General features: G+C 41.6%; 1 protein-coding gene and 1 non-coding gene across 2 annotated transcripts; one reads left to right on the top strand and one right to left on the bottom strand.

Annotated features, from left to right (window-relative positions):
• Positions 1-662: 662 nt before the first annotated feature.
• Positions 663-826, top strand: LOC136401712 (U1 spliceosomal RNA). Its single transcript, XR_010750718.1, has one exon. It is a non-coding gene; the product is annotated as a U1 spliceosomal RNA (small nuclear RNA).
• A 17,222-nt stretch (positions 827-18,048) lies between these two features.
• COLEC10 (collectin subfamily member 10) lies at positions 18,049-61,934 on the bottom strand. Its single transcript, XM_066379396.1, has 6 exons — positions 61,644-61,934; positions 37,757-37,828; positions 36,316-36,387; positions 26,733-26,786; positions 25,253-25,348; positions 18,049-22,594 (listed from the first exon to the last, which is right to left on the bottom strand). Exons 1-6 carry the CDS (start codon positions 61,789-61,791, stop codon positions 22,206-22,208), a joined length of 831 nt encoding a protein of 276 aa, XP_066235493.1. The 5' UTR covers positions 61,792-61,934; the 3' UTR covers positions 18,049-22,205.
• Between the last annotated feature and the right edge of the window lie 10,155 nt (positions 61,935-72,089).

The following is a 72,089-nucleotide window of genomic DNA, read 5'->3' as shown; positions in this document are numbered from 1 at the left end:
CATATACATTAGTATATTTTTCAATCTTTTTTTTAGATTTTATTTATTGATTTTTGTAGAAAGCAGGAGAGAGAGAGAGAGAGAGAGAGAGAAAGGGAGCAGAATCAAAAGCATCTACTTGTAGTAGTTGCTTCCTGTATGTGCCTTGACCAGGCAACCATAGCATTCTTGGTTGATGCTTTATGCACTGCACCACCACAGGTCATGCGGTTAGTGTTTATTTCAATATCAAACCTAAGGCTGCCTTTGTATGTTGGGCACAAAATTAGAGTCAACACACGTGTGCAGGGGAGAGGGACGTGGTGGGGGAGAGAGCGAGAAAGAGAGAGAATGGATTAGATTTGCTGAGAATCCAAAGTACCTGGCAAATATCACACCTTAGATAGCCAATGAACTTTACTCATTGGCTTTAGGTTTTCACTCATTAACTCCAGCTTACAGACAATTCCTCTTTCCCTAGCAAATAAGGACACCAAAATGTAGTGACTCACCATTGAGACACTAAAGGCAGTCAAACAATGATAGGAACAGGTAAGTGGCAACTCAACAGGAAGAAAGTTAAACAAACAAACAAACAAACAAATAAATAGTAATAATAAAATTCAGACATTAAAATTCTGGAAGCATAGACATGTAGATCAGTAAAAATTTCTAAACACCTTATACTTACCTGGCAGGGGAGATAACATGATCACGGAGGTGGTTTTCCCAGGGCGAGGCTTATCCATTGCACTCCGGAAGTGCTGACCCCTGCGATTTCCCCAAATGTGGGAAACTTGACTGCATAATTTGTGGTAGTGGGGGACTGCGTCTGCGCTCTCCCCTAAAAAAAAAATCTCTAAACACCTTAAAAGAAGACCTCAATGCATACATTTCTAATACAAGACCATAATTCATATTCATAATAACTACTTCAACTATCAAAAATGTTTTACATGTTATATATATATGTTCTTTTGAAGAAGGAATGCCAGTATAATAATTCAATGTATTTATATTTCCTCCAAAATAGTTAACAGTGTTTAAGAATTTAATTACTGAATAGGAAAAACTTCAGTCAATCTAGACAAACTTCAGTGAAATACTTTATTGCCTAATAACGGCAAATAAGACAGCCACTCACTTTTTCTGGAGTCTATCTAATCTTATGTATTTCTTTCTTCTTGGATCTTGTCCATTTAATTGCTTCTTTTCATCAGTGAGATTTCTTTAAATAAAGGTACTATTCTAAGTGTCAGTAATCAGAAATATTTGCCTTTCCTGTGTATTGGAAAATCACTTTAAGTTTATCAGACTTTGTCAATCCTTAGAAGTTCTTATCATACAGTGTATGTTCAAAGTTACTTCACAGTCAAGAATATGAGTAGGTCATATGATCTTCTATATGCAATGTGCAATTTCAATTACTCACTTGAGCCTTTTTGGTTAATTTATCCAATTTGTCTGAATTACTATAACATTTCTTGGTTCTTGATACCATCAGTCCTTCTAGAATCCTGAAATTTGAAAGCGCAAGACTTAAAAGTCTTTGAATATATTTTCTACTGTCTTTCCTTATTATAATTCTTTAAGAAACCACCAAACTTGATTACAACTTACCTTGCAATCCATATTTGGTGGCTTACTGTTTATGGCTTTTCTTATTTTTCTTTCTTTTGTGTTTTCTTCTAGGTTGTTTTAGTTCATTCCTCTTTCTTCTGTTAACCGCAATTTTCCTTCCCTGTGAATACAGTTTTGGTGGGATGCCCATCGGAATTCCCTGGCTTTCTTAAGCTAAGAGGGGCCTAAAGCCTCAAAGACTGAAGTCTATATTAGCATCAACAAGTCATACAGAAATGTGGGGAGATTCTAGATTGTATACTATCCACCAGAGAAAGGATTGGTAATAAACTATTTTTTCTTCAGATGATTAACTTTGAGTTACTCCCATTCTTTTCTGGTGCAAATGGCTTCCTCTGTCTATGACAGTCCTAGTTCCTATCATCTTTATTGTTTATAATCTCAGATTGATACAAATCTCTTCATTATGCATATATTAAGTGATTATGCAAATATATTAAACCTTAAAAAAAGTGGCCTTGTGCTCGAGGCACAAAATCATTCTTGAACTAATCACAGCATTTGGGGAGAAAGAAGTTTACCTGATTGGCCAGCCTAGAGGACGCCCCACCCATGGAAGGAAGGAGGCAGAGTAACATGTTTGCCAGCCCCTTCACAGCTACAGGGAAGAAGAAATTGTTGAGCAGATAGCCAATGTCTATTATAGGGAGTATGTCAGGGCACTATACTACAAACCTGGCTTTATTTATAGTATTAAACACATAGATTCTACACTTTAAAATGCTGTATTGTGTCAAATACCCACCACTTAGATCTGTCACTTTGTAATAAATGTCTTTCTTTTCTAAATGGAACATGGTAAATTGTCACTCTACCTCTAAATTGACTTTTTAAAAATGGAAGTCTGTTCCTAGTGCCTACCAATTACAAGTAACAACACATAAACAAGGAACATGAAAAATCAAGATCACATAAGAGCAGAATCATTTTAACAGTAGTGAAATCTATTTCAAATCCATCAGCAAAGCTTCAATAGGTACCAGTAATGAGTTTTAAAGCTCCCAGGTCAGAAACCAAACAGGCGGCTGCTCACCACACAGGATTCATTAATCATTTATGCTGCCTGCAAAACCGGTCTGCTAAAATGGACCGAGCGCGCAGCGGCTGAGGGGCTGACCCGTGAAATTATCAGACGCGAAGACCGCACAGTTGTTAACCGCCAATGACAGCTTCGATAAGAAACTGAAGAATGTTGATACTATAAAGAAGAAAAGATTAGGAAAAGTGGCTTTGAATAAGTCTAGTTGAACAAATGTTTCTCCACTTAAGGTACCAAGCAAGATGGCCAGAAGCTCTTTGTTCTGCCCTTTAAATCTGTTTTGCTGGTCTCACTGATGTACCTCATCACTTGGTAAATCTCACCGGCCCTTTCCACTGGCCACTGAATTCTTCAGAGACTGGACATCTAAATGAGACCTACACGCTTCACCGGTCACCTATTGCTCTAAGTACTTACAGAGAGTCAAATATGGTCACCCCCAAACCTGTTTTTGCCAGTTCATTTATTACTGTCATAAAACAACGAAATATTAATGAACTGAGGTACTGCAGTAAAAGAGAGTTTACTGTGAAAATGAAGTTGAATCCACAATAGAATCTTGACTAGTACAATTTTTTTTAAATGCTATATAATTAGGGAAGTGCGCCATTTTAAAAGGGGTTGTGATGGCGAAATTGCCACCTCGGACACATTCTCCTCCATGATCTACCTGGGATGTCTTCCATTTCCTGCCTCAAATTTACTCTTTTGTCTCCTTTCTCATCTTTTGTTCTTCAGGAGGCTGGACTATAAGAACAGATTCATCAGTGGGGCCCCCTTCTCTCTGGCTTCTACCGGTTTCAGCCAGTGAGCATCAAAGGAGAGAGGTATTGAATGTTAACTGTCTCGTTTCCTTCCCTGTGGGATCACACTGGACAGGCTACATCCCTTGAGGAAAGTCCTTTCTGTGACAGATGGCCTTCTGGTAACCACTCCCTGCCTTTCCCTTTCAGGCTACCGGTATCGACGGAGCTCACTCCTGTCAGCCACAGTGTAATACATTCTCTTGTATTCCCCCTACTTGGCCCACACTTCTGTTCAGAGCCCCTTTGTAGAACCTGTCTTATCCATTTTCTGGGTACCAGCTGTTTCCTGCCAGAACCCTAAGCTGCTGGAGAAACAAAAAGGGTGTGGGTGCTGGCATGGGACATTCCCGGATGCAAACCTTAACTCGATCATTTTCTATGCTAAGTGGAGGAAGTCGAGCATGTGTGATGCTACTTTCTCAATTCCCAATTTCTTCTTTATAAACATGTGGGTAATAAAAAATTCTGCTTGAAAAGTACACAATCTGTTTCTATCACCACAGGGAGAATCAATTATTTACAGCTTTTTTGTTTAATGCAGTGCCTGAAACATACTTAATGCTTATTATGTTCTGGTAAATGAATAAATTGTTTTATGAATGAAAAAGCACATTTGCTCATACAGACTCACTTCCTGGTAAGTTTGGCTGCCATTGATCAGGTAAATGCTTTACTGCCTTCAGAAAGAATGTTTCTTGAATGAGAACCAGATGAGCCCCATCTGAAGAACTTTCACTAGTGTCTCATCCCGTTGGCTTAGCACACATCTAAAAACCAATCGTGCAAAATTGAAGTGAGCTAAAATGAAATATCAAGGTATGCATTACTTCGGCACATTTGCTAATTATCCTGGTATGCCCCATCCTGACAATTTGCTAGTAACACTTATGTAACCTTATATCACACTTACCATACACCAAGCTCGTTCAAATTATATATATGCTCGTTCAAATTACACACACACACACACACAGACACACACACACACCTATTACCTTCTGGTGTAGTTACTCTTTTGTTATGCTCATTTTACAGAGAAGAAAAGTGAAGCACCCAGAGTTTAAGTAACTCACTTAATGCCCCATGGTGAAATCAGAACCTGTCCACTTAACTACTAGCTTGTAGTGCCTGTAGCAGAAACAATGTTATGTATTCACTACAACTTTTCCTTTTCCAGATCACAGAAAGAGGCTACATTTCCCAGCTTGCTCTGCAACTAGATAGGGCCCAGTGACGGGGTTCTGCCAGAGTAACATAGGCGACAATGAACTAACACTCCCTCCAGTCTTGGCCTTTAAAGTCATCCTGTGCAGCCCTCCAGCTCTCTCTTTGTCTTCTGTGGCAATCTAGAAAGCTAGCGGTTCCACCTGGCACGACTCTGAGATGGAGAGGCCGTCCAAACCATTTTCAACCATTATGGAAATGAGAAATAAACTTGTATTGTATGAAACCACTAGGATGTGAGACTACATTTATTTATATGTACCTTGGTCTATCCTAATAAAGATGTTGGTATTTTCCATCCAATGACTTTAAAATAAAGCTATACTAAATGGCACTGGCTTTGTTGTTAGGCAATAAGATAGCCAATATTGGAGGCTGGGATATATGAGAAACTAGTTAGCTGTTTTATACTTTGGAAGAGCAGCTGGAAAACTATTGCCTATTGTAACTTGGGAGACAGAGTAAGTGCCTTCAGCCAGCAGTTTTAGGGGGAATGCATGAAAAGGATAAAAGCACTAGTGTCTATTGGTTATTGTTGGCTGCCTTTAGCACGGTTATTACAAAAATAACATCGGGAAAGAACTAGCCAGTATATAAGCAGAATGGAAAGAAAGTAGACAGAGTCCAGAAAGAGAGATCTTGCTAGGTTCAAGATGTGAAACAAAGATGAGCTGTTAGAAGTCACTTTTTAAAAGGTCTAAGAAAAATTTCTCATTTGAATGAAGTGATCTGTTATGAAGATCAATGAATTTCAGCTTCCCACCTATAGTCCAGGTGCGATGCATCAATTTAACAGCAGTATGTTATGCATTTTAAATGATAAAAAAAAAAGCCCTTTTCACTTCAAAAACATCAATGTGATTTAAAAAAAAAAAGACAATAAGATCACCATGGCTATTACAACAATTTAAAACACCACGTAGTAGTTACTTCTTGGAAAACTGTGATTGCTAATTCCTTTTTCGGAAAGCATCTAGAAATTATTCAAACACTCGGGGAAACTGAAGTTTCTGTAAATACGCAAGTAATACTGGCACAATAGGATTGACTGCTAGCCAGCAGTTCCATCCCCATGTCTTACCCATGTTTGGTTTCAGGAAGCACAGCTTTGCTTATTGGATTGAGATGTTCAGAACAGTGTGCCCTGGAGGTCCAGGGCACAGGAGAAATATCACCCGCATTTCTCTACTCCCAGTCTTGTTTAAATGCCTGATGGGCACATTGTTTTATACTAAAATAAACACATTATACTGTGGATTAGATGATGACATTTAGATGAATTTTTGAGATAAGATATGGAACTGCCAATGTGTTTATTTTTGTCGCATTGATGTACTTCAGCTGCCCTGGGCTGAATCACTTGGCAGGAACCAGTTTGTGAGTGTAAGTGAACTGAGAAACCGGGAGATGAGAGGGAACAGAAGGAAAGAGAAGGTGTGGGAGGCATCTCACAATTTAAGAAGACGGGCATTGCCATCTCCTGATACTGATATCTAAAACCCCACTAGTCTTCAGCCACTGGATGGAAGAACAGAATTCACACCTGGGATAAGGAGGAATGTTCCAAGTAGTTGTGATGTGTGACGTCTTCTGGACAGAATGAAGGGGAGTGATGGCTCACTATACCCTTTACGCCTTTGTATCTCCTTCCCTTCCTCCCACTCAACTCTTCTGTTCAATTAAAATTAACAATTCAAAGCACTATAATTGCATACAAAGTTGTGTCTATTTCTAGATGGGTGGATGGAAGGAAGGAAGGAAGGGAGGGAGGGAGGGAGGGAGGGAGGGAGGAAGGAAGGAAAAGAATGCACAAGACCAAGACCAAGCTACGTGGGGATGACAAAAGGTCATTGTGCAGGCAACAAAATGACCTGTGTGTTTTCCCTGGGGTAAGCAAAGTGGGAGAATGAGATCTGGGCTTGCAGGTGATGATGTCTCCTATCACGGGATGAGAGTCTATAGGAAGTCACCAAACAGAGACAAAGAGAAGGCACAGCCCTTTCAGGCCCAGCTGCAGCCCCGTGAGTCCCAGTGTCCTTAACTGCCTCAGTCAGGCTGAGTTGAGTGTCTGCTTCTTGCCATTCAACGGCTCTGGGCTGAAGTAGTGCAGTAGGAGAGCTACAGGCCCGGCACAGGTGGTGCAGGGGAACAGGGAGGCACATTTCTAACAGTACCCATTATTTGTGCAAGTGACCTATTTCTCGATTGAGCTGATGGTGATTGAGACTAAAATTCTGAGTCATGCCCTATGCATTGAGGTTTGATTAGAATTTTAGTAGACTTACAAAAACCAATTTATTGGTGATTTTTTTTTGAAAAACATAAAAATGTAATGAATGTCATCATAATTATCATATATAATGGTGTGGTATATTTAATATAGAATTATATAATTATCAGGAATGTATTATTAACACATGACATTAATAATTGTATTAATATAAAATTTTATTTTATGTATGTCACAGGAGAGTCCTCGAAGATCTGAGACGCCAGGATATGCCGAGGGGTGGACTGCACTCTTGAATTCCCTTCTGCTTTAGCAATACAGAAAGCTCCTAATGTGAGGAATCACATCTTAATCCTCTTGGTATCTGCTAGAACCATCTCGGAAGACTTGGCAGCTCCTTCTTCACTTAGGAATAAATTAGTAGGTATTGTATAAAATGTCCTTACAACCAACTCCATTGTCAGAATTTCTCCTGACCCCACCTTGTAATTTTTTATTTTATTTTATTTTTTTTCTGAAGCTGGAAACTGGGAGAGACAGTCAGACAGACTCCTGCATGCACCCGACTGGGATCCACCCGGCACGCCCACCAGGGGTGATGCTCTGCCCACCAGGGGGCAATGCTCTGCCCCTCTGGGGTGTCGCTCTGTTGCGACCAGAGCCACTCTAGCGCCTGAGGCAGAGGCCAAGGAGCCATCCCCAGCGCCCGGGCCATCTTTGCTCCAATGGAGCCTCGGCTGCGGGAGGGGAAGAGAGAGACAGAGAGGAAGGAGAGGGGGAGGGGTGGAGAAGCAGATGGGGCCTCTCCTGTGTGCCCTGGCCGGAAATCGAACCCGGGACTTCTGCACGCCAGGCCGACCAGCCAGGGCCTTTTTTTTTTATTTTTATTTTTTTATTAAAGCTCTCCTGTCCAATCCTGGGCTCATATTTCATCGCCTCAATTTGGTTTCCATCATTCTGCCCGGCTTTTCACTCTGTTGCTTTAATAGGACTTCTAATATCAATCTTGGGTGTCCAAAGCCTACTGCCTTTCTAATTTCAAAGTTCTTTCAACTTCCTTATTTATCCTGGTTGCCCCAAGCCCTGATAGGGCAGCAGCAGCCCCATTGCTGAAAAAGGGTGTTGACCATTGGTCTCTGTGCTGCCTGCCGTGGTTTGCACTTCGGTTCCATCTCTATCTGGCTCCACCACGTTCAGGGACTCCGGAGGCAGGATTTTGTTGCCTGTAGCAAGTGGATGCTCTGCCCTGTGGTTTCCAGATCGGACTGGCCGATGGGAAGCGCCTGTGGGAGAGCAGAGGGCAGTGGGAGACACGCGTCAGCTCCTGATCCCTTGGCTTCCATCCCTGCCTGGCAGCAGGCTGCTTCTTTGCTCCTAAGGCCACAGCTCCTGCCAAGGAGCTCTTGCTGGTAGCTCTCTACCTGGACATCATCATCCCTGGACAGTTTCTCTTAACTCTGCTTACACCTTCGTTAAAAGTTTCCCTTTTTGGGCCCTGGCCGGTTGGCTCAGCGGTAGAGCGGCGGCCTGGCGTGCGGGGGACCCGGGTTCGATTCCGGGCCAGGGGACATAGGAGAGGCGCCCATTTGCTTCTCCACCCCTCCCCCTCTCCCTCCCCTCTGTCTCTCTCTTCCCCTCCCGCAGCCGAGGCTCCATTGGAGCAGGGATGGCCCGAGTGCTGGGGATGGCTCCTTGGCCTCTGCCCCAGGCGCTAGAGTGGCTCTGGTCACGGCAGAGCGACACCCCGGAGGGGCAGAGCATCGCCCCCTGGTGGGCAGAGCGTCGCCCCCTGGTGGGCGTGCCGGGTGGATCCCGGTCGGGCGCATGCGGGAGTCTGTCTGACTGTCTCTCCCAGTTTCCAGCTTCAGAAAAATACAAAAAAAAAAAAAAAAAGTTTCCTTTTTGACTTTACTCGATTACCTCCCTGCCATAGGCCAGCTCTTTCCTGTAAGGGCCCTGAATGCTTCTCTAGTTCCTAGAATGCTGCCCTGCACACAGTAGGACTGGGGAACACCAGGTGACCTTGAATTCTATTGCTGAATTCACTGTTTATAAGGTAGTTAATGAGCAAACACACACTGGTTGCTTACTCTATCCTGGACATTTGGCCTTCGCCTTTGTGTTACAAAGATAAATATGGTATAATCCCCATTCTCAACAGAAAATGCCAGGACAGGAACCTTAGTTAGAGCTGTGCTGAGAGCAGGGGAAGAAACTGCTGACGAACTCTGGGGAGGCTGAGACGGAGGAGCTGTGTCTCATCGGATAACAGAAAGGTTGGCTAAGCAGACAATGGGGAACAATGCACAAAGGCAACATACACAAATCAGAAAGATGAGCCCGTTTGGAAACTTCTAGTACATGCGCAGATGAGGAGGTGTGTACCTGGAAGAGGGCAGCAAAAGGAGGGGCTGAACATGCAGGCAGAAGCCACTGTACAAAGGATGTATATTCACTCACCAAATATCTGGGATTCCCAGTATATTATATTCTGAATGTGTGGCTTTATTGATTAGGACTATAAGAGAAAGAAATAGGAGGCAAGAGTTCTGTAACTGCATACCTGCAAAAGTTAGAAAATGATTGTCATCATGAAACAAGTGATATTTTATTACTGAATTAAATAAAGGCTCTGGCCAGTGGCTCAGTGGATTGAGCGTCATCAGCCTGGCATGCAGATGTCCAGGGTTTGATTCCCGGTCACAGCACACAAGAGAAGTGACCATCTGCTTCACTCCCCTCCCTCTCCTCCTTCTCTCCCTCTTCCCCTCCCACAGCCAATAGCTTGATTGGTTCGAGTGGAAGCCCTGGGGCTGAGGATAGCTCAGTTGGTCGTACCTAGCGCATCAGCCTCAAGTACTAAAAATAGCTCAGTCAGTACAACCATTATGGAAAAAAGTATGGTGGTTCCTCAAAAAACTGAAAATAGAACTACCTTATGACCCAGCAATCCCTCTACTGGGTATATACCCCCAAAACTCAGAAACATTGATACGTAAAGACACATGCAGCCCCATGTTCATTGCAGCATTGTTCACAGTGGCCAGGACATGGAAACAACCAAAAAGCCCATCAATAGATGACTGGATAAAGAAGATGTGGCACATATACATTATGGAATACTACTCAGCCATAAGAAATGATGACATCGGATCATTTACAGCAAAATGGTGAGATCTTGATAACATTATACAAAGTGAAATAAGTAAATCAGAAAAAACCAGGAACTGCATTATTCCATACATAGGTGGGACATAAAAGTGAGACTAAGAGACATTGATAAGAGTGTGGTGGTTACGGGAGGAGGGAGGAGGGGGGAGGGGGGAGAGGGAAAGGAGGAGGGGGAGGGGCACAAAGAAAACTAGATAGAAGGTGACAGAGAACAATCTGACTTTGAGTGATGGGTATGCAACATAATTGAACGACAAGATAACCTGGACATGTTATCTTTGAATATATGTATTCTGATTTAGTGATGTCACCCCATTAAAAAAATAAAATTATAATAAAAAAAAAATAGCTCAGTTGATTCGAGCACCGGCTCCAGATGGGGTTGTTGGGTAGATCTGGGTAGGGAGTACCTGAGAGTCTGTTTGATTAACTCCCCTCTTCTCAATTGGAAAAGAAAAAAAATTAAAATTAAAATTAAATAAAGACAGAAATAAGAGAAGATAAGAGCCATCATAAAATTGCTGAAGGAGTAGTTGTTCCAGCCTAGAGAACTATCTTGACAGCTCTGAGAGGGACCCGAACGCTTTCTGAACCCCAAACCAAGGACTCGACATGCTCACCCACGGGGCCTGCCCGCCGCACTTCTCTCCAGTACTCACAATCTCCTTTCAGAGGAGGACACTGTGCTCTCCATCTTCCCATCACGTTCCATACCAGGGTCACATCCTTCCAGCCCAGGGGACCCCCATTTTCATTTTCCTTCTGTCGGTCAGAGCAGTTGCATCACAAGGTACTTTTCAAAAACTTCATCATGTCGACTTTAAGTGTTTTCAAACAGAGCCCCCTGAACACTCTATCTCTACTAGAATCATCTCCTTCATGTGAAGCTTTATTTTTCCCTGACTTCTGAAGAACAGAGAAAAAAAAGGGGGAGGGGTAGTCTTCAGAATTCTTAAAATATCTATTTGTTCCTTTTGAGGAAATGTATGAAATGTTCCTAAATGTCAAATATATTCATGACCGCCCTGGCCGGTTGGCTCAGCGGTAGAGCGTCGGCCTAGCGTGCGGAGGACCCGGGTTCGATTCCCGGCCAGGGCACACAGGAGAAGCGCCCATTTGCTTCTCCACCCCTCCGCCGCGCCTTCCTCTCTGTCTCTCTCTTCCCCTCCCGCAGCCAAGGCTCCATTGGAGCAAAAGATGGCCTGGGCGCTGGGGATGGCTCTGTGGCCTCTGCCTCAGGCGCTAGAGTGGCTCTGGTCGCAACATGGCGACGCCCAGGATGGGCAGAGCATCGCCCCCTGGTGGGCAGAGCTTCGCCCCTGGTGGGCGTGCGGGGTGGATCCCGGTCGGGCGCATGCAGGAGTCTGTCTGACTGTCTCTCCCTGTTTCCAGCTTCAGAAAAATGCAAAAAAAAAAAAAAAAAAAAAAAGAAAAAAAAATATATATTCATGACCGCTGGAGGTGCTGTGAAACAGTCATGGGTTTGTAGTCTCTCATCTTTTACATCCATCCATCAATATTAAAAAAAAAGATTTAGGCACCTATGTACGGCGCCTGGATGCCCCACCCGAGTTTCGCGTCTCCTAGTAACCAGCCCCTCTTCCTTGACTACATTCCTACTCTTTTGCCACCGCGGGCAACGCGTGGGTGGGACGGATATTCGCAGGCCCGTGTTCCTTTTGTCTGCTTCCCAAAGCTCTGGAATACCTGCTGCTTTGCTGTTACGGCTTTATACCACTTTCCTCAGAATCAGGCACCCTTCCGGACCCACGTTCAGTGAATTCGTTATTCCCAGAGCTGCTTTTGGGCGCCCAGAGGTTGGCGCGCTCTCCTACTGCAGCCAGTTTCGGGGAGCTTCCCAGGTCGGTTCCTGCCGCAGCACCCAGGGAGAGAGCCGGTCTGTTTGGTGAGTGCGGGTGGCCTGCAGTCTGGGGAGCTCGAGGTGCCGGGACCCCAGTCAGCCTTGTACGGCCCAGGCAGGGTTGAATCGGGAACTGGCAGAACTAGCAATGAAAGCGCAGATTCATAATTGGTATTCCTTTTCCACATGCCAGTCCGTTGTTTTTGCCTGGCCTGTGGTGGCGCAGTGGAGAGACCACCGACCGTTTTGATCGAAACAATAGGCTTGCCTGGTCAAGGCACATATGACAAGCAACCAATGAAAAGCTGGAATGAAGAAACTACTTCTTGTCTCACCTCTCACTGTAAAATCAATAAATAAAATCTTAAAGAAAGAAAAAAAAAAAAAAAAAGATTTAAAAAAATATATATGTGCTGTACATATTGATGTTATACATAATAAACTCAGGGAAGCTAAGTTGCGAGAAGTCACATAGAACACGAGTAGCAAAGCCATAGCAGGGACTCTGGAACTTCCAAACACGCCCATTATCGTTGATGTGACTGAACAGTGCAGCGCTCCACACACAGGGGCTGGACTGGGCCACCCGTGGCGAAACCCCAGCGGGCTGACTTTAGGGACGTTACTTAATCCCTGGGCCTCAGTGTACTCATAGGAGAAATGGAAATAATAATAATAGTAGGTGCCACACTGGGTTGGTTTGTGGATTAAATCAAAACCACATATAAATGCTTGCTTAGCATAACAATCAAAGTCTATCAGCATTATTTTGAATGACAATACGCAACACCCATTCTTGATCTTATTATTTTAACTCCCCTTTATGGGCAAGCTTCTTGAAAATATTATCTTTTTTTGAGAGAGAAACAGAATATCCAGCTGTCCTGACCAGGGAATCGGGAATCGAACTGTGAACCTTCAGAACAATGCTCCAACCAACCGAGCTATCCAGCAGGGCTTGATGATTTTTTTCTTTTCTTTCTTTCTTTTTTTTAGAGATAGAGAAAGAAAGGGAGAGAGAAGGGAGGGAAAGCATTCATTTATTGCTCCACTCAGTCGTGTATTCATTGGTTGCTTCCCATGTTACCCTGACCTGGAGATTGAACCGCAACCCCGTCCTTTCAGGACAATGCTCTTAGCCAACTGAGCTAACCGGCAGGGACTTAAAGTATTATCTATGGCTACCATCTCTATTTACCTAGTAGCCCATTTCCCCATCAGCACAACTCGGCTTTGCCTTCCGCCTCCCTCAATACTACTGAGACTTCTTTGGCTAAGTCCCTGTATGACTTCACATGGACAAATTCAATAGGTACTTTGTAAATTGTTTTTAATTGAACTCTCAGAGACATTCAGAGTTGACTGCTCCCTTCTTGAAGCCTTTCAGAGTCCATTACTACTTCCGCCCCCACTCTTTATCAATATGCCTTATGACACACACCTGTTTCCTTCTTCTCAACCTTTGCATTTTAGAATAACTTAACACCCTAGACCTGAGATATCTGCTCTCCTTCTCAACATTTTTACCCTGAGCAACCTCACTCCTTTGTGTACCTTCAAATCCTATCTCTATGCCTAAGACTGCTGTGGTACGTTGGAGCCAGGACCACCCTAAAAAGTCTCTGACAAACATGAGCAGGAAATATCTATGTCTTATGACACAGACTCAAGTAAAGTAAAGTTGAAACGTTGCCAGCACAGAAGAATCTCATGTCCGGGATGTGGCCGTTAGGCAGATATAACATGGCTTGCTGAGTTGCAGAATTAGTGTCCTATATCGTATACTGTAGCGTAAGTTGTTTCTGATGAGGCCTTTGGCCTAGAAGGAAATGAGACCGCTAAGGACGTCTTAGGCATCATGTATTACTTAACTCACGTGGGGTCCTGAGCACTCGCACTACTTGGAGTGAATCCTGGTGACAAATGGAGAGGGGACTTGCTCAGACGTATCATTTGATAAACATCACTCTTGATTATTATTAAAGTATCATTGAGTTTTATTTCTTCAGTTCTTGAATTCATCTCTGATTTCTTCGATCTGCTCTAAGATGTTTAACATCATGCCCTGGATGATAAAACTGATCTAATAGTTCATGTGGGAGGAAAGGAAACCAGGACAGCACACTACTCCCCCCACATCACAGCGGGCTCACGCTAAGCCCGGGGTAGGGCAGGAAAAGGGTCAAAGACTTACTAAGCACATTCCATTAATGAAAGAAAAAGAGGAATGTATTGTGATGGATTCAAAAAGAACTAACTGCTCTTGTCCTTCAGCAGTTGGAGAGAGCAAGTTTGGCAGAGAAGAGTGTAAGGTCGGTGGATAATGGAGGATGGTCATGTGGGGAACTCAGACCCGCCCACTTTGGCTAGGACCGCCCACAATCAAGCCCACCAAAGGAAGCTTCCCAGGAACCATTTGGAAAGAAGCGATCGTCTGCCAGCCAGTGAAATTTCACCACGTCATAGTAGCTCCACTTCCCTAGAGGGACCCTTTAAATATCTCCCACGCGGTTTAATCCGTGCAACTTCCCTAGCCTCCATGTTTCTTTCCTCAGGGCCAGGGAACCTTGCCGGGCGGGGTGTGCGCTCTGTACTCAATAAAGCCGTTTACTTATTCCACACTTTGCGGCTCTGAGCCCTCTTCCTTCCTTCTAGGCGGGGAAAAATACCTTACAAAGAGGATGTGAAAATGTTTTTCCTCAAGTGCCCTGTTTTATATTATCTTATCTTTGTTCCTGCTGACCTTGATACTTTTCAGAGGCTCAACCTGAAAGTGAAAGTGCCCTCGCAGGATAGCTTGGTTGGTTAGAGCATCGTCCCGACACACAGAGGTGGCAGGTTCGATCCTGGGTCGGGGCACCTACAGGAACAGATCAATGTTTTTTTCTCTCCCTTCCTCTCTCTCTCTAAAATCAATCAATAAATTTTAAAAGAGATTTTTATAAAAGGAAAGTGAGAGCAGAAACAGAGGCAAATGTCCCTGAAGAGCATCAGTACATCAAAGGGGCAGTGCATGGAACTGCTGGTTGATTATACAGTGGTGGGGGTGGGCCACCAGGTATTTTGAAGGAAAATGTAGTTGATTAAACATGAGATTTCAGAGGTAAGTCCTGGAAGAAATAAAATATAGGAAATAATCAAATGTGACAAAGTCTCAAAGCTTTCATTCTTGGAGACTTCTAAAGTCCAGTAGGTGGCCCAGCCTCTCCTGCTGTCTGTCACCAAATGGTTTTTACATTACTTTTTACCAGAAGATGTTGTAGCCGAGGTCTAGGAGTATGATGAGAACGGTTTGAGACTGAAGCTAGACAGTATACCTGTAAACATGGCTTCGTTCCAGGACAAAACTTTCTGGGAGCTGGGATGCCAGTTAGAGCATCAGCTTTCTGGTTGAGGTGGACTTTATTAAACTGGATAGGAAGGAGATTCACTAAGGTGTAACCAAAGATTTCTTATGGGCATTGAGCACATAAACCTATATGAGGGTGGGTTTACATCCAGAACATTACACAAAATAATATGAAATTGCCTTTTACTCTTCATCATTGGGTGTCAATAAAAGAAGCCATGTTAAGCACAAAGGAACTAAGGACCTATAATCTCAATAGCTATGTGGTAATTATACTTCTGTAGAGGGTGAGAATATTGAACAACTATGGCTAAAAATATCCAGGAAATACAGGGCCATAAGGATTATGTTAAATGCAAGGGTGTTTCAGAGTCTCAGCATGTCAACTATTTGGGAGTGGTTGCTGACAATTGGACAGTCAAGATTTCCAGCGTGAGGTGTATGCACACCAGGACCCAGATATCATGTGACTCTGTCTGGATGGAACCGAGGGCTTGATTGTGGTATCAGAGGAACGCACCCTTCGCTTGTGCATAATTTCACCCTGCAAATATTATCTCATCATTTAGAGAAGCATGAACTGGGGTGGGTGGGGGGAGAACATTAGTATACAAAAAACTACTGAATTTTTATAAATGTAAGAATGAGGGAAATTTATAACACAATTTTTTGAAAGAGAAGCAGTAGTAGAATGTCCCATCATGTCCCCAATAAGATAGACCATCTGAGAAAAGAAGGGCTTAGCTAGTTTTTGTTTTCATTTTGGTTTCATTTTCAAAGGCAGGTCTCAATGGGATAGCCATGATGTCAATGAACCTGATGGGAATTCTGCCCATGAGGGTAGAAACCTGAATCTGATTGGTCCTCTTTCCGATTGCATCTCCAGCCCTTATCATGTTGGCTCTTAACACAAATTAAATACTCCATAAATATATCTGATGAATTGAAGACCTGATGAACTTTACTGTCCACCTGTGCCAGTTGTATGCATAGGCTTCCTGAGCCTGGACTCTGATTTTGACTTCATTCTCCTGCTGGCCTGGACACCTCCCTTGAACCTTTGCAACAGGGCCCCACCAAACCATCTACTTCCCCTGGGGTGGAACTCTCTCTGTCATGTACCCCTCCTAATAAATAGATTATTTATGATGGAGATGCCCCCTTAGGACTTTGAATACTATTCATACTCTATATCTGAGTCTCTCATGCCTTTATTAATTCAAATTTTGAATTTAATGGGTGTGGGTTAGCAAAATCTATAAAACTGGATACCCCCATAAGTAACAATACCTTAGGGTTAGCAAAATGTATAAAACTGGATACCCCCATAAGTAACCAGTCCCGTGGTGAGGACAGCATCCCCTAGCCCATTAGTACGTGTATTAGCAGCCTGCACCATTTATCTCAGGGCTGGACCCCTCAGAGTTATCAACAGCAAAAGGCAGAACAATGGGTAGAAACTGGAGAGAAGCTTACTCTAAGGAATAACTTTCTAAGGAGGTTAGGAAATTGCTAAAAACATTCAAATATGGACTGCGTGACCACCTGTCAGGGTGCAGTAAAAGAACCTCTGATGTGAATGAAAAGATACAAGCTCACAATATCTGTGGTTAATGCTTCCTTTCCCTGAGTCTCCATTCAAAATGACACTTTTGTCCCCTCCAATTGTAAGGGACTTAGCCAGAGGATGAAGGCCTCATGATCTCAAGGTAATACAAGTCAATGATTTTATTTTTGAATTTAAAAAGTGACTTTTTATGCGATAAACACAGGTGCAGATGAACTACACCTTTAAAAGAAGTATGGATGACCTACTCCTAATTTAGAGCTCTCTTCCCCCTTTTGCCAACTTCTATTATGAATCTACCTTTGCCACCCAGCTTAGTGTATCCCAAGGTTCTCTTTACCATGCCACAGTCGCAGAGCTCCAGGGAAAAGCAACCGGGTCTCATCTCTCCAGGCAGAGGAGAACAGAAGCTCCATATCCATGCATGCTGCAAATGGCTTTTCCAGTCTAACTGAATCATTACCAGCGAGAAGCAATGGTCATTGGGACTTGGACATGAGCTGCAAAGTATAGAATGGTGACAACTCCAGTGCCATGTGAACTTTTCCTGGATGTGGACTTTTCCTGCACTCCTGCTCCCTGTGACAGCTCCTAATAGACTGAACTGTGATTGAGTTGCATTTTTCAGGGATTTGGCATGGTGATGGGGCCACTTTGGACTTGGTGAGCATGTTAAGGACACTACTCTTTTATGGATTCTTGCTGTATTGGCCAAGAGTTTGCTTAAAGGCTTTTAATCACTGTAAAAAATATAGAAGACTGGATAAAGAAGATGGGGCACATATACACCATGGTATACTATTCAGCTAGAAGAAATAATGACATCGGATCACTTACAGCAGAATGGTGGAATCTTGATAACATTATGCGGAGGGAAATAAGTGAATCAGAAAAAAACAAGAACTGCAGGATTCCATACATTGGTGAGACATAAAAACAAGACTAAGAGACATGGACAGGAGTGTGGTGGTTACAGGGGTAGAGGGAGGGGGAGGGGTACAAAGAAAACTGGATAGAGGGTGACGACGATCTCTCTTTGGGTGATGGGTATGCAACAGAACTAAATGACAAGATAACCTGGAAATGTTTTCTTTGAATATATGTACCCTGATTTATTGGTGTCACCCCATTAAAATAAAAATTTATTTATAATTAAAAAAAAAAAAGAAGTATGGATGGTTTGAGAATCAATCGTACGCAGGTAAGAACCCCAGTTCTGCTTCCCGTCAGCAGCATAACATTCGGCAATTTATTTACTGCCCTGGAGATGAAAATTTCATCTAGAAAAGGGGGTGAAAATGTACCTTTCCATGTATATACACACAGACAGACAGACAGATACATTATACATATATACTGTATACGTATTTTTTACTTAAGTAATTTTTTATGTATCTTAAAATACGGCTTGTTTTCAACATGTAGCTGGTAGCAATGGCTGCTTTATTGTATCCATTTAACATGTGTGGCCTCATTATATATTACCTCCTTTAAGTGTCACAACACTCAATGAAGAGGAACTATACAGATTAGGAAAACAAAGTGTAGAGTTTAGAAAACATTTCCTCACCAGGGCTAGTAAGTGGCACAGTTGGCACTGAAATTCCAGACCGTCATGACAGCAGACCTGGATTTTGAATTTCAAAGGGACACCCTCACACCTGCGTTGCCCCACATGGAGTCCAACCAGGACTCTCTGCAAACTCTTTGTCTCAATCTGCTGTTGATGCCGTGGCTGCTCCTGTTCAGTGAGCCTTTCCTATCCTCTCAATAAATGCAATCTAGAGAGCTGAAAATTAATCTGTCAATAACCAAAGCAACTCATATTTGGATAATGCAGATATAAGTAGAAATTTAAAAATGCATTTTAGAAAATTTCAGCCATTTTCCTGGGTGAGTTGTCCAAAGTACAATCAGTGATTGCTAGATCGCTCTCAATGCGACGTACATCTTTCTATGGTGTTCGGGCTGTGACTCTGGGCGTCAGCTCTCCTCTTGTCCGGTTGGAGAATGTGCCACTGCAATAAGGCAGAATTGTGAGATTGTGAAAAAAATTACAGGATTTCTTCCCTGGAAACGTTATGTCATCCTTGAGAAGTGCCCAGATATGTTCATGAAAAGTTGAGTAACAGTTCAACTTTTTAGAATAACATCGATTTTAAATGCTAATGATTTAAGGGAATTCTCCAGTGAATTCTTTTCCGGGGCCAGTAATTATGTGCTCATTTTTAATTTGGGGCAAATGTTGATTTTCCTATATCTGTAGTCATCTACAAAATTGTACTGAGGCTGTACTCTGTTGCCTCCCCAACATCAATGGCATTAATGACGTTTGTGAATGAAAAAGGAAACCAGGAGACACCATGTTTGTAAGGCAAGTTTCTGAATCCCGGCATCTCTGTTAATGACCCTACTCTTGAACTCGGAAAGGTAATCAAGAGCCATTCCTTGAGGCTCTGCTCTCCGGAGGGAATTGTGGATGAAGGGCCATTCAGTACAAGGGCGACGGGCAGAGGCTGGAGAAAACACCTGCTTGGTGGTTTCAATCTGCAGGGCGGGGGGGTCCTGCTTTTCTCCCAGATGACATCATTTAGGTAAAATTGTACAGCTTCCTTGGGCCTCAGTTATCTTTATTGGGGAAATGGCAGTAAAAATGTCCTTCATGTTGCGTAAAGTTTATCAAAACCACATGAAATAGAATATGTGAAGGTGTCTGTTTTGTAAAGCACAAAGCAGGTTTCATGATGGATCTAATGAAGTGTCTGGTGCCTTCGAAATTCCTTCTGGGAAAGGTGGAAGGACGGAGCCTATGCTCTCTTATCTTCTCTTGGAAGCATTGGCAGCAAATTGTTGTTATTATTATAATAATCATAATAGAAATAATAATAGCACTCATAATACACACAACACATATTTATACACTGGGTTCTCAGAACAGATGAGAATGAGGCCCCGATGGAGCTCTCTGGCAAGGTTTCCAGTCCACTCTCTCCCTCCTCTCTTCTTTTCCCTTTCTTTCCTTCCAAGTGTTTCTAGACTCTTGTTCCTCATACCCTTGGCTGGCATTCTACCCAAAGATACTGGTTTTGATATGGTGTTCTCTTTGTAACTTTTATTAAATTGCCCCGCCTTTAAAAAATATCACATGCCGCAGTCTCCAAAGTCTGAATCAGTAACTAGTTTATTAACTTGATGATTGGCAAACATGGAAGAAATTCCTGCGACTGAGCTGAACTGAATGAGGTATTAATGGGAGACCTTGACTCGGATGCCACTGTGTCCTGATGACATTCAGTATGGTTAGAACCTTTAGAACTTCCCCACGAGCTGCTAAGTGGAAAGGTCATGATTTTGGCCAGCGGACTATTGCGTGGGGCCTAAAATTTGGGGTCAAATTGACTAAATGCCAACTTAGAAAAATATAAAGATACCTTCTAAAGTTCCAGCTCTCTGATTTTCCCTGCAATATCAGAACATGTAGTGACATTGGGTGCTCCACGGCAGAATAGCAGAATAGTGCTACTGAGAAGCAGCTGGTTCCGCTGGATGGGCAAGCTGCTTCCGGTGTCGTAGGATCCCCACCTGTTCCACTTCATTTGTTTATATCATCTGCACGGCCCTGTAGTACTTGCATTTGTGACCTTGTTAAACCCACAGAAATAACCTAATTAAGTCCTCTCTCATAACCAGTTAGTCATGGGTGAAATCACGAACAGATGGTTTAAGGTGAACATATGTGGTTGATCCATTTCTCTAAGTTCATTAACCGTTTCGCCAGCATTTTAAAGCAGTCTAAGCATGTGTCACAAGCTATAACAGGAGCGGCAGTTTGCAGGGGGATATCTAGAGTTTTGTTCAATGGCTTATTTTTAGATTCCAAATGAATGCTGTTTAGAGAGGTTTGATCTGGAGTTCAAAGGAGAATTTCCCCAGCTCCATAAATGTGAGTCGTAGGCAAGTTCCAAGCTCCACGCCTGCCGCATTCCTGTGATGCCAGAGTAATAGGGCATCTCTGCTCTGGGGCTTTATGATGTGCAGTTATGGAAAGTAAAGGGCCTCCCACAAAATGTCACCACGAGTGATGTATTAGAGATAGGGAGGAGGGGTCTTAGAGACTTGATGTTGGTAGCACCTGGAAGCTTCTAGAGCAGGGGTCGGGCACCTATGGCTCACGAGCCAGATGTGGCTCTTTTGATGGCTGCATCTGGCTCCCAGACAAATCTTTAATAAAAAAATAATAACATTAAAAATATAAAACATTCTCATGTATTACAATCCATTCATTTCCTACCGCTCACGTCCATAGTTGCGGGTAGCTGGAGCCAATCACAGCTGTCTTCCGGGACAACACCAAATTTTTATTGGATAATGCATAATGTACATGGGTCATTGTATGGCTCTCATGGAATTACATTTAAAAATATGTGGTGTTCATGGCTCTCTCAGCCAAAAAGTTTCCTGACCCCTGTTCTAGAGTATTCTGAAGGCTTCACAGACCCCATCCATCATTCCCCATGCCTAAGGAGGAAATTTGATATGAGACCACTGAAGACAAGAAAAAATGGAGCCATATTAGTAGGTGACAATTTAGTGGGAGGATTATACATAATGTTTGGAAAAATATCCTCCCTTTTTTTTTTCTTTTTAATTTCTAAAGGTCCCTTTCCCTAAATCAGATTGTTAATCACCTAGGGGTCTGGGATTATGTCGTGGGCCCATAGAAAGGGAGGGAAGGAACTGCTGGATATTCTTCAGAGAGGGTTCCAGATCAGAAGCACAAAGGAGTCCGCGTGATTCCCTGTGGTCCGGAACAGACCCTTGGGCTGGAAGCCCCTCCTATAGAGGTTGGAATATGTTTGTGTGAACAAGGGGACCTTGCAAGTGTGGGCACGGCTGTGATGGATGCCTGATCTAAGAAGTAGGGATCTTGGATTCAAAGATAGGTCATATCGTGGCATTTCTAGAAAACAGAAGACCCTCCCATAAGTCTGATTTTTGGACAAGGGCATTTTATCCTCATCCTCACCAACCAACTGCCCAGTTGTCCACCGGGCTAAGTAGAGAGTGGCCTGGGGCTCTAAGGGGCAGAAAAAATGCCAAGAGAACATTTTATTTGAATACAAACAAGCACCCCCTGCATACCTAATAATTCAAACCCTCCCTCCAGACCCATATTATTGAGTTGTTGGCTCAATAATATATACTCTGTATGAATATGTTTAAAATTGTAACCAAAGAACATGGTGATGAACAAATTTAGTGTAACGAGGAGGAAAAGCGTGGAGAGAGATCAACAGCGGTAGACGCAGGGAACAGCCAAGGCGGAGCACGAGGCAAGTTACTTCTTCTTGACAAACTCACAGACAAAGTACATGGTGAGATGGCACTCCGTGTCGTTCCACCTGCCCGAGCTCAGCATTTCCACACAGTCCTCGTGGCCGTAGGGGTCGCTGGGTTCCCCCTCCTTCCAGTTGCTGTAGTTCTGCAGGGGGGTGTTGTCCGTGAACACATACTGCCCCTCCCTCTCCAGGTCGTTCACCCCGATGAAGACCCGGAAGAAGCCGCTCTTGGCCACATAGTCGGCGATGAGCGAGTTGGCAGCTTCGTCCTTGGGCATGGCCAGCATGCCGCCCCGGATCCGGCAGTGGGTCAGGGATTCGCGGTAGTTCTTCTCCTCCTGCACGATGTAGTAGAACTTCTCGTCCGTTTCCCTAATCCCTGCGATGACTTTGCAGAGAGGAAGAGTGTGATTATGTATCTCAAAAAGAGAAAAGGCAAGTAAATAATATTTCTGGATTTCAGTTCATTTCTTCAAGATCCTGCAATGATTTTGCGAGGCCCTGCGATGAGGCCTCTGGTTTAGGAGAAAATATGACAGTATTTCCCCATGTATAAGATGCTCCATGGATCAGACGCACCTTAAGTTTGGAGCCCAAAGTTTGAAAAAAGGACAAGCTCGGAAAAGTGGGACATGCAAGTGTAAAAAAAATAAAAAATCTACAACCACTGTATAAAATGCACCCATTTTTTAGACTCCAACTTTTTCGAAAAGGGTGCGTATTATACATGAGGAAATTCAGTATGTAGTTATCAAATGGAGAAAGAACTTCTATCTGTGTCTTCCCTGCCATTCCTTTAAAAAAATCTTCTTTAGTTTCTTTTTCAATTTTTAAAATTTATTTATATATTCACTTTAGAGAGGAGGGAGAGAGAGAAAGAGGGAGGAGCAGGAAGCATCAACTCCCACATGTGCCTTGATCGGGCAAGCCCAGGATTTGGAACTGGCAACATCAGCATTCCAGGTCGATGCTTTAACCACTGCACCACTGCCGGCCAGGCTCTCGCTGCCATCCCTTTAACTTCCCACCTGACTTGGAAGCAGAGAGCTATTCTGGCACAGATTTTTTATATGAACTGCCATCTGACTCACCTCAGACTCTTTTTCCCATCCCGGTTTACGCTTTTACCAAATTTACAGTCCGGTGTGCACGCCCTTCTACCTTCCATTTCCATGCTGTGCCTGCCTGGGAATTCTCGCTACTTCTCTACTGGGGAAACCCCTACTCACCCTTCAGACCCCAGGGAACGTGTTTTATCCCATAGGAGCCTTTCCCTGAGCAGACACCAGGACTCCCCCATGTTACCACTTCACCTTCCTCAACACGTTCTAGTCTAGTCTAATTGTTTGTATGCCTCTTCTGCTCAACTGTGAACATCCTGACAACAATGACCATGTCTTTGCCCCTCTGAAGACTTGGTGCTCCCAACAGTGCAGAGGATGATAGACGCTTATTGAACTGATATGGGAATAATCCAGAAGGTTTTCCCAGTTTGGACAAAACTCTTAGGCTGTGAACATGTACATTTCTTTTTTTTTTTAATTGAATTTAATTTATTGTGTTTACATAGATTCTAGTGTCGCCCCAAATGCATCCCCCCACCCCCGTATTCCCCTCAACATCTCCCTTACCCCCCTCCTCACAGCACCCTCCCCCCTCCCCTTCAGGTTTATCCCATCCTATCATCCCCTTTCCCTCTGTCCTCTTTTCCTCTGGTCCCTTTGATCCCTCCTCTGTTTCAATTCCGTTCCTCAGTTCACATTGTTCATTGGATTCCTCCAATGAGTGAGGTCATATGATATTTTTCTTTCTCTTCCTGGCTTATTTCACTTAACATAATAGTTTCCAGGTCCCTCTATGTTGTCGCAAAGCCATGAAAAAGAAGGAAATCTAAACATGTACATTTCTTGAGCTTGTTTCTACTTTACATGAAGGACATGCACATGAAGTAGGCTGAGCTACTAAGTTTCAAGACAGACTTGGGGACTCAGAATCATTTTGAGCTCATAGTGAGGCATATATGTTTTGGGCTTCAGGGGGCATCAACATATACTTTTTAGGGTTCATAAATTAAAATTCACAAAGAGATCTGTGACCCCTCAAATGTTAAGAACTATTGCTGTGTGTTGAACCTCTGGAGTCTGGTTTATTGATGAGTGTCCAAGTCATGCCAGAGACAGGATCTTGTGTGTAAGTTCTAACCAGAACTATAAGTAGGGTGGTTAGTTAATATTGAGCATTTCCTGTACGTCTAGTATCACAAGATAAATATGAACACAAGATGGCATCTGTGTGCTTCCGATAATGTACAACAGATATAGCTGGATTGCAACCAGTAGAAGTATAAAAAAATGAAGCCACTTGTAACACTACAAACAGTAGTTCTCTCATTCATACTGGCTCAGAAGAGACTACATACGCCCATTCTAAGGGCTTCACTGGTAACTCCAATGGGGAAATGCACAAGGGATAACAAAAATGACTAAAACAAAAAGCTGCAAAGTTTAAAGAAACACCTAATGTCCCTATCTATTCATACTGAGGGAAGAGGACTCTGAAACCTGTATTCCAATCCCTGTTCCACAGTTCATTAGCTCCATGTCCTTGGGCAAGGTAATCTTTGTAAGCTTCATCATAATCATAGCACTTACATCATGATTATTAATATTCCCAGTATTCAAGAAAAGAGCTATTGTTTTTATTATTACTTCTATTTTTTTTTCAGATAATGGCTCTGCCTGAATCTTGTGATCCTTTTTTATTTTTAAGGCATGACTTGCCAGTCTATGACCTTTTTCCAATTCCCTCAGTCCAGAAAGTAACTTTTTCTACCCATAGTCAATTCAATGTGTGTGAATATATTACCAACTTGAAGTGTCCTAAAGTTGGAATGGATAGTTGGTATTTTGAGAAACCAAACTGGTGACACTATCTCAGTTGTCCTTTTCCCAAGCTGAGGTATTTCCTGCTAGAAATACTGAAATGGAATTGTAATGTTGAAAGAGACTAAATCAATTAACAGCACAGAGCAAAAGAGAACAAATACCATTCTTGACGAATTTCATAGATGTCTTCAGGCGAGCAACACTGATGTCCAGTTGTCCAACAACTTTCCGGTATCTTCCACAATCACAGACAGTACCTTTCAAATGACAGAAACTGTGAATTCGAGTTGAAACGCATGTAGATGAGTTGAAAGGAGCCATCTTCCTCTTCCCGATATTTGCTCTCTTCTAGTTTACTGTTTTTCAGTGAGTAGCTATACTTTCCATCTCTTATTAAAACAAGGTTTCCAATCTATGCTGCCTTTACGAATTCAGAATCTATCTTTTAAAATATTTTGAATGAGTTAAAACATAGTTCTAAGCCATCTTCTGAAAAATAAGAGTAAATATGACAAGCCACCGCACACATATTGTGAACCGTTTGGCATTTTTGTTGAACAGGGGACACGACCCTCCAATTTCAGAATAAAATCTTCCAGCTTTCTTAAAACCTCTTTCTAGTCAGTCTTCTCTTCTGTTACGTCATTGTTCACTCACTCCCACAACTCCCCAAGGGCAGGAGAAGTCGTCTATGATGAAATCAAATGTAAATCCTGGTGACAGTTTGACTGATTTGAGGACTAAGTTTAAATCTCATGAAGAGATCCAACTAATTAATTCAAGAACCAGTTGTTGCATTTGTGGGTTAATTATGATTGAAATTTCTGCCATTCACTCCTCTTTGCTCATTTACCTTTCCAATTACCTACTGCTACTGTGACAGAGTAGGAATTGTAAGGAAAATAATGTGAAATTCAAATGATTCGATTCCTTCCTCTTTGATGGCTGCTTCATATAAACCTTTGTTTGCTTTTTTTTAGGTGTTTGAAAAACAAAAAGAAGCTTATTAGCCAAAGAGGGAAATATCTGTGGCTTTATCTCTTCATATTCTCAGTGAAATATAAGGAATTTAAATCAGTTCTTCAGTTTAGTCTTGACCATATCCCCTGTAGACAGAAAGGACTGAAGACCCCCAAACAATTTACTTCATCCCCTGCACAGAGCAGTGGAAATGAAACCCTCAGCATGTGGGGAGATCTCCATGGCCATTGAAGGCGTGTCCTGCGACCACAGGGCTTTCTGGATGAGGCCAGTTTGCTTTTGGCAAACTGCAGCCAGTACGTGGTTGAGGTGCTGGTGGAATGCAAGGTATGCTGCTGCTGTCCCCATGCTGAGCCCCTGTCCATTGCCCTTTGGGTCTGGGAGGGTGACGGCTGCTTCCCAATGCACTGGGGTGGCGCCCTCGCAGTGAGCATGACAGGACAGAATGTGCCATCGCTCCCCTTCCCCCGGGCTTGGAAAGTCACCAGCAAATAGAGAGGAAAGTTCCCTTCTTTCCTTTCCTTTATCCCGAGTCAGATAAAGTCACGTGCACTGTAAGGATTCTCGTGTGTGTGTTTTTTCATAACAGATAAATCTATTTTTGAAATAAACACATTTGGAATAATGCCAGCAATGAAAGAGCAAGATGAGAAGTCATACCTGTTTTGCCTTTTCCTCCAGGAATCCCGGGCAAACCCTTTTCCCCTTTGTCACCTGAATAGAAACAATAGCCACAAAAAGAACAATTAAAAGAATGAATCATTTCAGACAAATAACATCTTAAGCAGCTAAAAATTAGAGGAAACAGTTTTAAAATTTAATTTGCAATATCACCCACTGGTATTCCTTGGTTTCATGTTTAAGTAATTTGATTTTTAATCAGCAGCACATGTACAATGAATCAAATAAATCCTAGCGAATTTAGATTCAGGGGAGTGAGAGGAGGGCAGATAGTGAGAAAGACTGCCACATGCACCCCGATCGGGATCCATCGGCAACCCCATCTGGGGACGATGCTCGAGTACTGAGCTATTTTTAGCATTTAAGGCTGATGTGCTCCTAACTGATTTAGATTGAATGTAGAATTCCAGTAGGATATGTAAGGGACATTTAAATGTGTGTGACCTATTCCACAGACATGTGTTTATCATGTGGCCTTTGAGTAAAGCTAATACAGTTCTCTGTATGTTCTTAATTTTAAAAGGACCACTGTTTTTGTATACTTGGGCCCATGATTAACACATTGCCATGTCTATTTATTGTGCTCCAAAGTTCTTCCATGCAGCTTTACCCTTGGATTTTCAAAAACATGTACTGTGCTTTGTCAACTTAATTGAACAAATATTTACTATTTACTTACTCTAGGCAAGACAAAAGCCTTGGTACTTTGAGAGGATATAAAGAGACAAAATTAAACCTCTAGCTTGAAAGAGTTTACACATTTTTAGAAAAGATGAGATGTATGCAAACATCTGGAAATAAAGTGTGTCAAATGTATTATACTAAAATATCAACCTGGTAATTTCCCCTTCTGCTCTTCTTTGTATGTCATCATTTTCGTATTCAGCCAGACATATCCACAGAATAATTTTCAGAGAACAGGGATCATTAAAGTAGAGAGAGAGAAAAAATGTTGATTTTTTTTTTTAACTTCAAAATAAGCTCCTAAGGCCACATCAGATACAGTAATTGAAGGCAAAAGCTTTTGACTTTCAAGAGGACATGTTTAGCTGAAGTTCTTGAGAATGAAAAGAGAAGACCCTGATAGAAGTAGAGTTTATGCTTCAATAGTGATCTGGAAACAGAAGAAGAAAGGACTGAGGAGGGATACATGCAGGATAAAGGTCATCTGGTCTGGAAAGGAGTATGTGGCCCCCCTTGCAGGAGTTCGATGTGGCCAGGGAACGGGTGTATGACTGGAGGGGCAATGCCAGTGGAACAAAGCAGCACTGAGGTTCTGCCGAACCACATCCTTTCCCACGGAAAGAGAGAGAGAGAGAGAAAAAAAATGGGAGCCTTTTCAAAACCCACAGGGTGCTCTAGGTTGCCTGCCTATTCTCGTCACCACTGTCTGCTTAGTGCTATTTAACCTGTGTATCCCAAATATTGTCATTTAAACAAGTAATCAAAATAAAAATATCAATGGGGTATTTTACTTTTTTTTTTTTTTTTTTTTTGTATTATGTCTTCAGAATTTGATATATATTTTACACTTACAGCACAATTCAGTTTGGAATAGCCAAAGATCAAGTGCTCAAGAATCACATGTCGCTAGTCATCATGGCATCAGACACTTTTGCTGAGTGCTTTTAGTTAACAGTCCTGTGCATATTGGTGGTTGGTCCTCCAGAAGGGCACACCTGCCAGGACTCCAAGGATTTGCTGCATCTTTCCAAGAAACCCATGTGGACGCTTTTCTTTAGAGTGTTGCAGATCATTTAGGAGCCCACCAAACAGGAGGGTGTCTTTGAAACCCAGAATGAGTACATGGAAGGACACCTCAGAACTGTCCTCGGAAGAAATGAGATACGGTGAACTCTACAACAGCAGAATGCTGCTCAAGAAAGACCTTGAATAGAGATAACATACTCTGGGAGGGAGCGAGAAGAGACAGTGGTCCAGCTGGAGGGATGAAGGAAGGCTCCCCTGAGCACATGGCACTGGAGCTTGGTTATGAACACTTCAGTAGGTGAAGACAGGAGCCAGGTAGGAGATAATGTACAGCAGAGGTCCAGGTGGGGGAAAATGCATGAAGTATGGAAATATGCCAAGCCCCCTGATGAGGAAGATTGACCAACTCACGCCTAAGTTGTGTCCTGCAAATTCCTCACTCTTTACGTGGACATTGGAAAAAATAAGAATAGATTTTGAGATACAATTAATGAAAGAAAGAGAATACAGATTTGCTAAGTGCCAGTCATTTGCCCAGTGCTGTTCTGGATACTTTATGGATGCTATCATATCAAATCCAACGAGCTGGGTACTGTCATTGTGTGTCCTCCACCACTGCAGAAATTGAGGATCCAAGAGGCAGCATAAGTTGCTCAAGAATATCCAACAATTCAATGGCACTCCTGGTACTAAAGCCCAACAATTTCTGACTCCCCACTTCATGGTGCTTCCCAAATGAGTTAGCCAATGAGTTAATGAAAGAAATCAAACTATTTGAAAAATGTTACCAAAAGTTGAAAGGAACCCCGGTTCTTAGCACCACCAAACACAATATGCACTTGAAAGATCACATGAATATGGCTTTATATTTTAACTATTTTAAAATAGTGTATTTTCTTTATATGTAAATCCCTTTCAGTTTAACATGGGCTGGAAATTGATTCTAGTTCTGGGTGAAGACCAATGATGGACATAAAAGAAGCATAAACAGAATATTTGCTTTGAAAAAAAAATACTAATTTTAAGAAAACAAAGCACATATCAGGGACCACGGAGGTGAGACACTATCGCTGTCATGTGCTAACAGAGTAAAACAAAGAAAATGCCTGGTAGGCATTTGGAGAAGGCAAAGATGGTTGTGAATCAGAGTAGAGAAGGCTCACTGAAGCGTTAGCTTTTAGCTAAATATTAATAATGTGGAAAACAGACTCCTGAATTGATAATTCACTTCTTTTTCTGAGAATATGTTAGCACTGTGCTTATTTTCCAGTATTTTGACATGAACTCTTCCTCATTTTTTACAGACAGAAAAAACATAGTGTGGTGGAGTGAAAGACATAAAAGTCCAAACAAGCAGGACTAGAATCTTGGCTCTGTCACTTGCTGGCTAAACATGGACAGGTTACTTAATCCCTGTAAGCTTCCCTTTCTTATTTTTAAAGTGGAAGTAATGGTACCTAATATCTAAGGTCATTAAACAGGATAGATTAAATAATGTTATTTTGTTATGGGATTATCTCTGTGCTCGACTCATCAAAGGTGCTCAACCAACGTTAGCTTCTGCCTCCTAAATCAGGAAAGTTACCTCCTAAATATGGTAAGGGTAAGTATATCGAGTATTTAGCCAGTTGATGGAGAATGTGAACTTAAAATGTCTATTTCCCCCAAACAAATTCTGGTTTAAAGCCATACGCAGAGACTTATTTTGGTCCATGAGTGCGAACATGTTTGTATTAACTGTCTTAAAATGAAGAATTAGGGGTTGCATTTAAACAAATAAAAAATCATAATGCTTTTTCTATAAAAGGATATTGACCTTAAGTAAAAATATTTATTTTGCTATGAGATTTAATTTACCTATGCTAAGTTATTCTTTCTTATTCGTGAAATGAAATATTGGCATCCAGAAAGCTACCTGTCCATGCAAGTGACATTAAGGTCAGTCCAAAAAGTTGAGATTAATCTGAGCCAGTGAAAAATTTTGAAGGGCCATTGACAAAATGAGGACAATAAATTTCAAAGTAGAGATTAAAAATGAAATTAATCCAGGTGAGCCAGAACACTGAGCCTTCATTTTTTTTGAAATTTCAGGACATGCTCATAAATTTTGATGACATATCTCTGGAGGAGAAAGAAATCTTAGTCAATGGTGGAAATTGATGTTACGGGAAAGTGGTTCTTAAAGAAATAAAGGGTGGAAAAGAGGGTTACATCATAACAAAATAATAAATTTACCATTCATTCTTTCATCCTTAATGCAACAAACATTTAGAAAGTTTCTGCTATATAATATTAAGATAAAATGATTAAAAAGTAGGGTACCCACATACAGTTTATATTTATTTAAGCAAATTGACCCAATAAATCTTTCCATTCATTAGTTTTCTCTAGAAGTTGAGTCTGTAGGGCAGAACAGACGAGCTAATAAGCCATGTTAATGAGGACTGTGATAGAGGAACACACTAGGTGTTTATGTCTGAGTGTGAATGAGGGCTTGCCTGAAGATCTCTCTTAGCGTCTCATCTAGATTTGACACATTTAAATCTAGAATCAGGCGACATCGTGAATAACTGACTGAAAAATGAAATTATTGAATTTTGGATGTGTTCATGGTAGTGACTTACCCCCCCCCCCATTCCTGCCCATTTTGGGGCAATACTTAGGATTTCAACCTCATCTAACAGGGATGCATCTCAGAAATCTTGATGTCCAACTTTCCACTCTCTGGCTACACCTTTCTATCCCTTTAGCCAGTTGTTCAATGAAGAAGATACAGTCAGGACAGAGCCATGATAAATTTTATCTGAAGCTTACACAACAGGAGGAGCCCTCATTAAGAAAAATAATACCAAATTGCAAATGGAAAAGTGGCTATAAAAATATATACTTATCAAAAAAAAGAAATAAAAACAAACCACTAAATCTTAAAAATAGACAAACACCACATTATAAAAATACGCTACAAATCAGAACATTTTAATTAATAAATGAATTCTGTGCCTCTGTGATTTTATTTTTTCATGCATAATGGGCTGCACATGTTTGGCTGCATTCATGAATATCCAATTGACCTAGCACTATTTATTGAGAGGCTCATCATTTTCCATTGCAAAATAATGTCAACTCCGCATAAATCAAGCTTGGGAGTCTGTTCCTGCATGATCTCATCATTTCCATCGATCTGGTTGTCTCTGCACTAAATCCATACTATCTTCATAGTTGTAGCTTTATAATAAATGTTCAAATTTAATGATTTCAGTCACCCAACTTTGTTTTTCTTTTTCAAGGGTTTATTTAGGTATTCTTGGTCTTTTTCATTTCCATATAAATTTTAAATTGGGCTGTTACATTTCAAGAGAACTATTCCTGGGATGCTGATTGAAATAGCTTTGAATTCCTAGATTCATTTAGGGAGAACTGACCTCTTAACAATGTTGAGTTTTCCAACCTGTAAAAGTAGTTTCCCCTCCATTTTCTTAGGTATTCTTTAATTTCTTTCATTATCATTACACATTTGTTATAGAGGGCTTTTATACCTTTTTAAGTTTATTCCTAGATACTTGATCATTTTGATGCTATAATAAATGGCATCTTTTAGATCCCATTTGCAGAGTGTTTCTGGTATGTAGAAACACATTTATTTTTGTATGGTAAGCTATTTAAAAATCTTAACAACACAAATAGCTAATCTGTAGATTCTTTTGTATTTTCTGGGCATGCAATCATGTCATCTGCTAATAATGACCGTTTTATTCCTTCATTTTCAATTACTATAATAATTGCATTTTTTAGCCCAGCTAGCACTTCTTCTATAAAGTTGATTAGTATTAGTGATGAGGGCTGAGCTCATTTTTCTTAATCCCGGGAGAAAAGTGTTCAGTATTTCATTACTGGGTATGACTTTTAAATAGTCTTTTATTGTTGTTGATGTTGATATTCCTTTAAATATGAAATGTGTTTCCTCCCATTCCTAGTTTTCTAAGGATGAATGAGTATATGCTTAATAAAATGTCTTTCAGAATTTTCTGGCATTCTAACTGGAAATTAATTGTCACTTCTGAAATAAAAAGGAGCGGCCCTTTCTCAGGCTAGTCTTCTTGGAGCCTTGAATACCAATGCAGTTGGAGCCGCCTTTCTGCTCCAGGCTCTCAGTCTCCTATTGCTTCCTCACATGGGACCTGGGGAAGGACTAGAGAGGAAAAGCAGTTCAATGGTATGAATACCTTACCTTGGACTGGTTCCCTTCTCCTCCAGATTATGGACCTCAAAGTCTTATTCAATTTGGCATGACTTTAAATATGTTTGGGGCATTTTCGGACTCAGCTAGACCTTCTTAACAGAAGAATGAATGCAAGCAATTCTCTCATGACCTGTAACATAAATCTGAATTTTGTTTCTATCACTAACAATATAAGAAGTTTCTTTTATCTTTACACCTTGTTATTGACCACGTAGACAACTTGTTATTGACCACGTAGACAAATTAAGAATATCGTCAAATTTTAAAATACTTTTTTATCCAGTCTTTTTCGTATATGAGCTGTTAGATGTTAGAGACGGAAAATATTTCCACGGACTAGCTCTGGCCCTATACATTCCAAAACTTGTTTCTTTTCTACAATCCACGCATGTCTTGCGATGGATAGCCCAGGGCACACTCAGATGATGATCTGATCTCTGCCCCCACACATTTTTTCATCACGACTCTGGATAGATCTAGACAGGAAATGCTAGGTGTATTCTTGGGAGCTCTCCTTCACTGGCTTTGCAGCTGCACATGGAAGTCATTGCAAACTCCCTAAATAAGTTTAAACAGAATATTTCCCCCACTCAACTTCTTCTTAGCTAGCTTCCCAAATACTTGGCATCCACTCCAAAAACCAGCTAATACAAGGATGAATGTGATGAAGAGAAGTTGAAGTGAAAAGAGATGGCAGTCTTACCCTGTGCACTCTCCTTGGGGACAAGATCACCTGAAGGATGCAGAAGTCAGTTCTTGAGAGGAGATAAAAATCTTACTCTACACACAGTCCATAATAAATATATGGCCCGTGAGTGCTCTTGAAATCTCATGGGGCACGGTGGTTAGGAAAAATATGTCTAAAAAACTTGTTGGAGGGGCAATTTGTCTAACTATTGTTAGATGGGGAAATGTTTTTTTAAAATATTGACAGGCAGCCTGACCAGGCAGTGGCGCAGTGGATAGAGCGTCAGACTGGGAGGCAGAGGATCCAGGATCGAAATCCCGAGGTCACCAGCTTGAGCGCGGGCTCATCTGGTTTGAGCAAAAGCCCACCAGCTTGAACCCAAAGTCACTGGCTCCAGCAAGGGGCTACTCGGTCTGCTGAAGGCCCGCGGTCAAGGCACATATGAGAGAGCAATCAATGAACAACTAAGGTGTTGCAACACGCAATGAAAAACTGATGATTGATGCTTCTCATCTCTCTCCATTCTTGTCTGTCTGTCCCTGTCTATCCCTCTCTCTGACTTACTCTCTGTCTCTGTAAAAAATATAAATAAATAAATAAATAAATAAAATATTGACAGGCAGTATTTTAACCAATTGAGGTTAAAATGTGTTACTTTTCAATTTTACCAAGACACGGGCACCTATTGGGAAGGACCCTGGCAGGGTCTTGGGAAGACCCAAACAAGTGTGGTCTCTGCAGCCAGAGCTTCCTGGTAAATCCACTGCAGACACATTCTGCAGCAGGCCTCGTGAGATCTGAGCAGTTTATGTAGCTCTTCCCCAGCTCTGAGGATTTCAACCCCAGGTGAATATACAATCAATCCTCTGATCAAAAACAACCATAGCCTGACCAGGCGGTGGCGCAGTGGATAGAGCGTCCGACTGGAATGCAGAAGACCCAGGTTTGAGACCCGAGGTCGCCAGCTTGAGCGTGGGCTCATCTGGTTTGAGCAAAACTCACCAGCTTGAGCCCAAGGTCGCTGGCTCCAGCAAGGGGTTACTTAGTCTGCTGAAGGCCTGTGGTCAAGGCGCATATGAGAAAGTAATCAATAAACAACTAAGGTGTTGCAATGCGCAACAAAAAACTAATGATTGATGCTTCTCATCTCTCCATTCCTGTCTATCTGTCCCTGTCTATCCCTCTCTCTGACTCTCTCTCTCTGTCTCTGTAAAAAACAACAACAAAAAACAAACCAATCCTAGCAGCCCTGGCTAGTTGGCTCAGTGGTAGAGCATCAGCCCAGCGTGTGGAAGTCTCGGGTTCAATTCTCGGTCAGGGCACACAAGAGAAGCGCTCATCTGCTTCTTTACCCTTCCTCCTCTCCTTTCTCTCTATCTCTCTCTTCCCCTCCCACAGCCAAGGCTCCACTGGAGCAGAAGTTGGCCTGGGCACTGAGGATGGCTCCATGGCCTCCACCTCAGGTGCTAGATTGGCTCTGGCTGCAACGGAGCAACACCCCAGATGGGCAGAGCATCACCCCCTGGTGGGTGTGCCAGGTGGATCCCGGTCAGGCGCATGCAGGAGTCTGTCTGACTGCCTTCCCGCTTCTAACTTCAGAAAAATACAAAAAACAACAACAACAAAAACCATAGCAATTTCTTCACAGTGGCATCACCCTCAGTCCCTGCTCTCAAATGCAAATGGAAGAAAATTCTTAAAGGGATGAGCTGGAAGAGAGTAGGGAGAGAAGTTCTGAGTTACTGGACACCAGGAGAAGAGCCACAATCTCAGCTCGGTCCTTCCAGGAACACGCATCTAGCCACCTCAGTGAGGCACATGTTCAGTAAGGCAGCTGCTCCAGCAGGTGTGGAAGCTGGAGGGTACAACAAGGCTGTAGAATTCTATAACCCGAGGCTCTGAGTCTGCCCTGACCCGTACCTTTGCCCAACTGTCCATTGCATTCTCCCTTAAAGAGTCTTACTACTCTTCGAGACCTCGATCAGTTTTTCATGTCAATCTTGCTTACTTTCCCAGATGGTTTCAACGTAGCCATAGAGTTATTCAGTATTATAAGTCTTTCTGAAAAAAACCCTATGTTCCCCAATAGTCTGTGAGCTTCTTGCAATAAAAGTTTTGATTCTCATTCAGCTTTGTACCTTCAAACAAAGTGGGACAATGCTTGTATGAATATTAGAAGCAATTAGAACCTGCTACCATGGGGTGGGGGGGGGGGGCTTTATAGCAAGATAGGAAAACAGTAATTAGGTGAAGAAAAAAAAAAGAGGCTACCTCTATTTTTGTAATGGAGGTTATTTATAGTATTGAAACAGTAATTATGCACAGGATCAGGATATGACTGAAAACAAAAGGATACGGTATTTCCCCCTGTATGAGATGCTCCCATGTATAAGATGCACCTTAATTTTGGGGCCCGAAATTTGGAAAAAAAAATGTATTACATAAAGTTATTGAACTCAAGTTTTATTCATCATAAAATTCATACAACTTCTCATCACTGTCAAAACTCCCATCCATTAGCTTGTCCTCATCTGTGTCTGATGATGAATCACTGTCTTCATATATTGCCTCGTTCTCAGTTCCAACTATGGCATTTGAAATGCCTCACTTCTACAACCACTGTATAAAAAACACCCACGTTTTAGATTCAAAATTTTTCGACAAAATGTGCATTTTATACATGGGGAAATACAGTGTACTTCAAGTTCCCATCCTGTTAACAGATCCCTGACACAGAATTATTCTCATTCCACTCAATCTAAGAAGTAAAATTATACTATCCTCGGCTACCTTGAGTTTTATAAATAATTGTTTTCTACTACTGGATGGCCCAGAGATGAAAAAAGAGAACACACATATGTTAAAAGAAAAAGCAAAGAGATTATTTTTATGCTACAGAACATTTCAAGGAGAATGAGGCTTACCCTTCTTGCCAATGGGCCCGGTCTTGCCAATGTTGCCCTGGTCACCCATGTCACCCAGCTCTCCCTTTATCCCTGAAAAGCAAAGCATGTCATCTTTATATCCTAACACTCAACCTTCCCTTTAAAGACGTGGCTAATGCAGGCTATCCACTTGAAGGAAATTCCAAAATGTTCATTCTCCTATCTGTAGTATATTTATACATACTGTGCTCTCTTATCTATTTTAATAGCATTATAATGTAGGTATTAAAATTAAAATGTGGGTGCATATGACAGTCCTGGACTGGATGATATGGTATTAAAATGCTTGCAATAGTTTTTAAAGGACTACAGCAGGGGATGCTTTATCCAAAGGTCAGACGAGGGGCCGAGGGAAAGAATTCTCGTATTTCATTCTAATTCTGTGCCTTGCTAGGTCCATTTCAGCTCCACTTTGGGATTCCATTCCTTCTCTATTTTACAACTGGATCTGACTCTCTGAGCCACGTTAAGAAAGAATAGGGAGTGTACAGTCATAAAACCCAGTCATCAAGGGAATATCAAATATTGTCCTACCGAGTTTTTATAATAAAAACACAAAATAACAACAACAACCAAAAACCCAGGGATCACTAAGTTTCTCCAAAATTGGTAATACTTTTGTATTTTCTAGAATAAATCAAAAAATATTTGCCAATTATAAAGAGATATTTAAAAATTTTGCCATTAATTTTCCAGATCTATAGGAATATCTGTAGTATAAGAAGATTTTAAATCAGAACTGCTCAAATCGAGGTCTCAAAGGCCTGGGAATGTTTTTTCCTCTCTTTAAATTATGAAGATTTTGAAATCCGAGGTTTAGGGCCACCACTTTGTAACAGTTGGCAGGTAGCATGGCAATGCTCAGAAGACACGCGCTTGCATGTCGCAACCCGGAGCTGTGTTTTGGTGAGACTTACTTTTGGCTTTGCAGGTAAAAACATTCTCTAGTAGCCTCTTCCTTGCTCCTACTCCTTCCACACCCCACCAGATAGTGGAGAAAGGTGAGTAAATCAAAGAACCAAACAACTTTCTGCTGCGTTTCCTCTTCCTCCTTAAGCTCCAAGCCAGCCAAAAAGGGTTGCTTAGCAGTGGCTCCTAAAGGGAGACACAGCTACAAACACAGCTGTGTTCCTGGCATTCGTAGTCTCTGAGATATTCTCAGGGACTGCTATTCCTTGGGGCTCCCAGAGTCCCAACTCCAGACACCGCTAAGGATAAAATTAGAGAAATGTGTCTGAGTCTTGTTGACAGGTGATCTCATAAGGACTCTCTGGTGAAGAGGAAATGCCTACCTGAACAACAGTTCATGCATCTTTGGAGCAGAGGGTGCTATAAAAGCTGCTATGTCCCAGGGCAAGTCCAGAAGTTTGCGAGAGGAGCAGTTCTAAGGTGACTGTTAAGTTCATCCTGTTTTACCTACCTTTCGGCCCCATGCGTCCCACCTTGCCAAGCTTCCCCTCCTCTCCGGGGTCTCCTTTTTCACCATCGTCTCCTTGTGAAATGGAAAACAAATGAATGAAAACAGCTCGAGTAGTAACATAGCCCATGCCCCGTCCCCCAGGATAAGGTGAACACAGCATCCACCTGTTGGCTCAGAGCTGACCGAGACCTCCATGTGAGTTATGTGTATGGACACGCCCACATGTACTGGACACTCAGGGGAAGAGGAGAAACTCTCAGGACCTTTTCTTTTTCACTCTTTTCCATGTTCTACCTACAGAGGTATCCCTCTGGTGAGTCCCAGAAAAGTTTGTTTGGCCTGCAAATCTGTGTTGTTATTATTATTATTTGTATTTTTCCGCAATTAGAAGTGGGGAGGCAGTCAGATTCTAGCAGGCGCCCAACCGGATCCACCTGGCATGCCCACCAGGAGGCGATACTCTGCCTATCTGGGGTGTAGCTCCGTTGCAGCTGGAGCCATTCTAGTGCCTGAGGTGGAGGCCATGGAGCCGTCCTCAGTGCCTGAGCCAAATTTTCTCCCATGGAGCCTTGGCTGCAGGAGGGGATGAGAGATACAGAAAGGAAGAAGAGAGGGTGGGGTGGAGAAGCAGATGGACTCTTCTGTGTGCCCTGGCCGGGAATCAAACTCGGGACTTCCACACACGAGGCCAATGCTCGACCACTGAGCCAGCTGGCCTGGGCGCAAATCTGTATTCTTGCTGGAGAATCTGACAAACTCTGAAAGCATTTACATGTAGGATAAAGAGGTATATCTAAATATATAAGCATGTCTTTGTATGTTATATATGTTTATACGTTATATATAACATATATAATGTATAATATAAATATATAAAGTTATATAAATACCTTATAATATATGGTATTAATATTTATATATAAAACAAGTTATGCTATTTTAAAATTATAGAAATATTATATACATATAAATTTGTTACTGTCTGACTGCATGCTTGAAAACTCCAAAGTTATCGGCACAGGACCGCCGCAAAGGGCTCTGCGTGAGCAGCGACTGTGAGTGACAGGCAGGTCCAGCTCCCACACCTCACTCAGGCAAGAAGGACTGGGTGAGTGTTTTAATGAAAGGTGCCATGGACTTTGAATCAGGAGTTCTGGATTTTAATGTCATGACAGTCAACAATGAGTGACCAAATCTTTAAAAGTTTGTGACTGAACTTACTGGCTTTGGAGTGAGGCAGATCTGGACAGGAGGCTCAGCCTTACCATTTACTACCTGGAGAGAGTTGGACACCAGCTTCCCTTTCTGGGTCCCATTTTCCTCTCCTGCACAATCAACTGCTAACACCTAGTAGAGAGGGCTTTTCAGAAGTTTAAATAAGATACTATGTATAAATGATGTGGGACCTAAGCAATGTTTAGCAATAGTGGCTATTTTTATTCCCTCCTTTATACTTAAATTTCCTCATCCTTAATCTGGGGCTGATCCCTGCCTTCCTTACCTCCCTTGGTTGTTTTAGGGTCAACAAGAAAAGCATGTGAATGTGCTTTGAAAATAAAGAGCTCAACACACACACTCTTATGACCAGCTACCTATATTATTGCCACACCAACCACAGGACATGAGGAGTTCTGTCCATCAGCAGTAGAAGGAAGCAAATAAAACACTTCTAATGGCAAAAATTAAGTTCTTGGGATTAGACACTTTGGGAGAAAGAAAGTTGAGATGTTCATTTATTTATCCAAAAATAGCATGACCAGCCATCCTCTGTTTTGTTTGGTTTGGTTTCTGAGAGCAGAATGGTAATATTATAAATAAGAGCATAAGCAGTGTACAGAAGAGTTGCATTTCCAGGTGATAAGATTGGTCATTTCCCACGTGAAGCTCCAGACTGTCCCTTGGAAAGGCTTTCAAAGTAGAACACACAGCTGATGTGCGATCAGAACAGAGGGGTGAAGTGGGTGGTTATGTGGCATTTCTCTACAGTAATAGTGAACACTTTTTGAGTGATTATAATGTGCGCCAAGCACTGTGGTAATGTAACCATCAAAGCAGTTCTAGGAGGTGAAAACTATTATCACTCCATTTTATAAATGACAAAACTGAGACACAACGAGATTAAGCTGCTTGCTTATTGTCATAGAGCTTGTGAATGGCAGAACTACAATTCAACAACATGCAGGTCTCTGCCCCTCCTGATTCCTACAGGTAAGTGATTATCCCTCCCAGTCTAGGTTTTCGTGACTCTTAGCAGGTTGTGGATTTTAGAGAACTTGGCTCTGTGCTAAATTTTTCAGAGAGAAAAGGAGAGGTACAGAAAGAATGATTGGTTCCTTTTAAACAAGAAAAATAGTGGGGAAGGAAAACACACTCACACACACAACAACGACAACAACAGCTGATTGTCTCAATGACTTAATTCAAAGGAATAGACCCTTGAGATACGTTAGTGCAGTGGTTTTCAACGTGTGTGCCAGGGCACACTGGTGCGCCCTAGAAGATTTCCAGGTGCACCCTATGGTATTCCAGAGAAATATGTGCCTTTGGGGACCAAAAAACCAACTGAGTTTTTGGAGTTTAGATTTTTGGGGGACAGAGGTGTGGGGAATTGGCTGTAAGCTGACAGTCTGCCCAACCCCCCACCTCACTTGCCTGATTAGGTTGCAAAGGCTGTTAAACTGGGTGCTGGATTATTTACACTACCCCCCATGTTGCCTGGAAAGACTGGAGGCAAGTTTCTTCTATCCTTTGTTTGGTGTAAAGTTAAGATAATATGTATGGTGGGGGTTTTGGATTGATGATTAAACATAAGGAATTGTCTCTTGAAGACTTGGATTTCTATAAAAGAAGAATATATGGTAATATTTTTAAAAGCTTTGAACATTTTACTACAATTTTCAACATCCTATTTATGTAAATTAGGATTTTCTACCCTCAACACAATTAAGAGTAAAAAGAGAGGAATTCTTCAATGTATTGAAAAGGAAATGAGAGTTTGGCTTTCAAATATATGTCCAAACATTGAAGAAATCTCTAGGACACATCCGGCTCATGTTTCTCATAAACACAAGAGTGAAAAAACTTAACACATTTACGCCGGGACCTGCTGAATTTACTAAATCTTACTAAGAATATATCTATATAGATATAAAAAATAACTTTTTTGTCATTTTTTTATTTTTAATTCCTGTTTTTATAAATTCTAAAAAAGTATAACTCAAAAAATGTAACATAAAAATGTTTTTTAATGTCAGAATAAACTTAATTTTGTCATATTTATTCCATTTAATTACCATAAAAGCACACTTGGACTTTATTTTTTTTTCTTTAATATTTGACTTAATTATTATAACATATTTTTCAGAAATTTGTATATAGTGTGCCTACAATTATTTGTAGGATTTTATTTTTTTTATTATTAATTTTTTTTTTTTGTATTTTTCTGAAGCTGGAAACGGGGAGAGACAGTCAGACAGACTCCCGCATGTGCCCGACCAGGATCCACTCGGCACGCCCACCAGGTGCAACGCTCTGCCCACCAGGGGGCGATGCTCTGCCCCTCCGGGGAGTCGCTGTGCCGTGACCAGAGCCACTCTAGCACCTGGGGCAGAAGCCAAGGAGTCATACCCAGCGCCCGGGCCATCTTTGCTCCAATGGAGCCTTGGCTGCAGGAGGGGAAGAGAGAGACAGAGAGGAAGGAGGGGGTGGGGGGTGGAGAAGCAAATGGGCGCTTCTCCTATGTGCCCTGGCCGGGAATCGAACCCGGGTCCCCCGCACGCCAGGCCGACGCTCTACCGCTGAGCCAACCGGCCAGGGCCTATTTGTAGGATTTTAAATGTGCCCCAACTTTAAAATGTTTGAGAACCACTGGGTTAGTGTAATTGAGACCTGGCTTCAATACTCACCAACTGAGAGAACTTGAGAAGTCTTTGACCTTTTTTGAAGCTTGTTTCTCTCATTTATAGAGTGGACAAAAATAATGCTTTTTTTTTTCTTTCCAGAGGGTTTTAGTAAAGGTAAAGTCAGAAAAGTATGTTGCTCCAGGAAGCCTTTTCCAACACTCTCAGACCAGGCTAAATCTGCCCTCTAATTACCTTCGCTGTTTAAAATATCACTTTGTACCAAGGGAATCCGTGTACCTGAACTACCCCTGTGACCCATGGGACAGCTAGGGTCATGAATGACTTATTTTAGCATCCCTGGAATTTAACACAGTGTTTGGCTCTGGTGCTTAATCAATTCAGTTGAACTGAATCTATTTTGTGAGCCAGAAAGTGTTTATAAGATGTAATGATAGCATTTATTAAATACTATGTCCCAGAGGTTGCTCCTACTTGACATCCATCCTATCGTTTGATCCCCAACGCCAGCCTTTATGCTGGATTCTATTCTCAGCTCCAGCTTACAGATGAGAGACTGGGATTGAAGAGAGGTTAAGTAATTTCCTAGGGTCACATAGCTCGTAAGTAATACAGTCAGGATTCAAACGGGGGCATTTGTTATCAAAGCCCACGTTCCAAACAAGCTGTATATGTATGATTGCAGACAAATTCCTGTCTTTGTGCCTCTGGGTTTGGGATTGCTGTTCCGTACAAGGGGACCAGAGATGCTTGGCCTGCTCCCCAACAGGTAAGATCAAAGGCCGGCATGTATGTGAAGCTCTCTGTGAATCGTAGAGCCACAGGAATGTGAATAATTGGTGCCATTATTATTTCTGATCCTCCTCTCTCTTCATGCGAGCTTTCCTGTTCACTCTCAAGCAAGTATCTAACTAACCAGAGGCAATGGGACGAGTGACTCGGTCATCTGCTGCTCCCTGGTGGCTCCTGAGGGAGATCTGGAAAGGTCAAGATAGGGTTCTTCTTCTTCTGACCTGTGTGCCTGCCTCCCAGCCCCGGGGTGAGCAGGCTGCTCGCTGGGCGCAGTAAACAACGTGTGCCCTTGCCTTCCACCGGGCTCCCGAGTTCTTTTGATCTCGGGGACTTGCTTTAATGAAAACAGAAGAGAGGCACAAAAGCCAGGTCTGCAGAAGACGCCCCACGCGCTGACAGTTGCCTGCTGTTTTCCTCTTGGCAGTATTTCATTGGATTAGCTGAGCAATTTAGACTTCCTTTCCTTCTTTCAAAGAATAGCTACTTGCATTTTAAAATTAAATAAAAAGCTATCAACTAAAATGAACTCATTTCAATTTTACAGCCATGGTTTGTTTCAGCACCCCCAGGCCACGGGCTTGCTGTGATAATCTCCCCAGCGGAATTCCAGCAGAGCACACACTTGACCAATTTCTCTTTAGGTAGGACTCCCCCCCTCAAAAAAAAAAAACAAAAAAAAACCACAAAGCCTGAAAATTAAAGTCTAGTTTGAAATGAAACAGCTGAACCTAGGTCAGTACCCCCTGCCTAAGGAAGTAATTATTAAAAATCAGCGATTGGTTTTGGAAATGGTAAAGAAAATTCACTGGAAACTATTCTTTTCCCACTGTCAAAATCATCTTAGGGACCGGGGTGGGGAGGGGGGGGGGGGACGTTGTTAGCAATCCTTCTCTCGACCAGCCTAGGAATTCAGTGAGATAGGCAGTATGGTGGCTTTTGTCTATGAGGCCAGACTCCTGCTTAAAATAGACCCTTTCCATCCCTACTTACATTCTTTCCCATATAGATGCCAACTTCATCCTCATTGTTGGAAATGTCAGCAGTTGCTGATGATTGCCCAGACCTCTCGTTTATTCCAGACACATTAGTACAGTCTTCAAGTAGACCACTTCCTTGTACTTTTTCTTCCCCCGTCACAACCTCATCATTTCACCGAAATATTCGGTTCTCCCTGGGCCCAGCTATTGTTGCCCTCTCTCCATTCAGCCAGTTTGTTAGTCCTTCTACGCCTTCCCCTGCCTCCCCACACGTCCTGGATTCTGTCAGCTCAGTCACTGCCTGCCAGCTCAACCTACAGCCAAAGGACGTGTACTGAATTGGGGGCAGCTTTCTTCATTCGCTTTTAATAAAAGAATAAAAAGCAAGCGAGCATAAGATCTAAAGGAAGAATGATTTGCGGACACCAAGTTTGCCATCTTTGTTGTCCTGAGGCAGCTTATCTCTGGACAGGGGAGATTCAGACCTTGGCTAAACTTGTTTAAGAACAATAAACAATATGCTGCTCATGAACAGAAAAAATATTTACACATTCACAAAATACTGTTTATTCTGATCCTGCAATAGGGATATGGTTACCAAAAACAAAACAAAATGAAAAGAAACCAAAAGAAAAAAAAAAAACAACTTCTTCTTAGTGCAGAAGAAACTGCATATCTTTCAGGAGAAAGGCTGTCCCAGGAAGACAGAGAAGATGGCAGCTCTTCGCCAGGATGCCACATGCGAAGAGACTCAGCCTTCGGAACTGCGGGTCTATTCAACTTGAATGAGTGACAGGAACTCATTCACGCTCCCTGGAAGCTTGGCGCAATGAGCAGAACAGTTTTGTAGTCTCTTATGAGCTGACTTGTGTCGTCTACCCTAAAATTCATATGTTGAAGCCCTAACCGCCAGTACTTCAGAATGTGATTACCATATTTTTTTCTTCATAAGATGCTCTTTTTCCCCCCCCAAAAGTGGAGGGGAAAATGCCTGTGCATCTTATGGAGCGAAAAATACAGTATTTTATTAAATATTTTAACACACCATTTGGTTCAGAATATTTTTTTCCTTATTTTTCTCCTTTAAACCCTAGGTGTGTCTTATGGTCGGGTGCATCTTATGGAGCAAAAAATATGATATATTTAAAGATAAGGCTTTTAAAAGGTGATTAAGTTAAATTGTGGCTGTTAAGGCTATCCTAAGTCAATGTGACTGGTGTCTTTATGAGAAGAGCAAACTTGGACGCACAGAGACATAAGGGTCCCTGAAAAGGCCACGTGAGAACACAGCGAGAGGCAACCACGTGCAAGCCAAGAGATCTTAGTTAGGGGAGACCAACTAAGGCCAAGGGGAGACCTTGGCCTTGCACTTCCAGACTCCAGAACTAGAAGACAGTACACTTTTTTTTTTTTTTTTTCAGAGACAGAGAGAGTCAGAGAGAGGGATAGATAGGGACAGACAGACAAGAACGGAGAAAGACGAGAAGCATCCATCATCAGTTTTTTGTTGTGACACCTTAGTTGTTCATTGATTCCTTTCTCATATGTGCCTTGACCGTGGGCCTTCAGCAGACTGAGTAACCCCTTGCTCAAGCCAGCGACCTTGGGTCCAAGCTGGTGAGCTTTTGCTCAAACCAGATGAGCCCGCGTTCAAGCTGGCAACCTCAGGGTCTCGAACCTGGGTCTTCCGCATCCCAGTCCGATGCTCTATCCACTGTGCCACCACCTGGTCAGACATATTTTTGTTAAGCCACCCAGATGGTGGTATTTTGTTGAGGCAGCCCTAGCAAACTAATGCATGCTAACAGCTCTTTTACTTTATATGAAATGATGTCCCTCTGTGCTTTGGTTTCCTGTCCTGGAAAACTGAGATAGTTATATTTTTCTCGTGGACTTGTCTGAAGAGTAAATGATATCATGGATGGCAGAGTTCATAGAGGAGTTTTTTGCATTGAACGTGCCCTTACCGACTGACTAGATAGTGAGTGTATAGTGGGCACCCATTGTTTGTGCTTATTTGGTATCTTCTACCTGGGCTTCCGGTAACAGGACCACAATTTCCCCTAGGAAACCATACATACTTATTCTCTATTGGGTTTGAATCGTAGGCCCAGCCATTGGTTCAACACTGGACGTGTGACCCAATCAATATAAGCTGATAAGTCTCAATTTGTAAATGAGTCTCCTCAGTAACTCAAAACAGTTGTAACTTTTAAAAATAGAGACCTGCTCTTTGTGGAGGGGTGGCCAGAAGGGTAGACTGTTATTGAAGTATCTGAATCACTGCAGAGGGTAAGCCTTCATTAACATGAAGTCATTATAGAGAAAAGCAGAACCACAGTGTGAAAACCGGGTCCTGAACACCTCGCTGGAGCCTGGACAACTCAGCCGGCCTCCCTCCCTACGACACGAGTCTACAAATGCCCCTTCTCTCCTCGGTTGGCTGTTTGATTAACCAGTTTAAGTTTGCTTTGTGTGTTGTCGTTGTTTTTTCACCTGCAAACACAAGTTTCCTTACTAATGTAACTACTAGACACTGATCAGGGTGATAAGGACCTCGCTGTGAGGCAATCAAAACCTCAGGAGAAGATGGGCAGGTGAGCCTATAGTTTCTGTGCCCAATGCCAGAAGTGTAGCTATTATGGGACATAAAGAAAGAAACACCTCCCTCTACCCCCCTACATCAAAAACTTGCCCTGATTCTTTCCCAGAAAGAAGTACGTGGGATCTTTTGTACTGAGCTCCACCAGAATAAACTAACATCTTAAGATAAATGAAAAAGAAAAAAAAGTGAAATTATACGTTTATCATTCTACTCAGGCAGGCTGGTAGTAAAATGTTCTCGTCAATGAAAGCCCACGCGGATTTTTACCTTCTGCCCCACTCCATGCCCCCTTATAGCTTCAACTGTTGAGTCACCTCCTCCACCCAGGAAGCTCCTACTACAGACCCCGCCCTCCCCTTCCTCTTCGACAGTCAGGACCCATCTCATCCTCCGACGGGACTGCCCTCATCCTTCATAGCCTCCACCACCCTGTGTCTCAGATGATGGGACAGGTCAGGATGATACAGGGTTTTCTTTTTCTGTATCCCCAGCACTTGGCACAGGGTCTGAGATCCAGTAAGTGCCTTCTCTGTAAAGGTTGGTGAAAGAAAAGGAATAATAACCTTAAAGACAAGATGGCTAAATGCGAGCTTAAATGACAATAGAGTCAGATCCATTAGTCATTGATAGAAATGCCATTCTGAATAATGGCTGATTAATGAATTGACTTTAGTCTGCTGGGCTGGCGGTGGTGATGACTTAGAATCTAGGGAGGCCACGCCGCAAATGCGCAGACCTCCGTCTCCACTGCTCCCTCCGCCCTCGGGTTCTGGTTTCTCGCCAAATGTGCCCCTGTCAACCGCTATCTCTGCGAGGCTCGCATCGCTCAGGGTCAATACCCGATTGGTTTCGACTCTTCCTCCATCCTCACTCCCATCTTGATTCTTTTTTCTCACGTCCATCTTTTCTCTTTCCTCCCTCCCCTGCTGCCTTTATTTGACCTTTTATCATCCCCATACTATAACCTCTGCTCTTTGCAGGCGATCCCTAAATGGTCTCAAGGGTGTTTTATTCTCCAGTGATGCCAAGTGCCTCGAAGTGTGTCTGTTTAATAAACAGGCAGGGGCTACAATATTGGATTCATTGGTTCTGAACTTCTTTCTTCTAAACCATCTTGCAAACTAATCACTTTGCAAAAGGACCATAAGTGAAATAAAAAGATGCTCTACAGATATAAACAATGATAGGTGGAAAATGCCCAGACTCACTATTAGTCAGAAAAAAAATATATATATATCTGTGGAAATGTCTGTCATAGCTTGCCATCAGATTTAGTAACAATTTAAAAAAGACTTATTGCATCCAAAGATGTCATATATACAGGAAGTGCTGGGTCATTGTTTAGCAATGTAAATGACTATGATGTTTTTGTAAAATAATCTGTCAATAATGATTAAAGTAAAAATCCACACACTCAGTTTTACCCCAGAGAACATATTTTATGGAAATAATTGGAAGAACAAATGTATACATGAGAATATGTGCTTGTAGTGTCAAAAACAAAAACCATAAACAGCCTTAAAGTTTGTCATAGAATTGGTGAAAATACAAAGAGGAATATTATGCAGCTACTAAGAGTAATGAGATGACTTAGAAAAAAATATTTGGGGGCCTGGCCATTCGGTTCAGTGTGGATATTCAGTCCTGGCTTCAATTCTTAGGGCACACAGGAGAAGTGCCCATCTGCTTCTCCAGCCCTCCCCCTGCCCCTTCTCTATCTCTCTATTCCCCTCCCGCAGCCATGGCTGATCAAACGGTATCACTCCAGGGCACTGAGGATGGCTCCCTGGAGCCTCTGCCTCAGGAGCTAAAAATAGCTCAGTTGTGAGCATTGTCCCAGATGGGGTTGCTGGGTAGATCCCGGTCAGAGCACATGTGGGAGTCTATTTCCCCTCCTTTCACTTGGAAAAAAAGAAAAAGAAAATGAAAAAAACAAATGAAAAAATTATTTAGATAAAGAGCAAGCTTCATGTTATACTACGTAAAAGAATCTCTTTTCAAGAATAACACGCATGTGATCCCATTTAGAACAAAAAATAAATAAGCAGAATAAATATGGAGATCACTGTTAATTCCAGGCTACTAATGATGGTTGCATGGAAGAAGTGGGTGTGAAAAGGGAAGGGTCACAGTGAAAAGAGAGATCATTGGCTTTGTCTTTGTATATATTTTTGTACATATTTACAAATATTATTATGTTACAACAAGCATGGAATACTCTTGCACTTTAAAAAACAAATAAATTATATAAAGGAACTGTGGCCTTCCTTCTCCTTATAAATACTACCCATGAGTCTGGTCTGAAATTAAATTCTAAATTCTCTGAATTTATTGATGGAATTATTTCCTTGGCAATTCACCATATGGTTGCTTGTTACTGCTTCCTAATTGCTGCCTGGCAGCATTATTTTATTTTATTTTTATTATTTTGTATTTTTCCAAAGTTAGAAGTGGGGAGACAGTCAGACAGACTCCCACATGTGCCTGACCGGGATCCACTGGGCATGTCCACTAGAGGGCAATGTTCTGCCCATCTGGGGCATCGCTCCATTGTGGCCAGAGTCATTCTAGCACCTGAGAGGGAGGCCATAGAGCTGTTCTCAGCGCCCGGGCCAACTTTGCTCCAATGGAGACCTGGCTGTGGGAGGAGAAGAGAGAGACAGAGAAGAAGGAGAGGAGGAGGGGTGGAGAAGAAGATGGGCGTTTTTCCTGTGTGCCCTGGCTGGGAATCGAACCCAGGACTTCCACACGCCGGGCCAGCTGGCCAGGGCTGCAGCATTATTTAAAAATGCATGGTTATGTAATTTTTTGTATTAATATCAACTGGTTACAGTGTGAGTTCTTTGTGATAAGGGCAGACATTCTACACTTTATTCTCAAGAGCTGTTCAAAACTTCACAGTTTGCTCCCTCATTCATGTCTTGAACAAATGTTTATTGAGTCCCTACTATCAAGTCCTTGTTGGGTCTTAGGGACATAGCACTATACACCATGAGACATGAGCTAAGCCTAGAGGTTTGCAGAAAGCGAGCACCAGAGAAGATTTTATAAATTCCGTGAGTATTACAAAAGGGAAATTGCCGTGGGTTTTGCGGGTGTCTAACAATGGGAGCCTCTGGAATGATCAATGACGGGAGGCCGAAGAGACGAGGCTCTGACTCCTGATCTCCACAGATGGCCACATAACATAGCAAATAAGGATATAAAATGAAAGTGCTTTTTCAATATCAACGTGCTAAACAAATGTAAGAAAATGCAATCTGTAAGGAGATATATTGAGTTTAATTTATCTAACAGAAATATCACTGTCAATAATGATAACAGCTAATATTTCTTGGGTGTTGAACATGGCCCAAGCTGGGTTATTAATGTGCATGACTATGTCAACTAATTTCTCATTTGTGCCCAATTCTAGGGAACAATGAACTTCATTTGCCCTTCAACTCATCCCTGTACAACCTAGCAAAAAAAAAAAAAAAAGAGATTTCAAGAATCTTATAATCTTTCCTACTTGAATTACAAAGCACTTACTCCTTGTCTTCAGGCTTGTTTGCTTTATAAGGAATCGCTACTTTGGGTCTGCAAGTCTTTTGTAGTCACTGCATGTCTGAACAGGGGAGGGAAAAAACAACTAACATTGTACTTAATGAAAAATACAACATTAAGTTTTGTTGGGCAGATTTTCTTCTGCCTTCACATATCATTCATTATTAAAATGCATTCACAGGCAAGTCAGTAGAAACAAATGCAAGGAGAAAGCCAACCACCCAGGACTAAGTGGCGTGCTTCTGCAACACAATGCAGTGGTTAGGAGCAGGGGATCTGGGGTCAGAGTCCTGGCTCCATCACTCACTGGCTGAGAGACTTTGGTAACCTGCTTAAATCCTGTCAGCCTGTTTCCTCAGCAGAAAACCAGAATAGTGAAATGTCTCCCTCATGGTGCTGCTGAGAGGAACTGATGAGATAACGCAGACGGAGGGCTGACTGGGGCTGGAATGCAGTGCGCACTGGAGAAACAATGCATTGTGATAGTACCATCCCACAGGCCACCTAGAATTTCTACCCATTCAAAATAAGAGGGATGAAAAGAAGAAGCCAGTGGGAAGACATGACTCTTTTGCAACTTCCTGGTTAATGCATATTTTTGGTTCCAGAAATTTGAGCTTCAGGCATTGAAATGTTTACAATACTCTAAAGGTGTGACATACACTATTCTGTCTAAAATTCCTTTTAATACAAAGTGGGGCAAAACCTAATTTTAAACAAGTAGTCTTCTCACTAAATATGAGATAACTATGCTACTATATACAGTACTATCCCAACCCATCCCAACACTCATTGAGAAGGGAAGTGTCTTGCCTGATGACTATCACAAAGTATAAACACTATGGGCCAAGATGATTGGTTGTGTGATTAGTTTTTGTAGAGAAGAAATGTCTAAGAAATATTTATGGTGCCTATTTCCAACTGCCTATGGATTTTCCATCTGAATGTGCACAGGCAGCAAACAGACAAAATTTAGAACTCATAGTAACCTGCCAATTTTGCTTCTGAAATATCTAACACCTTTCCCCTTTTTTCCTTATCTCAACAGTCCTAATTCATCTCTTGTTTTTAATTCATGTCTTACCAGGAGCTTCTCATATCTTGTAGTCTAGCTTCAATTCTACCAATGTGTTTATTAGTCAGAAAAACAATCTAATTCCTTTATTCTTCTACTCAAAGACTTCCATTGGTTTCTCTGGTTTAAACCATAATTTGGCTGGTTAGACCTGATACAGTCTCACAACTTCTACACAATAACTGTAAAAACTGAAAATAAGGAGAAGGAGAAGGAGAAAAAGAAAGAGGAGGAAGAAGAGGAGAGAAGAGAAGAGAAGAGAAGAGAAGAGAAGAGAAGAGAAGAGAAGAGAAGAGAAGAGGAAGGAAGGAAGGAAGGAAGGAAGGAAGGAAGGAAGGAAGGAAGGAAGGAAGGAAGGAAGGAAGGAAAGAAGGAAGGAAGGAAGGAAAGAAGGAAAAGGAAAGGAGAGGGAGGGAGGGAAGAAGGAAGGGAGAGAGAGAGAAAGAGAGAAAGAAAGAAAAAAGAAAGAAGGAGAAAAAAAAGAAAGACAGACAAAGGAAAACCCAAGGTACAATGAAAACTGACATAACAAAGTATATATATTGAGTATCTAGGGAAAATAATTCTGTGTTCTATTTTACTAAAAGAACGATCCTATTCACCTAAAAGGAGGTAGATTGCCTGACCAGGCGGTGGCGCAGTGGATAGAGCGTTGGACTGGGATGCGGAAGGACCCAGGTTCGAGACCCCGAGGTCGCTGGTTCAGCAAAGGGGTTACTCAGTCTGCTGAAGGCCCGCGGTCAAGGCACATATGAGAAAGCAATCAATGAACAACTAAGGTGTCACAAAAAAAAAAACTGATGATTGATGCTTCTCATCTCTCTCTGTTCCTGTCTGTCTGTCCCAGTCTATCCCTCTCTCTGACTCTCTCTCTGTCTCTGTAAAAAAATAATAATAATAAAAATAAATAAAAAGAGGTAGGTTAGCACTTCCACTTCCACTGGACACAATAACTTTGTTGCATTACTGGTGGTTTTGACATGGCAGAGTACAGTGTCCTGACCTCCCAGCCCACCCATATTTCTAACTCCAAAAACTAAGACAGGAAGAGATATAAAATATAAGAGAACAGGCAGAGATATAATGCATTTGGGGAGATTCATTTCCCACTATTAAAGCCTTATAGGCAGGTACAAGAACACCTTGGCAGCAGTAAATGCTGGGAATTTTTGTTTCGCATACACTCATCTGTTCAAACTTAAAATATTATAGAATCAGAAAGAGGGAGCAAGAAGTTGCATATTATTAATAGTATCCTTAGGCCACATTAGAATAATAACATGGTATGGCTTCCCTGATCATGAAAAAACATATTATGTATGCTTTGATTAAATTATAACTGCTCATAAAAATTAGGGGATCAGGGAACATGCATATATACTCCAGTACTTTCAGCCTTGTGTATAGTGCATTTTCACCAATGAACTAAGTTAGTTTTGCATCTCATTTGCATAATTGAACAACTTTCTTTGGCTTGTCATTTGCTTTTTCTGATGTTCTTGTTTAAGAAAAAAAATTAAATGCCTCTTTTTTGTATCACTTTATATTCATTTTGAAATATTCCTTAATTTTGTGAGAAGTGTATATACACACACACACACACACACACACACACACACACACACACATACATACAGTGTGTCCGTAAAGTCATGGTGCACTTTTGACCGGTCACAGGAAAGCAACAAGAGATGATAGAAATGTGAAATCTGCACCAAATAAAAGGAAAACCCTCCTAGTTTCTGTAGGATGATGTGGCAGCATGCGCAGATGATGATGTAACACCATGTATACAGTGGAGCAGCCCACGGCCATGCCAGTCGAGATGTGGATGGTACAGAGGAAAATTCAGTGTGTTCTGTGGCTCGCTAAATTGGAATCCATGACCAAAGTGTAATGTGAATATCGGCACGTTTATAACAAAGCGCCACCACATAGGAATAACATTACTTGGTGGGATAAGCAGTTGAAGGAAACCGGCAGTTTGGTGGAGAATCCCCGTTCTGGTAGGCCATCAGTCAGTGACGAGTCTGTAGAGGCTATACGGGATAGCTACCTAAGGAGCCCTAAAAAATCTGAGCATGAGCCACATCGAACTGCACTGAATAGGTACGAAACTGGGAGAGTTTTCCTTTTATTTGGTGCAGGTTTCACATTTCTATTGTTTTTTGTTGCTTTCCTGTAACTGGTCAAAAGTGCACCATGACTTTATGGACACACTATGTGTGTGTATGTGTGTGTGTGTGTATATATATATGATTTTATATATATATATATGATTTTAAGCTCATTTTAATTTGAAAAATAAAATGTCATCTTATGTGTGCTCCAGTCTAGGAAAGCAGGCCATATTCCTATCTTTGAATACTCTATGTGAGCTTTATCTCAGTGTATTATGACCCGTGTTCGTTGTCTAGTACTGGCTTGCCCCATGATCACCAGTGGCATTGTCCAGCCTTCTTCTTCAAGTTCTAGGGTCACACTGATAAATCATTTTGATATCACCAGTTCCACAAACCTTCCTCTAAGGTATAACAAAGTTTCCCAGTATCTTTGGGGGCTTTCATTAGGGTCCAGAGCCTATTGCCACACTTGCTACCACACTCCATCTCCTAAGGTCCCATTGGACATACGAGTCTCCCTCCTTTTGATTGTCCTGTCATTTGGTCACTCAGCATGTGGTCTGATGAGAGAGAGAGATGACATCTTTGTCAGCTTTTGGCTTTGAAGGTCAACATGTTTTTCTACATATTTGTCATCTCAGACCAGGCAGAACAATTCCTTTTAAACTATTTCTGACTACACCCAATACTATTAATGTTTTGCACACACACCCAATCCCTGGGCCAGGTCAAATAAATGACCCTCGAAATCTAGAAGTTCTCCAACTGCAGAGAACAGGAAGAGTCTCCTCTTCAAGGAATTTGGTGTCATCTGTCTATCTAACCTGTCCTATTAAAATATGGCTGATTTTACCTGAGATGATTTCTCATTTGAGAGATCTTAGCTCATCTTATTGACTAAGTCAGTTAGGGTTATTTTCTTCAGAGTTAAGGAGGTGGAATGGGCAGAGGATTTTTTCCCAGAATACTTGCTCATGGTCGTGCAGTCAGACCACATGCAAGAATAGTGTGCTTTAGTCTCTTTCTCTTTCAGTAGGGATAATAATTCCCATAGTATGTCAGTGGAGCTAAAGCAAAATAATGGAGAAATCCTTTGTAAATTCTAAAGATGCACATTTACATAATTTGTTTAACAGATATAAGTACTGTCAAGTGGCCACAAGAGACCTGAAATGATGCTTCCAGAGCTTTCAAATCAAGAACAATCATGATAAATAATTTGAAAACAATGAAATTATTTAGATGCTACTTCACTGGAATTTCTGAGTGTCAGATTTTTACTGTGTATATTTACAACTCTTTTATGAAAGAGCCGAGAAAGCTATAAAATACAATTGAACGAATTTTGTAAAATGATAGGATATTGCAAATCAAACATTTGGTATGAAAACCAGAGAGAATGTTGATGAGTTGGAATATCCTGAAAAGACGAGGAGAGGCCAAATAAAACCATTTCTAACAGAATTGAGAAAGTCTCCAGAAGTAGAATTTCATAAACACAAATTGGAAGAGAGATATCTACACATATTGTCCATGACCTGAGACCAACCAAAATGTCTGCTGAGGGCACAGACAGTAGGAACAGAAAAACATCCCTTACAGCAGTGGTAGTCAACCTGGTCCCTACCGCCCTCTAGTGGGCGTTCCAGCTTTCATGGTGGGCGGTAGCGGAGCAACCAAAGTATAAATAAAAAGACAGATTTAACTATAGTAAGTTGTTTATAAAGATTTATTCTGCCTGACCAGGCGGTGGCGCAGTAGATAGAGCGTTGGACTGGGATGCAGAGGACCCAGGTTTGAGACCCTGAGGTCACCAGCTTGAGCGCAGGCTCAACTGGTTTGAGCAAAAGCCTACCAACTTGAACCCAAGGTTGCTGGGTCCAACAAGGGGTTACTTGGTCTGCTGAAGGCCCAAGGTCAAGGCACATATGAGAAAGCAATCAATGAACAACTAAGGTGTTGCAACGGGCAATGAAAAACTGATGATTGATACTTCTCATCTCTCTCCATTCCTGTCTGTCTGTCCCTGTCTATCCCTCTCTCTGACTCACTTTCTGTCTCTGTAAAAAAAAAAAAAAAAAAAAAAGATTTATTCTGCCAAACTTAGCGAAAATCCGACATAAACTACTTGGTAAGTAATTATTATTATATGCTTTAACTCTTTAACTTGCTGTACCTCTGCTTTATAAATTTTATAAAGTTACTTCCCTACTTTATGAATCACCATTACTGTGGAACCGGTGGACGGTTAGAAAATTTTACTACTAACAGAGATACAAAAGTGGGCTGTAGGTATAAAAAGGTTGACTACCTTGCCTTAAAGGAAGAAAAAAAGAACAACAACAAAAACCCAGGAAATAACATTCTCATTCTCCCTTGGATTTTGTTCGGTTTGCTAATATTTACAGAGCCCTTGGCAATGTGGCAAGGACAGTGTTTAGTGCTTTATGTGACTTAACTCACCTCTCCTCACCACAACCCTATGCAGTAGGTGCACAATGTTATCATCCCAGGATACCTATGAGACAACTGAGGCTTGGTTTTGTACCTCTTAACTCATTTAGTTCCCTAGGGGTATTTACAAGGTTCCTATTCCCGTTTTTATGATAAGGGGCACCAGGCTCAGTCACAGAACTACAGAACAAAGGCAACATCAGCAAAGAGCGTGGGTGCTCTCAAGTTGGTGAGCTACTGATGAATCAGTTGACTGCGGTTGGGCTATAAATAGTCAGGAAATTGCAGGAAAGAACAGAGATAGAGGCATCTCCCTGGTAGATGTCTATGCGTCGAGCTATCTTCATAATCTACGAGCTTTTCTTTAGCGGGGTGGGGACAGAGGAAGCTTATGGTGAGCAGTAAGAGCAATGAAAGCTAGTGGGGGGAAAATGATAGGTAATCTCTATGGTACACATGTTTTGATTTAAAAAATAAGCATTTGAGATGGGCAGTATCATTATTGCCATTTAAAAAATGAGGACATTAAAGCTGAAGATCACGCAGAAAAGAAGTGGCAGAGCTGAAATTCACAACCATACACTTTGTCTCCGTAGCCCGTGAGGTACCGACAAGCAAGTACCTATTAGGTCCCTAGTAGTGATTGATGTATATAGCCAAGTTATTATGTAAGAGAGTCGGAGAGAGAAACGGCTTTGGTAAAGGATGCTAAAATGAAACAAACTAATTTTTTTTTTTGTCATTACCACTCAGTATTTCCTGACTCATCTTTGTCCATACTTTGATTAACTGGAGTTTTATTCATTCCCTCTTGAATTTTTTTAGGGGCGCATCTATCCAAAGAGAAAAGAAGAGGAGAAAAGCACCCACTCACTGAAATCTAAAGTTAAAAAAAGACAAGCCACTTAAAATTTTGGTCTGTCCTTATGCATTAAATGAGTATTAAAACTCATAATGAAAGGATCCAGTTCATTACTGCAATTAATATAAAGGTTTTGGGAAAATACTTACTTGCTTAACCTCTCTAATAAAGGCACTAGAAAGAAATTAGCAGCTTAATTTATATCAAGGTGACCGAGTTAAAACAATTCTGTAGCATGTTTATACATTGACCTCACAGAACGTCTTTTCTAATGTTAATTTATAAAATTGAAGAAGGACCATTTCACGCCTGATGAGAATGATAAAACGCAAGGACAAGAATGTAATGGGCAGGAGGAAACAGGGACTGGCTGAGGAGTCTGAAATGTGAGCTCCAGTTCCAGCCCCGCCTCCAGTGAGCAGCTGTGTGGTGTATGGAGATCGAACACGTTATTTCACCTCTCTGGACTTTCATTTCCACAAAGGTAAAAATCATTGGGGTTAAAGCAAATTATCTCTGAGAGTTACTCCACAGGTGTGAGACTCCCAACATGAGTGTGACAGTCATCCAGAGATTTGGGGGCTTCTCTGGTCATCCGTTTGGGGAAGCCAGGCAGAGTCCCATTTGGAGATGCAGAGGCTCCTGGGAAATAACTCAGGTCGTGTCAGTTGCCGGGATCCAGAGCCATGATCAGGAAAATGCTGGCTGGCCAGAAAGAAGTCCATGTTCTGGAGGCTAATGGGTCTGCCGAGAAATAAATTATTTCAGAGCGCAGAAGGGAGCTCTATAAGGCCTCCCTTGTGGCAAAGCCACATGCACGTCCTGTCATCTGGCGCTCACACGTGTCATCTGGTCTGCCTGTGCATGAGCTCCATAGGGATGAATAAAAACTTGAAGCAAAAGCTGAAGTAGCTGTTTCATCTGGCCCCATAAAATACTGTGGGACAGTCAATACTGCTTAGGGGCTTAGTGGGCTGTTTAGGGAGCAGAGTCCAACTATACCAGGATGGCGTTCCAACCTGCCCCATTCCAACTGTGTGGCTCTAGGCCAGAGACTTCATAGTTCTGAAGCTCAGTTTCTTCATCTGTCAAATGAAAAGTATAATGTTTTTTCCCCTCTGAGTCTATTGAGGTAACTAAATTTTAAAAGGGCTGTAGAGCACTCGCACAGTACAAAGGCATCACTAGCGAGGTGATGGCATCACTGCTCCTACCATTGGGATTGAGGTTGTCACTAGAGCCGCGGTGAAGGGAAGAGAGAGTATACCAGCCCCATGAGTTCACCACAGGCCACGTGCGTGGAGGAGTCGTGACAGTGGCTTGTAGGAGTCGTAGTGTCCTCAGAACAATCAATGGGGAGTCTTCCGTACTGAGTGAAGGGGTGTTGAGTTAGTGGCCAGGCTAGGCTGAGACAGGGGCATCAGGCAAGCCACAGTACTCTGTACTTGCAAAAAAATTGGCAGCCACTTGTGGGGACATACTTTGACTACTGAAGAAATGGTGTGGTGACAGTGCGCCTCCAGGATCAGTCCTCCTTTTGGAATCATTTGCATAAAAGGAACAGTCCTTTCTTTGAAAATGCAGGACATATGTGGAGAACATTCTCAAGGAACTGTATAGAAAGGTCCAAGCCATGAGCTAAAATGTCGGGAGATTTTAGATAACCCGGGCTCATTTATTTAACCCAAAATATTTATGCAGCATCCACTGTATGTCAGAACCCTTCTAGGCAGCAGGAAAAGACCCTCAGCAAAGAGGACCGGGTCCCTGCATTCCGAAAGCTTGCGTTCTAAGAGTGACTATAACTCTATAAATCCACAAAAGATTTTCATTGAGAGGTAAGTCCTTGAAAATAATGAAATGGTTTGGGATCTATAACAGAGGGTAAAGGGGCGGCCAGGCAGGGCCCTACTGTGCACGGGGCATTTGACTAAAACGTGAAGGAATGAGGACAGAACTGTCCTCGTGAAGAGCTGCGGTAAGACAGGGCCAGACAGTCAAGGGCAAAGTTGCTGGGTCGGAAATGAGAGACAAAGCATGGGTGTCCAGAGCGAACGACAGTGGGAAACAAGGTTTGAAAGGAGTAGAGAGAAGCAAGCTGGATTGTAAAGGACCTCTTAGGCCACGCATGCACGGATGTCATTGGTTAGGAAGAGCTTTTAAATAAAAAAAAAAGCCAGCAGAAGCCAAAGTAAGCAACAGAGTAAAATCATATGAATTTCCAAACAAATGAGAATTCATTCTCAAAGAGGAGTCATGTCTCATGTCATCACTTCCATCATGTTCTGGTATCCAGTGCAATATTGGACTGAGAAGTTACCTGAGCTCCACGTTCTTAGGTGCTGCCTTAACTGTTTCTTATCAAAAAAGGGTCAGTGGACTGTATTCTAATAGAAACCAGGGTTGTCATGGAATGACACTGGACCCAGAGCCAGAAAGCTAGGGGTAAAGTTCAAGTTGCATGACTGCAAGTATTATATCTACTTGAAAGACATTGGCACACCACTGGCCTCCTTGATACTGTCTCCTAATCTTTAAGTTTAAAGTAATTGCTACCACATAGGGCAACTGTGAAAATTACACAAGAGAGTGTATTTCAAAGGATATTAGGAATTGTAAAGTATCACCTCCATGTTTCTTACTGGTTTTAAAATTCTTTTTAACAGTCCTTGTTCAAATTTCTTGTCATTGTTATTTTTAAGTAAAACCACTAGAGGTCAGAATTTCACATAAATTGTTTAAAGAAACTACCAAGGTAAGAGAGAGAGAAAAATATATTTTCCTACTAAATAGAATAAAGTAATAAATTTAAGACAAAGAAAGAAAAATAAAAGTGGAGTTACACAAAGAAGTTTTGATAACTGGAAGAATATTCTAGAAATTGCTACCCAACAGAGTGGGATAGGGAGAGGAAGGAAAGATAAATAAAATGTAAGTACCTATTTTATGGTGTCTACACAGCTTAGAGTTTATATTGATTATCTTATACTGTTTTTAAAACACGTCTATCATTAAGGCCCATTTTACAGAAAAAAAAAACAAAAAAACAAAACTGAAGCATAAATAGATGTAATAACATACTTAAGATAAAACAGATTAGATCCAATCTCTTTTCACTAAGTCATCCTTAGGAAATAAGACAGTGAAATACGACATCTCTATATTAGACAAAAAATTAATTAATGGGTTATCAAAACTGAATCTATACATGCAGGTCTAAATAATTTATTTAGTTCCCAGTGTCCCAAATTAATTTAGGAAAAACTCCTGAACTGTCTATTTCTGAGAGTATCTAGAAGTTTCTAGGTATACTGCTGGTAAATAGGATATTGCAGTGATTACCCAGGGAGAAAAGTATAGACCAGCTTGATCTTAGAAAGAAAAAAATATTAAACAGAAGCAACAACAGCCTTTTAAAATGTTAACTATCAAGTTTTGTCTTTTTGTTTCTTTTTTTTTTTTTTTTCCTTTTGTAGAGCTAAAAATACAAATGTACCTTGTTCAGGAGTGGGGAGGAGCTGTCACCATGCCTATGAAGGAGTAGGTAGGGTAGGTGGCAGTAAAGACAACAATACCTTGTTCTCTCGTCTGCGCAGTTAGCACAGAGCAAGGGCAGGGCAGCGGTGAACACGCTCACGTGGCACCATGTGTGCCTGGAGGCAATTTGTGAAGAAAAACAAATGAGCTAACTGGGCCCTGACCCCAAAGGTTTGCAATCTAATATCCAGCTGGAAATGTAGCTGTAAGTTCTAGGACAAGTTCTTCCTTAGCTGGAAACCTTTAGCATCTCACACGATGCTTGGGACTTAGTGGGTAGTCAGTACATTCCAGAATTATGGACTCTCTTAAAGAAGAAACACACTTAGAATCCATTGAAGGCAAAGCTCTCTGGCTCTAGGGAAGAAGAAGAAATCATAGTAGGTTCATAGCCGACTTAGTTCTGGGACCCGGGTTCTCGCTTTCCTGGGGCAGTCACTTCCTCATCCTGTCACATTTCTGGCTTGTAATCCTCTCATGATTTCCACACAGGCTCAGAAAGAGAGTTAAAGAGGTTTCATTGTTTGTAATCATAGTAGGGTTTCTTTCTAATGGAAGGGAGAAGTTTTCTGTTAAGCAAAGAAATGAGGGAGGAAGTCTTAGGGGTGGACACCCTGCTGTTATCTAACACATACTGATTTTCCTCTGTTCCCCCTCTTAAATCATTTATATCTCCATTGCTCATGATATTAATATATTATATATATTTTTTAATGCATATCTTGTGCTTAAAATAGCGCTCAGCACTTAGTAGGTATTCAATATATGTTTACTGAATTGGAATGAATAGAACGGTTGACCATTATATTTTGGGACATTATTTTAACAACACTTTTCCATTTTTCCTCCAGTTTGAAAATTGCCATTTCTCAGCAAGAAAAATTGTTGAACAGTGCTATTTTCAAATGGATTCTCCTGTTTGCAGGAACAGGGAAAATGTTCATTTTCAGCATTCTCCCTGATACTCTAGGACTAATACAAAGTTTTCTCTACTCTATGGTTTTAAGTAAACACTTTATTTCTCATCAGAACTTTCTTTTCTAAACATCTGCCCTCGCATTATTCATGTGTTCACCCAAGAAATTATTAGGAAGCCTCAAGGTCTCATTCTTCCTCCGGCATTTATTTTGTGGTATCAAAGGTTAAAACTTGGATTGCAATCTTATGAGGAAATTAATTCACTGATTAAGAAAAAATGCACTTTAAGCAATATACATTTAAATAACTGACAAGCACAGGGCAATGTATCTCTGGGATGCTTTTTCTGAAAGACCCTTTTTCTACTTAAAATTTTAAGCAGTTGAAATTCTCCCATCCTCTAGCCTGGAGAAACGCTGCATGAATTACTAATGAGGGGCCATCAATTTATGCTGCAGTGACCACTTTCAGAACAAAAGGGTCAGAGCTAAAACTAGGAAAACAGCAGCATTTTTTATTTATTTATTAATTTATTTTTATCAACCACTTGCTTGAAGCACATTTAGACGTTGGCTCCACTCAAAAACATTCTGCCACATTCCATCACCCTTCAACTGAAGGCTCTTGGCCCCTAAAGACCTCACTTTCAAATAAGGAAATGTTCATTTGTATACTACCTCCAATCCTTGACAAAACTGTTCCTCTGTGTTGGAACCCATTAACTTATGAAATATACCAAAGGTTTTAATATTTACTAAACTTTTGCTTAGTAGCATTAGTATGAGAAAGGGGTTGAAATAGGAACCGCCCAAGATGCTTTAAGGAAAGGATTCCTGGAGACTAACGTCTGGCTTGTGTGTCTTCTCCTAAAGCAGCCTGGAAGAGGAAATTCCCCTGCCTTGGATTGGTTCCATCACGTCCCAGGCCTGGGGTTCTACCCCGCCCCCCCCAAAGGGCCCTTACCTAACATCAGGGGGGATGTGAAAATAAGTAATATGCTATTAATTTTCCAAAACAGAAGCAAAGTGGGAGGAAGTAGGGAGGGAAGAAGAGAACGTCATTGGGAGGTAGAGTGGGGTTGAGAGGTGGAGGAAGAGAGCTTAGGGATTGCAGGAAAATTTCCCCTTCCTTTCCTCACCTTTGGGTCCTGGTGAAATGGTGTGCGTGGCGCAGACTTCAGTGGTAGGATGACTCTCCACGTCCAGACCCAGACCCGGAATGTGCAGAAGGAAGAGCGCCAGCAGCATGAACTCGTGTCTTCGAAGCGGGACTCCGAAGCCACCCATCGTGGTGGTTCTTCAAAACAGGGTTGCCCAGAAATGCCAAATGAACAGCTTGGTTTTGCAATCGAATCTTCTGCTCTGTGGAAGAAGATGAAGTCTCTCTGAGCATGCGTTCCAAAAAGGCCTGCACAGGCAAGAAGACACATCCTGTCCTGGTGATTTTCTCAGCATTCCAAATGGACCATACATTGTCCAGACTGTTTATTTTCAAGTGACAACAGTTTATTGAAAATGACCTCTGAACTAAACAATCAAGTGTGCAGGTCAGTACAAACATTCCAGAGACGGAAGACCACAGAGATGCCTTCTGCTCAGTACATGAGCTGGCAACTGAATACTCTAGATTGCATTTAAATGTTGGGGTGTCATAAATGGCAAGCCAGAGATTTCTTGATTTACCTCCATGCTGTGTAAGTGGTATGCATGCCTTTGAGCTTTTTTATAGGGAAATATTCACTACCTATTGGTGCCAGTTAAACGGCAAAAGTCCCGCTGCTCTCCATAACCTTATTTCCTTCTCTTGCTACGAATAATTTTCTTGGGGTTCAACCCCAAAGGAAACAACACCAGCTTTACTGCAAGGCAATTTGGCAGTAAGTATCAAGAACATTAAAAATCTTTATAGCCTTTGGCCTAGTAATTGCCCTCTGCTATACTATCATAAGAAAATATACTGAAATGGGTAAAGTTTTATTTGAAAAGATGTGTGAAAAGGGGGAAGGAGCATAGATTGCCTAAAAATACAGTAAGGGATGGAAAATCTTAGTAAATACAAACATGAGAGAGTATGACAACAATTTTATTAAAATGATGTTTGTAACAAGTCTTTGATAAAATGGGGAAAAGGCTTGTGGCATTATGTTTATTTAAAAACATGATAAATATAGATAAGATAGCTACAGATAAAAAGATTTATCCATCCATCCATCCATCCATCCATCCATCCATCCATCCATCCATCCATCCTTCCATCCATCCAATCATCAGAATACTTACCTGTTCCATCAACCCACGACCTCTATAAATAGCTTAGTCATAGTAAGACACTGGAAAGCTATAAGCAGAATCACATATAGTAGGGAGATGTCCTACCTTCTCAATTCTTGAAGAGTTGTGCCGGAGAGATTTTTAACCTACTTTCCAAAGTAGGACCTTAAAGGTCATGGTAAAGCCTAAAAACAAGTTATCCCTAAGAGATGTAATGTTCAATTTAAGAAATACAGGTGTAGTTGGTTCCTAGTGCTTCTGTAATAAAAGACCACAAACTGAGTGGCTTAAACAACAAAATTTTATCATCTCACAGTTCTGGAGGCTAGAAGTCTGAGATCAAGGTACTGGCAGGACCATGCTTCTTCTGAAGGTGCTGGGAAAGGACCTGCTCCAGGTCCCTGTCATAGCTCCCAGTAATTCCTTAGCTTGTGACAACTGAATTTCAATCCCCACATGGAGTTCCTGTGTGTGTGTGTGTGTGTGTGTGTGTGTATGTGTGTGTATGTGTATGTGTGTGTGTGTGTGTGTGTGTATGTGTGTGTGTCTGCCTGTGTCCATTTTCTTTTCCTTTTTATAATCATGCCATTTATAATGGGTTAGGCGCAAGGGTCCCCAAACTTTTTACACAGGGGGCCAGTTCACTGTCCCTCAGACCGCTGGAGGGCCGCCACATACAGTGCTCCTCTCACTGACCACCAATGAAAGAGGTGCCCATTCTGGAAGTGCAGCGGGGGCCCGGATAAATGGCCTTAGGGGGCTGCATGCGGCCCGCGGGCCGTAGTTTGGGGACGCCTGGTTAGGGCAATGGTTCTCAAAATGTGTACCAGGGCACACTGGTCTGCCCTAGAAGATTTCCAGTTGCACCCTATAATATTCCAAAGAAATATGTGCCTATTGGGGACCAAAAAACTAGCAGGGTTTTTAGAGTTTAGGTTTTTGGGGGACAGAGGCATGGGGAATTGGCTGTAAGCTGACAGTCTGCCCAACCCCCCACCTCACTTGCCTGATTAGGTTGCAAAAGGCTGTTAAGCTGTGTTGCTGGATTGTTTACACTACACCCCCCCCCCCCCGTGTTCCCCAGAAAGACTGGAGGCAAGTTTCTTCTATCTTTTGTTTGGTGTAAAGTTAAGATGATATGTATGGTGGGGGTTTTCTGCACTCGACATAATTAAGAGTAAAAAGAGAGGAATTCTTCAATGTTGACAAGGAAATGAGAGTTTGCCTTTCAAATATATGCCCAAACTTTGAAGAAATCACTAGGACACTGTTGGTCAAATAAGTTTGTAAATATGATATATATGTTTGCTTGCTAATAGTTTTCACTGAGTGTGGGGGACAGGCTGTAAGCAGGCAGGGTCCTTATAGCCTAAGGTTTAGTTTTAAGACTAAGCTTTTCCCCACATCCTTGACTGTTGCATGATAGGGGGTGGTGCACTCTCATGAGGAATCCCATTATGCCTCAGATAAGTGACTTTGTATCAGAGACTTCCCTGTTTGTATATTGGATTAAAGGTTTTTGATTTCTATACTATAAAATGGGGCAGACCAGGAGCTTGCTCTCTCTTGGTTCCCGAGATTAGCATTAGAGGGGAGAGCAGAGAAAAGCCACGTGGAGGAGGGGAGAAGCAGTCAAGATGGCAGAGTGCTGAAGGAGAAACCAGTTTGTGCAGAGTTTGTGCAGAGAGAAGGAAATAGGGAACAGAGGTGAATAAAGCTGGTGAAGTAAAAACCTTTGATTCTGGGAAACTTAAAAAAATCAGTGGCTTTGGGAGCCCTGAATGGAAAGGGAAGTGTTTTCCCACTGTGTGTATTTCTTGCCCACCAGGTGCAAGCTAGGATTAAAGCTAATGGCCCACCAGTTCTTAGCTCCATTGTTTCATTACCGTCTGTCTGAATCAAATGCAAACCTGCATGGGCCAGGCAGCTGTGATGGTGGCCGTGGCTACTAGACTTTCAGACACATCAGGCTCATGTTTCTCAAAAACACAAGAATGAGAAAACTTAACACATTTTCGCCAGGACCTGCCAAATTTACTAAATCTTACTAAGAATGTATCTATATATAGAAAAAGATAACTTTTTTGTCATTGTTTTATTTTTTAACCCTTCTTTTTTACGCATTCTAAAAAAGCATAACTCAAAAAATGTAACATAAAAATGTTTTTTAATGTCAGAATAAATTTAATTGTCATATTTATTTTGTTTAATTACCATAAAAGCATGCTTAGACTTTATATATATTTTTTAATATTTGACTTATTATACTTCTCAGAAATATGTATAAAGTGTGCCTACAATTATTTGTAGGATTTTAAATGCGCCCCGACTTCAAAAAGTTTGAGAACCACTGGGTTAGGGCTTACTCTAATGATCTCATTTTAACTTGATTCCCTCTGTAACAAACCTATCTCTACATATGACTGAACTTCAGGACTTCAACATATGAATTTCCTTGGCTGAGGAGATAACAGTTCAACCCATAACAACAGTCTTACGCTATAATGAAAGACAGAAACAGAGGGCTGAACCAGAAACACGTGGCTAATGTGTTCCAAAAGGAAAGTTTATTTTTAAAATGCCTGGGTGCAGGTGGGCTGAGAACAGCAAAGGGTGTCAGTCCCAAAGGAGGGATGGGGCAGGGGTTCTATGGATTCATCAAAGAGCCTTGGGCAACGGCGACTGCAGGACCGCTACTTCTGTTTGTGGTTGGGAATGGCGCCCCAGTTCCTCAAAATTGTCTGCACCCTAATCCAATTGGCCCTTATCAGCATCCAGCTGCAAGGTAGGTCTGAGCCAGATTACTGAGTAGGCAAGTCCTTCTTCCTCCTTCAGGCCTGCATTGCTCTTAAGAATGATGGTGGCTGAGTAGCCATTTTACTTATCATATAACTTGACTGATCTTGTCATCTTTATTATATGCGGCTTAAGTGTCTGTTTGTCACTGATAGCTTATTGGTTGCTTGCGTAACTGTACTAGCCAATGGGGTGAAGTTGCCACGGCATTCAAACAGTCCCACCTTCTGGCATGCCACCTCACAAACTGAGGTTAAAGATTGGAGCAATTATTATGCTGTTAAGAAATCTTAACACCAGAAGGGGTCTTTGCAATGGTACAAGACTAGAGATTCTCCAATTGAAAAATAATGTCATACTAGCTAAGTCTTTGACTGGCTCCTCTAAAGGTGAAGTACATGTCATTCCAAGAATTGATTTGGCTCCATCTCAAACAGGGTTGCCGTTTCAATTGAGACGTAGACAATTTCCTGTAAAACTTGCCTTTGCTATGACCATCAATAAGTCTCAGGGCCAAACGCTTAAGCAGGTTGGCATTTTTTTGCCTGAGCCTGCATTTGGACACGGTCAACTTTATGTTGCCTGTTCAAGAGTTCATGAAAGAACGGACATAAAATTAAAAATAATTGATGGTCCTCTGCAAGGCGAGCTTAAAAATGATGGATAGATCTACACAAGAAATGTTGTGTACAAAGAGATCTTTGACATGTAAATTAACATTTTATTATTTAAATCACCTTTATTTATTGAGCTAGCGGTGGCTCTTAAGAAATGTACCACCAGTGGTTTCCTTCATTGCACTCTACTTTAAGCAACTAGAAGGGGGAAACCCCGTGGGGCAGTAAGCAAAGGGGCATCCTCGCCGCCTGCCCTGGGTAATTCAGTTTGAATTAGCAGACACCTTTCCACAAATCATTTTAATTACAATTTATAATATCTAGAACAGCGGTCATTTCGTATGACCGCCGGGCTTTCTAGTAAGAAATATAAGAATAGGGAGTGAAAGAAACTGGCATTTATTGAATAGTCATTATGTGCAAGGATGGAGTTAGTCTCTTAAGTTTATCTCATTTAAGCATTAAAATAGCACTGTAGAATAGATAGCCATCCCCCCATTTTGCAAAGTACCCAAGTTCACAAAAGTTAAGCAATTGACTTAAGGTTACTGTAATGGTTAATTTTATGTCAGCTTGACTGAATCACAAGATGCTTGATATTTAGCTAAATACTATTTCTGGGCATGTCTATGAAAGTGTTTCCAAATGAGATTAGCCTTTGAATTGGTAGATTGAATAAATCAGATTTCTCCAATGTGGGTGGGCCCCACCCAATCTTTCTGAACCTTCAATAGAACAAAAAAGGCAGAAGAAGGAAGAACTTGCTTTCTGTCTCACTATTGTACTGAGACTTTGGTCTTTGAAGGTACTTGGACTGGAGTTTACAGCATCACTTCCCCTGGTCTTTGGATTTTTGAACTTGGACTGGGACTCACAGCATTGCTTTCCTTTATTATCAGGTTTCTGAGCTCAGATTGAAAGTATCACCAGCTTTCGTGGGCCTTCAGTTTGTGGATCATGGGACTTCACAACCTTCATTACCAAGTGAGCCAAGTCCTTAAAATAAATCTTTCTCTCTCTAAATACGTAGATATACAGATATAGGTATATAGATATATATGCATAGATAGATGGATAGGTAGATAGATACTGATATAGTTATATCCTGACTTATAGTTACCCAATGAAAAAAGGACAAAATAATTGAATACAAATTGGTTTTTTAAATTCCTGCTTTAAAATGTTATTTGGTCCCATAATAGTCAATATTCTCAAGTTTTGAGGATGCATTAATTTTCACACATACTTAAAATGTCCAAAGTAGGTATCTATGTCATGTTAACAGTGATAGGAAAATAGTGGGAATTAGTAGAATGATGTTAGACGCATCAAATTTCACATCTGTCATCACCAGATATCTAGAGCAAGTCACTCAAATTCAATTGCCACAAGATATATGAAGTGAGTCGGGAATTGATAGTTAATGGACTTTTTGAATTCTATGATTGTAAGGCCAGTAGTCATGGCCACCATCACAGCTGCCTGACCCGTGCAGGTTCTCATTTGATTCAAACAGATGGTAATGAAACAATGGAGCCAAGAACTGGTGGGCCATTAACTTTAATCCTAGCTTGCACCCAGTGGGCAAGAAATACACACAGTGGGAAAACACTTCCCTTTCCATTCAGGGCTCCCAAAGCCACTGATTTATTTGAGTTTCCTAGAATCAAAGGTTTTTACTTCACCAGCCTTATTCATCTCTGTTTCCCATTTCCTTTCCTTTGCATAAATTCTGCACAAATTGGCTTTTCCTTTAGCATTTTGCCATTTTGGTTGCTTCTCCTCTCCTCCACGTGGTCTTTCTCTGCTCTCTTCCAGCATGGGCTCCTCTACCCCATTTTATAGTATAGAAATTAAAACCTTTAATTTAATATACAAATGAGGAAGTTTCTGATACAAAGTCACTTATCTGAGGCATAATATATTCTTCATGAGAGTGTACCACCCCACATCATGCAACAGTCAAGGGTGTGGAGAAAGGTTTAGTATTGAGAAGATCTTAGTATTAAAAAGGTGGGAAAGGCTTAGTCTTAAAACTACGCCTGAGGCTATAAGGACCCTGCCTGCTTACATTCTGTCTCCTACACCCAATGCAAACTATAAGTGAGTAAACATGTACATCATATATATAAACTTATTTGACCAACAGTGATTCTTTGAAAATAGGTGTTCTTCTAGTTGTTTAGACTATTCTAAATCTATTTCATTTCTCTCTGTGGGTCAAATAAGTTTGCAAATATGATGTACATGTTTACTCACTTATAGTTTGCATTGGGTGTAGGAGACAGGATGTAAGCAGGCAGGGTCCTTATAGCCTAAGGCGTAGTTTTAAGACTAAGCCTTTCTCACCCTTTTAATACTAAGATCTTCTCAATACTAAGCCTTTCTCCACACCCTTGACTGTTGCATGATGTGGGGTGGTGCACTGTTAAGAAGAATCCCATTTATGACTCAGATAAGTGGCTTTGTATCAGAGACTTTCCTATTTGTATACTGGCTTAAAGACTTTAATTTCTACACTATAAAATAAGGGAGACCAGGGGCTCTCTCTCTCTCAGTTCCTGAAATTAGCATTGCAGAGGAGAGGCAGCCAAGATGGTGGAGTGCTGAAGGAGAAGTCAGTTTGTGAAGAGTTTGTGCAGAGAGAAGGAGATGGGGAACAGAGGTTGTTGGGCAGATAAAATATATTATGCTCACATTGTTAAAGATGGCACTGCCCACATGGAAGTTATCATTCAGGTGATATTAATGTGTGTTGGGGGTGGGCTGTGGGCAGGCAGGATCCTTGTAGCCTAGGGCTTGGTTTTAAGACTAAGCCTTTCCCACCCCCCTTTTTTTTTTAAGATTTTTATTTATTCATTATAGAGGGGGAAGAGAGAGAGAGAGAGAAGGGGGAGGAGCAGGAAGCATCAACTCCCATATGTGCCTTGACCAGGAAAGCCCAGGGTTTTGAACCAGCAACCTCAGCATTTCCAGGTTGACGCTTTATCCACTGCGTCACCACAGGTCAGGCCCTTTCCCACCCTTTTTTATGTGGGGTGGTACAATCCAATCATGCCTCAGAGAAGTGATTTTGTATTAGAGACTTCCCTATTTTGTATATTGGATTAAAGGTTTGGATTTCTACACTATAAAATAGGGGCAGAACGGGAGCTTGCTCTCTTGGTTCCTGAGATTATCATTAAAGGAGAGAGCAGAAAGAGGCCATGTGGCCAGGAGAAGCAGCCAAGATGGCAGAGTGCTGAGAGAGAAGCCAGTTTGGGCAGAGTTTGCACGGGTAGAAGGAAGGAGATGGGGAACAGAGGTGAATAAGTCTGGTGAACTAGAAACCTTTGATACTAGGAAACTTGGATAAGTCAGTAGCTTTGTGAGCACTGAATGTGAGTGGGTTTTGGAGCCCAGTGTGTGTTTTTTGCTTGCCCGCCGGGTGCAAGCTAGGATTAAAGAGTATGGCCCACCAGTTTTTGGCTCCGTTGTTTCTTTACCGACTGTCCGAATCCAATGCGAACCTGCATGAGCCAGGCGGCTGTGATGGTGGCCGTGGCTACTGGCTTTACAGAGGTGAATAGGCTGGTGAGGTAGAAACCTTTGATTCTAGGAAACTCGGATAAGTCAGTGGCTTTGGGAGCCCTGAATGGAAAGGGCAGTGTCTTCTCACTGTGTGTATTTCTTGCCCACTGGGTGCAAGCTAGGATTAAAGCTAATGGCCCACCAGTTCTTGGCTCCATTGTTTCATTATTGTCTGTCTTACACTCTCACTTTTCAGGCATTCTTTAGCCCATGATAAAAATAGATCAATTACATTTATATATAGAAGTCCACTGGTAACAGTTTAAAGCGAATAATTATAATCTTTAGTATTTTTCCTGGGTTATCCTATTACTGTCCTTTTCAACTTCCTTTTTTTTTTCTTTTTTAAGTCAACAATACATATAAATAGCTCTCTGTATTAACAACTAGATTATTACACCAAAATTTAAGTTGCTATAGATTACTCACACATTTCATATGTAACATCACTTCATAAAACAATGCTCTATTGTTGGGAATTTTAAATTTCTAATAGTATTAAATGTAAATAAAACTGTAATGAACATCTTTAGAGGTCAATCTATTGGCCCACTCTTTTAAACATTAAGGAAGAGAAAGGTATATTGCTCGGTAACTCACTGAGTATTGAGAGGTACAGATAGACATTTTAAAAAATACCTCATATATTGTAGTCTGTATGGCCAGTAGTCGCGGCCATCGCAGCCATGCAGATACAGGTTTTCATTAGATTTGGGCAGATGGTAAAGAAACAGCGGCGCCATAAAATGGTGGGCCATTCCTTTATTAAAGTTTCGCACCAGCTGATGAGCAAACAAACACACAGGGAAAACACTTCCCATTCACTCCTTCAGAGCTCCCAAAGCCCTGACACATGCTCCGGTTCCACAACCAGGAGAATCTTCTTTGGTTTCTCCTAGAATCAAAGGCCTCACCAGTCTCAGTGGAGCTCGCAAAGCCCTTCAACTCTGGTTCCACATCTGCACACCATTTCTTTCCCTGCCAATATGGCTTCTTTCTGCCTCTTCTCCTTCTGCTCTCTCTTTTCAAAACTCTCTAGTTTGAAAACCTCTCCTCCAACAAACAATTAGCAAAACAATAGCCATTCCCAAACAGGAAGATAATTTGAAATTTCATAGACCACATATACCTGGCACTGCCAGCCCCCAATGCAAACTATAAGCAAGCAAACATAAAAATCATTGTGCTGTCCTTTCTCATGTAGATCATGGTCCCTAGGGTTGATTTTTTTCTCATCTGGCTTAGAAACTATAGTTCCCTTTTGCCAACACTGATGGAGAGTTTATAAAATTATGGATATATTGCCTGACCAGGCAGTGGCGCAGTGGATAGAGCGTCAGACTGGGATGCGGAGGACTCAGGTTCGAGACCCTGAGGTCGCCAGCTTGAGCGTGGGCTCATCTGATTTGAGCAAAAATTCACCAGCTTGGACCCAAGGTCGCTGGCTCAAGCAAGGGGTTACTTGGTCCACTGAAGACCCATGGTCAAGGCACATATGAGAAAGCAATCAAGGAACAACTAAGGTTTCGCGATGCGCAATGAAAAACTAATGATTGATGCTTCTCATCTCTCCGTTCCTGTCTGTCTGTCCCTGTCTATCCCTCACTCTGACTCTCTCTCTGTCTCTGTAAAAAAAAAATGAAATAAAATAAAATAAATAAATAAAATAAAATTGGGGATATTCAGAGAGTGCTTTCATAGACCATGGAGGACTGCTCCACTTTTAGCTAAGATTTATGGAGAAATGTGACCTTAAAAATTACTTTGCAGCTTTAATCTGGATGACTGAAAAAATACTAATGCCAGTAAGACACCCTGATTCAAAAAAGAACTAGTTTTGAGGGGAAAATTGTGGTAAGTGCCAAAGAATTGAAAAATTAATATTGATGTTTTAGGAGAAAGAGGTTTCTTGTCCTCCTCTTTCTGTGGGAAGTGAAGGGAAAGAGATATAGGAGTTTCCTGGCTTGCAGAGACATACTGTGTAGCAAACCCCTTTTACTAGGAAGTTTAAAGGGCATTTTATAATTTGGACTAAGCATACAGAGAGATTTTGTAAATATGATTTTTATACTTGTGTGTGATTTGCACCAACTCGGGACAGAAAACAACATTGTATTTTAGAGAGATTTTGTGCTGGGGAGACTTAGATTCCCCTTCCCCCACCTCTGTGAGAAAAAGAGTAAACACCTAGCCAGGTGTGGGGAGGGGAGGGAGAGATTAAGTGAATTTTTTCCTCTCCTCTCTTTCCTTCTTTGATGGGCCATTAGCAGATGCTCATTCCCTGGTGCCATGTAGACTCCCCATCCCCTCCTGAAAATGTGTAATCAATGT

This window comes from Saccopteryx leptura, chromosome 3 (assembly GCF_036850995.1).
Source record: "Saccopteryx leptura isolate mSacLep1 chromosome 3, mSacLep1_pri_phased_curated, whole genome shotgun sequence".
Lineage (NCBI taxonomy): Eukaryota > Metazoa > Chordata > Mammalia > Chiroptera > Emballonuridae > Saccopteryx > Saccopteryx leptura.
The sequence above is the reverse complement of the archived record's forward strand: the minus strand, read 5'-3'. Positions and strand labels throughout refer to the sequence as shown.

Bases quoted from the DNA above. Each gene is read 5' to 3' on its own strand.
- COLEC10 (XM_066379396.1), bottom strand. From the start codon at position 61,791: ATGGGTGGCTTCGGAGTCCCGCTTCGAAGACACGAGTTCATGCTGCTG. The intron at 36,388-37,756 runs GTAGGTAAAACA...TTTGCTTTTCAG, and splicing joins GGGACGCATGGGGCCGAAAG to GGATAAAGGGAGAGCTGGGT. The intron at 26,787-36,315 runs GTAAGCCTCATT...GTTTCTATTCAG, and splicing joins CGGGCCCATTGGCAAGAAGG to GTGACAAAGGGGAAAAGGGT.